Consider the following 72,089-nt stretch of genomic DNA (forward strand, 5'->3'; position numbering starts at 1 on the left):
TCATTTCTGACAAAGTTGCCCAAATGCATCTCAGAAGTGTGCCACTTGTTCCCTGAGTTAGAAAACGTCGAGAAACGGTCGTTTCTGCTAGCGCTGTGCTTCTACACATGTATTTGCTGAACGGTGAAAGCGCACAGTAATGCACTTTTCTCCCAGCAAATACACTGTTTCTAAGGAAATGGGAACACACTGAGGAGACACTTGTGGGAGCTACTGTGACTAAAACTGAGCTTCCCTACGCACAGGGAAGCAAGAGAAATGCTGATTTCATCAAGCCCAGTTACATACTCAGAATCTGTACTACTGCGCAAATAGGCATGTCTCTTTAGGCAAAAAACTCATTTCTGACAAAGTTGCCCAAATGCATCTCAGAAGTGTGCCACTTGTTCCCTGAGTTTGAAAACGTCGAGAAACGTTCCTTTCTGCTAGCGCTGTGCTTCTACACATGTATTTGCTGAACGGTGAAAGCGCACAGTAACGCACTTTTCTCCCAGCAAATACACTGTTTCTAAGGAAATGGGAACACACTGAGGAGACACTTGTGGGAGCTACTGTGACTAAAACTGAGCTTCCCTACGCACAGGGAAGCAAGAGAAATGCTGATTTCATCAAGCCCAGTTACATACTCAGAATCTGTACTACTGCGCAAATAGGCACGTCTCTGTAGGCAAAAAACTCATTTCTGACAAAGTTGCCCAAATGCATCTCAGAAGTGTGCAACTTGTTCCCTGAGATAGAAAACATCGAGAAACGGTCGTTTCTGCTAGCGCTGTGCTTCTACACATGTATTTGCTGAACGGTGAAAGCGCACAGTAATGCACTTTTCTCCCAGCAAATACACTGTTTCTAAGGAAATGGGAACACACTGAGGAGACACTTGTGGGAGCTACTGTGACTAAAACTGAGCTTCCCTACGCACAGGGAAGCAAGAGAAATGCTGATTTCATCAAGCCCAGTTACATACTCAGAATCTGTACTACTGCGCAAATAGGCATGTCTCTTTAGGCAAAAAACTCATTTCTGACAAAGTTGCCCAAATGCATCTCAGAAGTGTGCCACTTGTTCCCTGAGTTTGAAAACGTCGAGAAACGGTCGTTTCTGCTAGCGCTGTGCTACTACACATGTATTTGCTGAACGGTGAAAGCGCACAGTAACGCACTTTTCTCCCAGCAAATACACTGTTTCTAAGGAAATGGGAACACACTGAGGAGACACTTGTGGGAGCTACTGTGACTAAAACTGAGCTTCCCTACGCACAGGGAAGCAAGAGAAATGCTGATTTCATCAAGCCCAGTTACATACTCAGAATCTGTACTACTGCGCAAATAGGCATGTCTCTTTAGGCAAAAAACTCATTTCTGACAAAGTTGCCCAAATGCATCCCAGAAGTGTGCAACTTGTTCCCTGAGTTAGAAAACGTCGAGAAACGTTCCTTTCTGCTAGCGCTGTGCTTCTACACATGTATTTGCTGAACGGTGAAAGCGCACAGTAATGCACTTTTCTCCCAGCAAATACACTGTTTCTAAGGAAATGGGAACACACTGAGGAGACACTTGTGGGAGCTACTGTGACTAAAACTGAGCTTCCCTACGCACAGGGAAGCAAGAGAAATGCTGATTTCATCAAGCCCAGTTACATACTCAGAATCTGTACTGCTGCGCAAATAGGCAAAACTAGTGCGTTCTAAAGCACGTCTCTCTAGGCAAAAATCTCATTTCTGACATAGTTGCCCATATGCATCTCAGAAGTGTCTTTAGGCTAAAAACTCATTTCTGACAACGTTGCCCAAATGCATCTCAGAAGTGTGCAACTTGTTCCCAGAGTTAGAAAATGTCGAGAAACGGTCGTGTCTGCTAGCGCTGTGCTTCTACACATGTATTTGCTGAACGATGAATGCGCACAGTAATGTACTTTTCTCCCAGCAAATACACTGTTTCTAAAGAAATGGGAACACACTGAGGAGACACTTGTGGGAGCTACTGTGACTAAAACTGAGCTTCCCTACGCACAGGGAAGCAAGAGAAATGCTGATTTCATCAAGCCCAGTTACATACTCAGAATCTGTACTCCTGCGCAAATAGGCAAAACTAGTGCGTTCTAAAGCACGTCTCTTTAGGCAAAAAACTCATTTCTGACAAAGTTGCCCAAATGCATCTCAGAAGTGTGCAACTTGGTCCCTGGGTTAGAAAACGTCGAGAAACGGTCGTTTCTGCTAGCGCTGTGCTTCTACACATGTATTTGCTGAACGGTGAAAGCGCACAGTAATGCACTTTTCTCCCAGCAAATACACTGTTTCTAAGGAAATGGGAATACACTGAGGAGACACTTGTGGGAGCTACTGTGACTAAAACTGAGCTTCCCTTCGCACAGGGAAGCAAGAGAAATGCTCATTTCATCAAGCCCAGTTACATACTCAGAATCTGTACTACTGTGCAAATAGGCAAAACTAGTGCGTTCTAAAGCACGTCTCTTTAGGCAAAAAACTCATTTCTCACAAAGTTGCCCAAATGCATCTCAGAAGTGTGCAACTTGTTCCCTGAGTTAGAAAACGTCGAGAAACAGTCATTTCTGCTAGCGCTGTGCTTCTACACATGTCTTTGCTGAACGGTGAAACCTCATAGTAAACCTAACCCTAACCATAATCCTTACCGTAACCCTAACACAAAACACTAACCCCTATCCCTAACCCTAACCCTATCCCTAACCGTAACCCTAACCCAAAACCCTAAACCCGAACACTATCCCTCAATCCTAAACCCTAACCATAACCCTAACCCAACCTTAACCCTAACCCTTACACCTAACCCTAACCCTAACCCATGCCCTAACCCCAACCTCAACCGTAGCCCTAACCCTAACCCTAACTCTAACCCTAACTATAACACTAACCGTAATTCTAATCCTAACACTAACCCTAACCCCAACCCTGACCCTGACCCTAACCCTAACCCTAACCCTAACCATAGCCCTAACCCTAATCCTACCCCTAATCTTAACCCTATCTCTAACCCTAATCCTAGCCCTAACCATAAACCTAACCCTAACCCTAATAATAACACTAACTCTAACTCTAACCCTAACCCTTACTTTAACCCCAACACTAACACTAACACTAACCCTAACCCTGAGTCCTAAACATACCACTAATCCTAACCTTACCCTTAGCCTAAAACCTTACCCTTACCCTAACCCTAAACATAACCCTAACCCTTACCCTAACCTAACACTAACACTAAAAGTAATCGAAAGACTAACACTAACCCTGAGTTCTAAACCTAACACTAACCCTAACCCTAACCCTAACAGTAACCCTTATCCTAACCCTAACCCTGAGTCCTAACCCTGAGTCCTAACCGTAACCCTAACACTAACACTAAACCAAACCTCAACCCTAACCCTTACACTAACCCTAACTCCAACCCTAACCCCAACCTCAACCCCAACCGTAGCCCTAACCCTAACCCTAACCCTAACTCTAACCCTAACTATAACACTAACCATAATTCTAATCCTAACACTAACCCTAACCCCAAACCTGACCCTGACCCTAACACTAACCCTAACCCTAACCCTAACCATGGCTGTAACCCTAATCCTAACCCTAACCATAAACCTAACCATAACACTAACACTAACTCTAACCCTTACCCTAACCCTAACCCTTACCCTAACCCTAACACTAACACTAACCCTAACCCTGAGTCCTAAACATACCCCTAATCCTAACCTTACCCTTAGACTAAAACCTAACTCTTACCCTAACCCTAAACATAACCCTAACCCTTACCCTAACCTAACCCTAACACTAAAAGTAATCGAAAGACTAACACTAACCCTGAGTTCTAACCCTAACCCTAACCCTAACAGTAACCCTTATCCTAACCCTAACCCTGAGTCCTAACCCTAACCCTAACACTAACACTAAACCAAACCTCAACCATAACCCTTACACTAACCCTAACCCCAACCCTAACCCTAACCCTAACCCTAACAGTAACCCTAAGCCTAACCCTAACCCTAAACATAAGCCTAAGCCTAACCCTAACCCTTACCCTAACCATAACACTAACCCTAACCTTAACCCTTACCCTAACCATAACACTAACCCTAACCCTAACCCTAATCCTAACCGTAAACCTAATCCTTACCATAACCCTAACACTAACCCCAACCCTAACCCTAACCCTAAACATAAGGCTAACAATAACCCTAACACTAACACTAAACCTAACCCTACCCCTAACCCTAACCCTTACCCTAAACCTAACCCTGACACTTACACAAACCCTAACCCTAACACTAACCCTAATCCTAAACCTAACCATGAACAAAACCATAACCCTAACCCTAACCCTAAGAGTAACCATAAGCCTAACCCTAATTCTAAGTCCTAAACCTAACCCTTACCCTAACCCTAACCCTAACCCTAACACAAACACTAATCATGACCCAAACCCTCAGTCCTAACCCTAACCCTAATCCTAACCCTTACCCTAAGCCTAACCCTAACAATAACCCTCACCAATATTCTAACCATAACCATAACCCTAACCTTAACCCTAACCCTAACACTAACCCTAACCCCAAACCCAACCCTAACTCTAACCCTAACCCCAACAGTAACCCTAAGCCTAACCCTAAACCTGAGTCCTAAACCTAACCCTAAACATAACCCAAACCCTAACCCTAACCCAAAACCTATCCCTAGCCCTAACCCTAACACTAAACCTAAACCTGACCATAACCCTGAATCCCAACCTTTGCCCTAATCCTAACACTAACCCTAACCCTAACCCTAACGCTAAACCCTAACCCCTAACCCTAACTCTAACCCTATCCCTAACCCTAACCCTAACCCTAAACCCTAAACCCGAACACTATCCGTAAATCCTAAACCCTAACCAAAACCCTAACCCAACCTTAACCCTAACCCTTACACCTAACCCTAACCCTAACCCGTTCCCTAACCCCAACCTCAACCCCAACCATAGCCCTAACCCTAACCCTAACTCTAACCCTAACTATAACACTAACCATAATTCTAATCCTAACACTAACCTTAACCCCAACCCTGACCCTGACCCTAACCTTAACCCTAACCCTAACCATAGCCCTAACCCTAATCCTAACCCTAACCATAAACCTAACCCTAACCCTAACCCTAACACTAATAATAACTCTCACCCTTACCCTAACCCTTACCCTAACTCTAACACTAACACTAACACTAACCCTGAGTCCTATACATACCCCTAATCCTAACCTTACCCTTAGCCTAAAACCTAAACCTTACCCTAACCCTAAACATAACCCTAACCCTTACCCTAACCTAACACTAACACTAAAAGTAATCGAAAGACTAACACTAACCCTGAGTTCTAACCCTAACACTAACCCTAAACCTAACCCTAACAGTAACCCTTATCCTAACCCTAACCCTGAGTCCTAACCCCGAGTCCTAACCCTAACCCTAACACTGTCACTAAACCAAACCTCAACCCTAACCCTTACACTAACCCTAACCGCAACCCTAACCCTAACCCTAACCCTAACCGTAACCCTAAGCCTAACCCTAACCCTAACCCTAAGCCTAACCCTAACCCTAACCGTTACTCTAACCAAAACACTAACCCTAACCCTAACCCTTACCCTAACCATAACACTAACCCTAACCCTACCCCTATTCCTAACCGTAAACCTAATCCTTACCCTAACCCTAACACTAACCCCAACCCTAACCGTAACCCTAAACATAAGGCTAACAATAACCCTAACACTAACACTAACCCTAACCCTTACCCTAACCCTAAACCTAACCCTAACCCTAACACTAACACTAACCCTAAGAATAACCTTAAGCCTTAGCCTAAACCTAACCCTATCCCTAACCCTAACCCTTACCCTAAACCTAACCCTGACCCTTATACAAACCCTAACACTAACACTAACCCTAATCCTAAACCTAACCATAAACAAAACCATAACCCTAACCCTAACCCTAAGAGTAACCCTAAGCCTAACCCTAATTCTGAGTCCTAACCCTAACCCTTACCCTAACCCTAACCCTAACACTAACACTAACCATGACCCAAACCCTCAGTCCTAACCCTAACCCTAATCCTAACCCTTACCCTAAGCCTAACCCTAACAATAACCCTCACCAATATTCTAACCATAACTCTAACCCTAACCTTAACCCTAACCCTAACCCTAACCCCTAACCCAACCCTAACTCTAACCCTAACCCCAACAGTAACCCTAACCCTAACCCTAAACCTGAGTCCTAAACCTAATCCTAACCATAACCCAAACCCTAACCCTAACCCTAACCCAAAACCTATCCTTAGCACTATCCCTAACACTAAACCTAAACTTGACCATAACCCTGAATCCCAACCTTTGCCCTAACCCTAACGCTAAACCCTAACCCCTAACCCTACCTCTAAGCCTATCCCTAACCCTAACCCTAACCCTAAACCCTAACCCGAACATTATCATTAAATCCTAAACCCTAACTATAACCCTATCCCAACCTTAACCCTAACCCTTACACCTAACCCTAACCCGTTCCCTAACCCCAATCTCAACCCCAACCGTAGCCCTAACCCTAACCCTAACTCTAACCCTAACTATAACACTAACCATAATTCTAATCCTAACACTAACCCAAACCCCAACCCTGACCCTCACCCTAACCCTAACCCTAACCCTAACCATAGCCCTAACCCTAATCCTAACCCTAACCATAAACCTAACCCTAACCCTAACACTAACCCTAACTCTAACCCTAACCCTAACCCTAACCCTTACCCTAACCCTAACACTAACACTAACCCTGAGTCCTAAACATATCCCTAATCCTAACCTTACCCTTAGCCTAAAACCTAACCCTTACCCTAACCCTAAACATAACCCTAACCCTTACCCTAACCTAACACTAACACTAAAAGTAATCGAAAGACTAACACTAACCCTGAGTTCTAACCCTAACACTAACCCTAACCCTAACCCTAACAGTAACCCTTATCATAACCCTAACCCTGAGTCCTAACCCCGAGTCCTAACCCTAACCCTAACACTAACACTAAACCAATCCTCAACCCTAACCCTTACACTAACCCTAACCCCAACCCTAACCCTAACCCTAACCCTAACCCTAACAGTAACCCTAAGCCTAACCCTAACCCTAAACCTAAGCCTAAGCCTAACCCTAACCCTTACCCTAACCATAACACTAACCCTAACCCTAACCATAACCATAACACTAACCCTAACCCTACCCCTAATCCTAACCGTAAACCTAATCCTTACCCTAACCCTAACACTAACCCCAACCCTAACCCTAACCCTAAACATAAGGCTAACAATAACCCTAACACTAACACTAACCCTAACCCTTACCCTAACCCTAAACCTAACCCTAACCCTAACACTAACCCTAACCCTAAGAATGACCTTAAGCCTCAGCCTAAACCTAACCCTACCCCTAACCCTAACCCTTACCCTAAACCTAACCCTGACCCTTACACAAACCCTAACCCTAACACTAACCCTAATCCTAAACCTAACCATAAACAAAACCATAACCCTAACCCTAACCCTAAGAGTAACCCTAAGCCTAACCCTAATTCTGAGTCCTAACCCTAACCCTTACCCTAACCCTAACCCTAACACTAACCATGATCCAAACCCTCAGTCCTAACCCTAACCCTAATCCTAACCCTTACCCTAAGCCTAACCCTAACAATAAACCTCACCAATATTCTAACCATAACCCTAACCCTAACCTTAACCCTAACCCTAACTCTAACCCTAACCCCAACGGTAACCCTAAGCCTAACCCTAAACCTGAGTCCTAAACCTAACCCTAACCATAACCCAAACCCTAACCCTAACCCTAACCCAAAACCCATCCCTAGCCCTGACCCTAACCCTAACAGTAACCCTAAGCCTAACCCTAACCCTGAATCCCAACCTTTGCCCTAATCCTAACCCTAACCCTAACCCTCAACCTAACCCTAACCCTAACCCTAACGCTAAACCCTAACTCTAACCCTATCCCTAACCCTAACCCTAACCCTAAACCCGAACACTATCCCTAAATCCTAAACCATAACCATAACCCTAACCCAACCTTAACCCTAACCCTTACACCTAACCCTAACCCGTTCCCTAACCCCAACCTCAACCCCAACCGTAGCCCTAACCCTAACCCTAACTCTAACCCTAACTATAACACTAACCATAATTCTAATCCTAACACTAACCCAAACCCCAACCCTGACCCTCACCCTAACCCTAACCCTAACCATAGCCCTAACCCTAATCCTAACCCTAACAATAAACCTAACCCTAACACTAACACTAACTCTAACCCTAACCCTTACCCTAACCCTAACACTAACACTAACCCTAACCCTGAGTCCTAAACATACCACTAATCCTAACCTTACCCTTAGCCTAAAACCTAACCCTTACCCTAACCCTAAACATAACCCTAACCCTTACCCTAACCTAACACTAACACTAAAAGTAATCGAAAGACTAACACTAACCCTGAGTTCTAAACCTAACACTAACCCTAACCCTAACCCTAACAGTAACCCTTATCCTAACCCTAACCCTGAGTCCTAACCCTGAGTCCTAACCGTAACCCTAACACTAACACTAAACCAAACCTCAACCCTAACCCTTACACTAACCCTAACCCCAACCCTAACCCTAACTCTAACCCTAACAGTAACCCTAAGCCTAACCCTAGCCCTAAACCTAAGCCTAAGCCTAACCCTTACCCTAACCATAACACTAACTTTAACCCTAACCCTTACCCTAACCATAACACTAACCCTAACCCTACCCCTAATCCTAACCGTAAACCTAATCCTTACCCTAACCCTAACACTAACCCCAACCCTAACCCTAAACCTAAACATAAGGCTAACAATAACCCTAACCCTAACACTAACCCTAACCCTTACCCTAAACCTAACCCTAACCCTAACACTAACCCTAAGAATAACCTTAAGCCTTAGCCTAAACCTAACCCTACCCCTAACCCTAACCCTTACCCTAAACCTAACCCTGACCCTTACACAAACCCTAACCCTAACACTAACCCTAATCCTAAACCTAACCATAATCAAAACCCTAACCCTAACCCTAACCCTAAGAGTAACCCTATGCCTAACCCTAATTCTGAATCCTAACCCTAACGCTTACCCTAACCCTAACCCTAACACTAACCATGACCCAAACCCTCAGTCCTAACCCTAACCTTAATCCTAACCCTTACCCTAAGCCTAACCCTAACAATAACCCTCACCAATATTCTAACCATAACCCTAACCCTAACCTTAACTGTAACCCTAACACTAACCCTAACCCCAAACCCAACCCTAACTCTAACCCTAACCCCAACAGTAACCCTAAGCCTAACCCTAAACCTGAGTCCTAACCCTAACCCTAACCATAACCCAAACCCTAACCCAAAACCTATCCCTAGCCCTAACCCTAACACTAAACCTAAACCTGACCATAACCCTGAATCCCAACCGTTGCCCTAATCCTAACACTAACCCTAACCCTAACCCTAACGCTAAACCCTAACCCCTAACCCTAACTCTAACCCTATCCCTAACCCTAAACCCTAAACCCGAACATTATCCCTAAATCCTAAACCCTAACCATAACCCTATCCCAACCAGTGGAATCGCTCCGAAGAACTGAGTCTAAAAAGGTCTACTTCTCCTGTTCACATTAACCTCTTTTCTCTCCTATCTAGAGTAGGTAGGTTGGAAGGGAGGTAAAGCATTAAAGAACCCCAAATAAAGTAGGTTTGAAAAAGTTCAAAGCCTACATGCTCTGGCAAGGAATAACATCCAAAGGCCTTCCAGGTCTGGGTGATCTGGCTGGAATGATACACTTTTAATCCCTCTGACTGGAATACAGACATGCCCTTGGTACACACCTTTCATCTCAACAACACCATCTAATTGAAGGGCAAACAAAGTGACAAATCAGAGAAAATACTTGACAGAATGAGTCAGAGATAGGATATGCCCAACTCTCACAGGAACAGACAAAAAATAGAGGCTACTTAAGAGCAGTGCAGAAAGAGTAGAGAGAAGGAGAGGGAAGCTCAGTGAGCTCAGTTCAATTGAGTTCAGGCAACGCAGTGGAGTTCAGCTGAGTTCATTTTGGTGCAGTTCAGCTAAGTGCAGTTTAATTCAGTTGAGTTCGTGTGGCTCCAATTCACTTCATTGCAGTCAGTGCAATCTGTTAAGGTAGTCTTTTACTCTCCTGAAGAAACTGATGTCTCCAAAGCTTATTGCCTCTGTCTGCTAATGTAGGCCTAGTGTTTGAAGCTTCTAGCCTCTGTACAATTTTATCTACATCTAGAATGTTTTCAGCCTCTGAGATTTACCGTTGAACAAACTCACCCACTATTGGTCTTTCTGAACTCTTGCTGGCAGGTTCAACTCAGCTGTTGTTGCTCAACTTTCTCTCCAAGATGACTTATTCAGCCTGGCTTCTCACTCAGCCTCTGACTGAATTGCTCTGCTTGGCCTCAAGCTAACTCTAGCAATCTGTCCTAATGTTCTGGCTCCTCCTCATTCTCTGGCTCATTCTGTCTTCACCTGTGTCTAGCTTGTTCTATCTTCAAGCCCTGTCTGTAAATCTCTCCTAGTAAAACAATTTCTGAATTCCACAAACTGAACTGCCACGAACTCAACTCCACTGCCTCTCAACTCATAACTCAACTGAATTGACTAGAACTCAGAGATCTACATATGTAGCTTTGGCTCTCCTGGACTCACTCTGTGGTCCAGGCTGGCATCAAAATCACGGAAATCCAACTGCCTCTGCCTCCTAAAGTGTTAGGTTCACAGGCATGTCTGCCACCATGCCCAGCTGCTGCCCTGAGTTCTTAGGTTTCAGAATTCTATCACTGGTTTACACCTTCAGATTATGGGTCTTACTTATCTTGTGAACCACATCCAATAAATCTTTTCCTACTGTTTTTGTTTTGCTGGAAAAGTATTGGTAATAACTGTTTTTTAATAAAAATAGATAGCATATCAGCACATTTTAGAAACTGATTCTACTGCTTTCTTTATGGAATTATTTAAAATCTGAATTAATTTATCTAAAGGCTAATTCTAAAATTGATTTCATTCTTGAATGTGTTTTCTTTATTTTTAATGTTTGAGCTTTAACTTTTTATATATTTACAAAGTTGTTCATCCTGCTAATTTATGCTGTATGTACAGCTGTATTAGTTACTTTTCTCATAGCTGTGATAAAATACTTGAAAGAAGTAATTGGATTTTCTTAAAAAATTGGTTTCAGAGGGTTTAGTGCAACATGACTGGGGAAGGTGCTGAGGCAGAGGTGGGTATAGGGCAACTGGTCACATTGCACTGGCAGTGAGGGAGCAGAGAGCCCAGGTGGTGTGAAACATGTAAGTCCTGATCCTAAGGCTCTGTTTCATCCAGCTAGGGACCATGTCCAACCAAATATTAGAACTTCTCTAAAGAGCACTACCAGCTGAGGAATAATTAATATACGAACCTGTGAGGGACTTTTCTCACATATTCCTTTTTCCCTTTCTCCTTCCTCTACTCTTCTGCCTTTGTATGCTCGGTTTTCATAATATAAATTCTAAGAACTAATGTAATCCAAATCCTCTAGCACTTCATTCCTACTAAAAAAAATTTTTTTTCATCAAAGTCAGTGACTAACACAGGGACCGACTTACAAGTGTATTGTTTTCATAAACGTGTCGTAATAAAGTATGAAGGATGCTACAAACATTTTATACTAAGGATTTCGGTCTACAGATAATCAGGAAACAGTAAAAAACATAACCAAGAAGATATTATAATTAACTTCCTTTTTTTAAATTTCAGAAGAAGCAATTCTCTTTTTATTCTTTCACATTTTAAAAAGTATGATGAACTTGGATCAGTGTGTGCGTGCGTGCGTGCGTGCGTCCATGTGTGTGTGTGTGTGTGTGTGTGTGTGTGTGTGTGTGTGTGTGTAAAATGCACTGAGTTTCACTGCCGCTGCTTACATAAGCATAACAACCTGCCACTTAAGAAAATGACACATACAACACTGGAGCAACCATTAACTGTTCATTGTTCTCCCATCCATAATGGCATAGTAATTAACCTATTTATAGGATTCTAAATAAGTATTTACACAAAGGGTGTCCGAGCTCAGCAATCTAGCCCTCTATTTTAAAGCACGATTTCCACCTATCAGTGTAACATCTCGGTGTACAAGTGAGTTCACTGGACTTAGTAGCAAGTTTAAAACATGAGACAAAACTCAAGCTTACAGTGCATGTTGGACCCTACCTCACCTACAGCATTAAGTTCACCCGACAATGCCGTATGTACATTCTGAGGAGAGTCCCATGGCACACTCGCACCGTCACAGGAAGAAGCCCACGCCTAGACCCACGCTCTTCAGAGCTCTGAGGGAGAAAAGGCTCCGTGGGAACTCGAATGCGCCTGCGCCTGCGTCGCGCCCTGCGCCTGCGTCGCGCCCTGCGCCTGCGTCGCGCCCTGCGCCTGCGTCGCGCCCTGCGCCTGCGTCGCGCCCTGCGCCTGCGTCGCGCCCTGCGCCTGCGTCGCGCCCTGCGCCTGCGTCGCGTCCTGCGCATGCTCAGCGGCTAAGACCTCCGGACTACCGGGACCCTGAAGGGTACCAGCCCGCCCCGCCCCGCCCCGCCCCGCCCCGCCCCGCCCCGCCCCGCCCCGCCCCGCCCCGCCCCGCCCCGCCCGGCGTTGTCTACCGCCCAGGTCTTCCTTGCTTTCTTTTCCGGGCAGGCGGGCCTTGGCTCCGGGGTTTGTATGTCTCCGGGCGCGCTCATCGCGGGGTCCACGCCACGCTCCATGGCGAGTGCTGCGGAGCGCAGGAGCTGGGCCGCCCTCTGGCTCTGCGCAGTGGGTGAGGAGCGCGCGGGGCGGTGGGGAACGGTGGGAGGTTGGGCCGGGTCGGGGTCGCGCCGCGGGGTGCTTAGAGTATTCATCCGACCTCCTCCGTGGGTCAGGCTTCCTCAGCGGGACTCTGCGCTCGCAGACGCCCCGAGAGTACGGCTACCTTCTCTGCCACCAGGAAGTTTCCGTGACTCCATTGGTAGACGGACAAGGAATGTCGAGCCCCAATTAGCCGTAGGTTACAGGGTCTTGTTACAGTAAAAGGCTTTCCTTGCCCAAGCTAAAGAAGAGGATGATGCCTAAGGGCAGATCCTAGTCAGATATCCAGAACTGTGGTATAAAGAGAAACCATGCGTCTTTTAAGCTCTCAGCCCTCTGCTGTCACGGATATTTGGGTTCTCTGTGGTTCACCCCTTGATTCAGCCACCTACTTAAAACCCTCAGTGAGCCAGTGTTAGAGGTATGAGTCTTTTTCCTACCTATTTTGGTGAATTGTATTTGGACTTTATATCGAAGGGATAAATGCTACTAGAGAAAGGGGAAATTATTTTAATGTCTAGGGCAGAAAAATAGCGAAAAGGAAAAATAAAACGAGAGTGGAAATATGTAGAACAAACAACTATTATTATATGTACTTTCATAGTGCTTGTCCCTTGCAATATGATTGCATGCAGAGTAAATTTTTACTGATTGGATGAACTAATTATGCTTTTGTGTCACTTAAATCTTGTAATGGATCATTGGTGAGGTTTGGTTTTTTTTTTTTTTGATAGATAGTAAAAAAAAAATTCAAACATTGAATAGGCAATTTAGACTAAAGGTAAAAACAAAGTAATGAATCATTTATCTTCTACATTTTGTCCTTTCCAGTTATTTTACTTGACCTGGCTGTCTGTAAAGGATTTGTAGAAGATCTAAATGAATCGTGAGTATACATATATGTGTAAAATACTGTTAAATACTGTTTAACTTTGCCTAACTCAGATGCCTTCTAAATATCCACACATGAATCTAATCTTTTAATAATAGGTGCTGTGGTGACTGATATTAACATTGTCAGTTTTGTTTCAGGAGTTGTATAGAGTGCCTGCCATTTACATGCAAAATGGAAGAGTGCTGCAGAGAGTTCTGCTAATAGTTATAAGGTGAAAACCCAACAAAAGTCTCCTTATTGTTTTTTTTTTTTTTTTTTTTTTTTGGTTTAATCATACAAAGTTAGCGCTGGAATTCGGTGCTTAATCTATAGTATAACAGGTTTATTCGTGAGATCTTGCTCACAATAGGTGGGAAAACTAGCTTCATTGCAAAATTCAAGGTCAGTATTTCTGCCTTCACGGCAACTGACAACAATCTCTTCCTTGGCAGGCCACATGGGTGCCTCTCCCATACCAGATTTGGTGTGCAATCAGTCTCTGGAGGGACTTGTAGCCAAGGACTCAAGCTTCCCATGCCAACCAGGCTCAGAAGTATACCAGCATTCCTAGCCTACTTGTTGGTACATTTTTTTTTTTGGCATTTTTTTCATATACTTTGCTACTAAAATGTTCTTTTTGAAGTCTTTAACTTAGTTACTTTTCTACTTATAGAGAGGCAGAAATCTTTTCTTCTGTGTTCTTCATCAGTGAGATAGATTTCCCTGTCTGTACTTCATCTGCATGATACTTGTATGGTACTATTTCATGATGGAAACAAACACCACCTACCAAGGAGCTACTATCTTTTTTATCTTATATCTTTCATTGTTAACAGTAGATGAATCAGTACTTATTACTTCCAGTTTTGCTTTTCTGTGTGAAATGGTGTGGGCGTGTGTTTGTAGTTTGTATATGTGAGCACAGCCTTTGTATGCTTGTGCAGAGGACAGACGAATACTCTGGTAGTCCTGCTCTACTGCTTTATGTCTTTGAGACGGGGTCTTTCCATTAACCTGGTTCTGGCCAGTATCTAGTAGGCCCCAACACTCTTCCTGTCCCTACCCTGTAACACTGAGGATCCAGGCATGGTGTTAGCTTTTTTTGTGGCTGCTAGAATCTAAACCCTGATCCTGCTTGCACAATAAACTTTCTTACTCACAGAACAATTCAGACAATTTCAGTTTGTTCCTTGTCCGCATTATCCACCTTGGCACCCAACTGTGTGATAGAATGGCTGTAGTAAGTAGTATGGTCATTTGAATACAGGTACTTATGGATTACAAAGAAGTATGAACATCCCATGGGTTCTAGTCCTAGTGATGGGCATTGAAGTTGTGTTTGAAGATTATTTATAGAAACTATATGTTTTCCCAACAAGGAAAAAAAAAAAGAAACTATATGTTTAAGGAAAATTCTTTGATAGCAAGAACTCAATGGTATCTTGTGGGGTATTTCACTTTCAACCACTTTTTCATACTTCTCTCTTTTTTTTTTTTTCTTTTTTTGCTTTTTGAGACAGGGTTTCTCTGTGTAACAGTGCTGGCTGACCTGGACTCTCTTTGTAGACTAGGCTAGCCTCAAACTCACAGTAATCTGCCTGCCTCTGCCTCCCGAATGTTAAGATTACAGGTGTGTACCACCACACCTGGCTTCACACTGCTCTTATAATGGTAACTGCCTGAGCAGGGGAGGTTTCACTTTTGGTAATCATTTTGCTCCTGAAGTGGATGCTCACCTGAAGGCTCTTTCATTACAAAATAGAGTACCTTGCTTGATGCCTGAATGTGAAAACTGAACTGTATCTTGTCATAGTGCCAGCCAGTGTTTTCACTCAGATATACAAGACAGTGCTCCATGAAAAGGGAATCCAACTGTGAAAAGACACCAAAACAGTATGGGGGGGGAGCCCCATTTGTCACATCCTGGTGAAAGCTAAATATCCTGTGCAGGGAGACTTCCGAAGCCTAAAGGCATGCCATCCTCACCAGATGAAACATGTTGAACCCCTTATATTGTCTGTAATATTACTATAGACCTAAATGCAGTAATGTGTCTCTGGATGTGCATTGACATCCTCATGCTTTGTGCCGCCTTGCTAGGTGCTCTGCTGTATTTGCGTCCTGCTCAGACTTTCTGAGAGCATTGCATCTGATGGTGGCCCTAGAGTTTTGAGCTAACTAACTGATGGAATTTTACAAGTTCATTATAGCCTGGAATGTGAATCTCAGACATTGACCCCAATGCAGCAATTCTGGATTTGTTGCTTTTCACCAATATTTTATGAGAGCTGCATCCTTTACCAAAAAATGATGGGATTCCTCCTAAAATCCAAGTTCTTAATAAAAATAATGGGCCAATCTTTTTTAAAAATATATTTTATTAATTTATTCATATTACATCTCAATTGTTATCCCATCCCTTGTATCCTCCTATTCCTCCTTCCCTCCCACTTTCCCCCTACTCCCCTCCCCTATGACTGTGACTGAGGGGGACCTCCTCCCCCTGTATATGCTCATAGGGTATCAAGTCTCTTCTTGGTAGCCTGCTATCCTTCCTCTGAGTGCCACCAGGCCTCCCCATCCAGGGGACGTGGTCAAATATGGGGCACCAGAATTTGTGTGAAAGTCAGTCCCCACTCTCCACTCAGCTGTGGAGAATGTCCTGTGAAGGGGCCAATCTTATAAGCAGTGTTTTCTAAGTATAACCTTAGGCCACTGCGTTAAATTTCCTGCACAGGCTCAAAATAGAAGAGTGAAGAGCTTACACAAACATTGTCATCCCTCAAGACTCCTGGAGATTAGTTCCGGGATTTTAACAAAGTCTGGATGTTCAAGTACATTATATAAATTTATGATATGCTATATATGATAACTTATTTACATGTGTCTTTACACATATTACATATATATAACTTATTTGCATGTCTCTTGCACACATCTTCCTTTGTATTTTAACTCATTCCTAGAGTTCATGTAAAACCTAACAAAGTATAATGTAAATAGTTTTGCTGTATTGTTAATGGAATAAAGACAAGAAGCAAAAACTAATACTTGTTCAGTTTAGAGGAGCCCCTTGTTCCAAATGGAATACCAGATTAAGGAAACAGACTGCATTTGTGGTTTTCCCAAAAAGTTCTTTCTTTTTTATAGTTTTTCGATTTTTTATTTTTTTGGTCAATTTTCAATTTTAATTCTTAAAATGTTTACTGGATAGGATAAGATTTAACAGTCACTGAGTAAAATTTTTATGTAAAACTTTTATTCAAAGATTTTGTTCTGTAATGATTAGTTCAATATTTTTACTTAAGTGGCAGATTTATAAATTATACTAATTGTAGGGGGTCTGGAGAGATGGCTCAGAGGTTAAGGGTACTGACTGCTCTTCCAAAGGTCCTGAGTACAATTCCCAGCAACCACATTGTGACTCACAACCATCCATAGTGTGATCTGATGCCCTCTTCTGGCCTGTAGGTATACATGCAGGCAGAGCACTGTATATATAATCAATAAATCTTTAAAAAATAAATAAACAAATTATACAATTGCAATAATAAATATTATTGGCAGGGACAGTGTTTGTAAACAGAAATATAAAATCAGATTTATTTTTCCTTTTGTTTTTAGATTTAAAGATAATCGAAAAGATGACATATGGCTTGTTGATGTGAGTATGTAAATTTAAGTATCAATTTTGCTCTCTGCAAAGAGAACAAATTTGTTTTCTCAGATACTGATACTTGTATTCCCCCCATATGTATGTGGGTGTACATGTATGCATGCATATTTGTTAAGTGTGCATTCACTTGTGTGTGTTAGTGTACGTAGTGTATGTCTGTGCCTATGAAGGGCAGAGGTTGACACTGTGACTTCTTCAGTTGCTCAGCATCTTATATAATGTAAGACAGACTCTTTCACTGATGGAACTCAAGATTTTTTTCTATTTTGGTTAAGTATCTCCCCATCTTTCTCCTGTGTACTTAGACTTTTGTATTTAAATGACGCTGAGAATTTTCTAGTGCCTGGCACAGAAATTTATTTTGGATGAAATGCTGAGAATAGGGTTATTCTGTGGGAAGCTGTAACCTTTTCTTATAATGAGGTGTTGTAGATTATATTTTAAGGAGATTATGTTATGATTTCAGTGTAGACTTAATTCATCTCTTAATTATTTTGAGAACTTGAGTTATATTAATATAACAATAATATCAAACGTACTTTCATCCCAATACTGAGCAAAGCTAAATTTGGGGGTTTGCTCTAACAAATATGGGGGGGGGGAGTTCGATCCATGAAATAGAACAAGATAGCAGAGTTGGTGACTGTTAAGGTAGAAGATAGGACCTGAGAATCTACTGCTTAAATCTTTCTTCTTTTATTTCAGTGTGAACGTTCCATACTATCAACTTTAAAAATAAGCCTTATTTCATGAAAATAAATAAATACTGTGTTAATATCATATAACCCAGGGATCTAATTAAATCTGATGGTTCTGTGATATGAAGGGCTATGGTTCTGATCAACCTGACTTGTCCCTGTGTCACATTTCTCAATGATCACCTCTACTCTGCTAGTGAAAACAATAGAACTAAGGAAATTCACCTACCTCTTAACTTTTTGTACTAAGAACATATTTTTTTATGAACACAGATTGTATGTGGTATGGTACATGCTTGTTTACTTAGTGTTTTTATATAAACATGGACACATTTGCACAGAATTAGAGACTTTGAGTCAATTACATTTCTATTCTAAATAGATATTGATAGTCAATTAAAATAAAGTTAAAATACTAGTTTTGAGGTATCTATCTATATTTATCTGTTTTGTTATATTGCTTGGATAAATTCTTTGAATATTATGATTGATCCTCATAGTGATGCAGCTTCTTAGTGTGTTTTCTTTCTTTCTGTATAGTTTTATGCACCCTGGTGTGGCCATTGTAAAAAACTAGAACCGATTTGGAATGAAGTTGGGCTTGAAATGAAAAGCATTGGTTCTCCAGTTAAAGTTGGAAAGATGGATGCTACTTCCTATTCTAGTAAGCTCATAGTTAATTATTTTATGGTTCTAATAATAGAAATATTTTAATTGAAACTGTTTTCAGGGTGAGTAGAAGAGATGTTTGTTTTATCATGTAAAATTATCATAATAACTTTAATAACTTAATACTTTAAGGTTATATACTTTGAGTTAAATGAATTAGCTATTAAAATTTTAATAAATAATGTGAGCTAATCTTATATTTTGGTTGTGAGCTTAGCCTTTAATGGCTGAGCCATCTCTCCAGCCCATGTGAGCTAATCTTAATCATAGTGTAGACATGCAAGCCATTGTTTGTTCCTAATTGAGTCCACATTGATCATAATATATTATAGGAGACTACTATAGAAAAGTTGATTTTGTAAGTGCAAGCTGAGGAAAAAAGATAGGGAAATAAGTAGAAGTTTAAAAGGTGGACTGAGTTAGAAAAAATAAGTGAGGGTTAGGAAGGTATTGAAAGTAGAAAATGAGATTAATAAATGGATGCAGAAACTGAATGAAGCTGAGACAAGTATAAGTACAATAAGCCAAATCTGCCCTGCTGCCTATTTTTATAAATAGAATTATTCGATGCCACAGTCATTTGTGTATTGTTATGTAGATTATTTTCATGCTTCTTTGTCAAAACTGAGTTGTGACAGAAACTACATGCCCCATAACATAATCTTCATTAAGAAGTGTCTTAAGGGAAATAATAAAAGAAGAAATTAAGCTTAGAGAAGTGTGAGGTATCAGAGCAATTTGGAAAGAGCTTCAGAGACAGTAAGGTTGGTACTGCCTATTGCTCTTGTGTGTGAAACTGGGAAGGCTTCTGAAGATCCTAAGCTTTGGCTTTATCAGTAAACATTTAATTGTGATATTTCTTTACTGGCTGTTTTGAAGTTTGAATGATGTGATACATGTAAAATCCTTTGTGTTCAATAAAATTAGTTTCCTTCTCTTTTACTTAGGAAAGAATTGTGTTATGTGGCAATATGTATGCTTGCTCTCTTTAAAATAAAACAAAAATGAGACAGGCTCTTTCCCTGTAGTTCAGACTGGCCTGGAACATTCTATTATGTCCCTGGACTCATATCACTCTTCTTCCTCAGTCTCCCAAGTACTAGCATTACAAGTATGAAGCAACACACCCAGCTACTTACTGTCCTTTTTTTTTTTCTTTAGGACAGTAAGTTTATGTTCTAGATTGTACTTTGGGTCAAGACAGGCCCATGTTTTTAATCTCAACTCTTACATCCTATTTTGTGGCTATGAAAGAAGCACTTAACCTAATTTTAGTTTTTTGATCGATCAGGGAGCAGTAATCTTTAGGGTGGTGAACATTGCATAATGTTTCATACTTAAAACCCATTGGTGTAGTAGATAGTGCATCTGATGATACAGAAGGAGCCATATTAAGAGTTTCCTACGTCAGGCAAAGTTTTACATTTTATCATTTGTCAATAGGGAGAGAACTCATTTGAGGAAAAGCAAATGACTTGATAAAAGAAATGTTTTGGGCAGAAACTTGTAAGATGAAGGAAAAGATCAATACATACAGAAGGATAATCTATATGAAATGTTATAGGTATTCTGTGTAGGGGCCTGGAAGCTTAGGCTTGAATGGAAACAGCAGAGCAGTAAAAATAATGTTCATAGTAATTTGCAAGGCTGAAGGTATAGATGGGATAAACTGTAATCCTAGATGTACTGCTGTATTGCAAGCAGGACATTTTGCTTTTTGTTATGTTCAAGCTGTCAGCTAGTTTCAGTTGGCAGTTTTTAGTTTACTGATGTTAGTGAATTAGTGATCTAGAATGTAGATGAGTTGTCAGAGCTGGAATTACTAAACCAAATAAATGAACTTTTGAATACTAGAAGGAGATAAAATGACTGGCAGACCCTTGTTGTAGAGAGGAAGGATTATATGCTTGGATTGGTATGTTTGAATTAGTTTTTGACCGTATTAGAAGAGTCTGGCAAGATGGCTCTGTGGTTAAGAGCACTTTACTGTTGGAGAGGACCTACCTAGGTTTGGTTCCAAGCATCCAGTGGGTGGCTCATAACCACATTTAATTTCAGCTTCAGAGGAGCTCACACACATATTTACTTATGGTGCAATCATTCACTTGTCCACTCAATCAGATTATACTTCTTAACTATTTATGAGCCTCCATTCCAATCTTTAGAGATTGTTTAAAGGTCAAACAAGTTCCATTAGGCCAAGAAATGCTTAATAACCTATTAGAGAATGAGAAATAAACTAGTAAGTGCCAAAAAGTCTGGAAAATGGCAGATTAATTGATCATTTGAATCACTTATTGGAAAATACAATGGACATATAAAGAAAAGTCATTAGAAAAAATACATATAATACATGTAATGCATTTAAATTGTAAATATCTTAAAGATAAACTGTGTGATGCCTCAGAGATATTACATTAACTCAAAACACTTATATTATCTGATATTTTAAATTTAGTATTCATTAACTGACCCTTTTAAAGGGGTTCTGTGATTAGGAAAATTAGCCAAGTGAGAGATAGAATTCCTTGATGGTAGAACACTCCCTTGCATGTATAAAGCTAGTAAATTTTGTTTGGTAGTTCAGGTGAGAAAGTGTTTTACATGCTATGAATTCGTTTATAATTTTCTTTTTAGCCACTCTAATTGGGACTTCCCCCCCCCCACTTTGTTGTTTTGTTTTGTTTTGCTTTGTTGTTTTTCGAGACAGGGTTTCTCTATGTAATATCCCAGGCTATCCTGGAACTCTTTTTGTAGACCAGGCTGGCCTTGAACTCACAATGATCCACCTGCCTCTGCCTCTCAAGTACTGGAATTAAAGATGTATGCCTCCATGCCCATTGGTACATTTTAATTTCATAGGTGTGATTATTACAGCTTATATTTCTCGTTCACAAAACATTGTTATATAGAGCTGACCATACAGAAAATATGCATTTAACACATCTTGTGTAAACTGCATATCTTTGGGAAAGGGGAAAGAGAAACTCATACATATGGAACACTGTCACCTGCCAAGTATTTTACCTTGTGTGATACACTCTGTGGATATAGACCAGTGAAACTCTTCTACTTCCCCTTCCAACCTACAGCCCAACCAGAGCAGTAATACATTCTTTCTTCTTGTTGTTAAGATGTTTTTAATAATTATTTACTGTTAACAGTATTTTGTATCCTTTCGGCCTACAAAGCAAATAACTGACACAGGGAGACTGAAACTTTAAAGCTGCCAGCACTTTGCTGGGCAGAATCTGAACTGATTCTAATCTGCTCATAAACTAATCAAACTATTCTAAGCCTTGTAACATACATATATTCCAAGCACTTGCCACTATGACCCATTCCTCCTCCAACTGTCAAAAAACCTCTCCTCACTCCAGCCTTCAAACTGTCCCCTCCCCTCCAGGAAGTCCCGCCTCTCACTTACTGTTTTTCTGCCTAGCTGATTGGCTAAGCAGCGCTTTATTGATGGTTGATACAATTACTCACTCAGCATTCCTCCACAATGTACACAATGTTTTGTCTGCATGTACACCAGAAGAGGGCACTAGATCTCATTACAGATGGTTGTGAGGCACCATGTGGTTGTTAGGAATTGAATTCAGGACCTTTGGAAGAGCAAGCAGTGCTCTTAGTTCTTAGGAATCTTGTCACTAATTTAATAGGCCAAACATGGTCTATTACAAAAGTCATTCTTTCATAGAAAAGCTGTAAAGTCAGCATTCATTTACCTAGAAGATAACTTAATGAGTGTTCCTTCCATGATGGTATGTACCAGTTGCAGAATCATTTCCCTATAAGCCAGCACATGCCAGACACATTCTAGACATTGGTAATACACCATTGAACAAAGGGAAACTGGGCTCTTCCGGTACATAAACTAGAAAAGAAACAATATCCAATAAACATAAATAAGTTATTTTATCATTGAATATACCGTCTCCAATGTACTGTACAGAAAAAGAATGTACTTTTTAGTATGTTGATAAACATTGATAAGTATTCATAAACTGCTGTCTAGAGATCACATAGTTTTGTTCTTATAATTCTCAATGCTTCCTTAAATACCGCAAAACTTTAAATACAGACATTTTGATGCAATTGAGAGTTAAATTGATAAAGGACTGATTTTTTTTTAAGCCACCTGTCCTTGTTATTCTTTGTTGTCTGTACAGTTATAAACTTTTGACTATTTCATAGATACCTCTCCTGTGCATTTTGGACATTGTATTTCTCAATATTTGGTCTGTCTACCTGTGTTAAGATTACCTGAGTACTCACTGTTAGTTTAGAATCCAGACACCCACACTGCCATATCATTTGAAAATATTTCAGAGTAGGTTATGAGAATAGTTTTGAAGGCATTTTGAATACTTCTACTGCAGAACTTAAGTTGAAGAACCATAAAGTAGAATATTGGTATGTAGTTACATGATTTGGGTTTGGTTTGAAAGAGGGCTATTCAAAGCAGTCATGTAGAAATAAGATTATTTGACAGTAGCTTATTCTCAGTTGTATAACTGTGACTGAAACAAATAGACACAATGAAACAAATCCCAGTGTATAGAACTTTTGAACTGGAACTTTGAATTAGTATGATTTATTTTTCTTTGTTTCAAATAGTGACAAATTTTTTATCCAGTTTTAATTAGTAATTAATCTAGCATGTCTTAAAACATCTACACATACACAAATATCTACTCTTCCAGGAATCAGTGCTAAAAGTATTTCTCATATAGACGTTAAATTGTATAGTTTCCTCAAATGTTTCTTTCTATTGTGGAGCCCCTAAAACCCTGCTTACTCTCCAGCCTACATACAGGCTTTACAGTAAGGATTATGTCAGCCTCACTTGCACTGGTACCATTCCTATTCCTTGTTCTTGTTAAAGGATTATGTTTGCAAATTTCCTTTCTAGACTGCAAAACATTTTAGTCTACGACTATAATTATAAGATAATGAATGCCATGGTTTTCTTCTTTGTGAGATTTAATACTTAAAAACAATCAAGTTTATATAGATATACTTTTTTCTGAATAAAAGGCTCATATTACTTAGTTTTCTCAGTTTAAAAGGAACTTAGAAATATTTATTCTTTTTCTTATCAAGGCATTGCTTCAGAGTTTGGAGTTCGAGGTTATCCAACAATTAAGCTGTAAGTTGAGTGTTGTATGTTTGTCTGTATGGTTTTAATAGTTCACTCTGCTTATATTTTACTTATTCTAGTACTTTCTTTGGAGGGCAAAGGTTTGGGTTCAGCCATTGTTTTTAAGCCAAGAGTACGATCAAAGGTGAGAAAGTTCACCTCTATACATCTTCATATTTAAGTGTGTGGTATACAGCTAATTCAGTAAATGTGTTCTGGATGTTTACTGTGTAACATGCACTTACACTTACACTTAAGGTGTACATCATAAATTATGAAAGGTCTCTTGAGGAGCCCCAGTATGTTTCTGCTTTGCCACTGCAAATCACATCTAAGAGATTTCATTCTTGTATAATTAATGACACTAACTTTATTAGAGAAAAATGATAAATATTCATTTTAATCTATGTGTACTAGAGAAATTAAGTTGGAAAACAATGTGGTGAGTTGGGAAAAAATGTTTTAAAATGATTTTGCTAAATTTTCCTGTTTTTTACATTAATCTTATTTTCGTGCTGTGAGCAGCTAAGCCATTTTTTTTTTCAGTTTTTTTATTTTAAGTAAACTAACTTTACCCCAATATTTTAAAACCCCCAATTTTTTATATTAGTCTGGGTTTTTTTAATTGACATTTTTCCTTTGTTTTTAGTTTTGTTTTGTTGAAAATGTTATTCTATTACAGTGTATGTTAATGGTCCTTTCTCTTTGTTATTAAGAGCTCTGTTTTTGCCTATTAATTGCTCTTTTGTATCTGTACAGTTGGTTAAATATAAATTTATTCATTGACATGTCTTTTGGAAGATAATCTGTGTTTTAGGAAAACTATTTTTATGCCTAATTCATGATGCATGTTGGGGGTTTTGCTACCACCAAAATAATCTAGTCCCTAGTCCTTTTATTTTCCGCTTGATGGAGAATAATTAAAATTACTCTGATTTAAGCTCTTGACTGTAAATGTACAAATTACTCACTTTTCTGAAGGTTCATACTATAACTCTACACTACAGATTAAAATGTATCTCTGATGTGTATGTGGCACATTGCCTTTTCCTGTGCATTGTAAGTTGCTGGTTCTCAGGGGACTCTGCACACTCTGCTTTACACAAGTGCGCTGCTCTTAAAGCTTCTTCTTATTTAGTGTTTTATGCATTTTAAGCTTATACTTTAGTAGAGGAGGATTGAGAGTAAATATGAGGATGATTAATTTCCAATTCTTATCTTTTATTTTTAAGATTAAAGGGAGACTTGGCATATAATTATAGAGGACCACGGACTAAAGATGATATAATTGAGTTTGCTCACAGAGTATCTGGGTAAGTTGAAAAAGCCTTTACTATATGATTTTAGTATTTGAAAGAAATGTATTTTAGTAGATTATATTGAACATACATATTTTAGATATTAAATGTGTTGTATACATTTATGAAAATATAAGGTTATATAGCATATGCAGTGAAGTTCTGTAAAGATAGATGATATAGTTTATGTTAATTTTTTTCTCCAATGAATTTTAATATATTTTCAAAATTTTTATTATAGATATAACAGTCTGTCCTATATATTAAGGACATCCTAAGCCCCTACCTCAACTCCTCCCAGAGATGCTTGAAACTGCCTAGTACCAGATCATATGAATGTTTTTTTTTCCTTTCTTTCAAAATATCTTGTACTTCTCGCTTTTCACTTAAAGGAAGCACTTGATTTCCTTTCTTTAGTATCTGGATTTCCAATGTCACTAACTTCTGCACTTCGTTCCATTGATAAACAAACTAAGGATTACTTGCTCACAGCCCTGAGTAATTTACTGGCTGTCTCTGTACTCTTTGAAGGAAAGCAGTGTACAGTGGGGCTTCCTGTTATTCAGAACAGTGCACAGTTTAACTTATGGACTGGTTCCTGTGGAAGTTTCTACTTAGTATTATCAGACCATAGTTGTTATGAGTAATTGGAAACATGGTAAAAGAAATTAGGAGTATCTGTTAGCAATTTCATGAATCTTATTTTTTAGAAATAGTTCTTATGTTGTAATGCCGTGTATCAACTTACATAGCGTCTTCTCTAATTTCAGAGTCTTAAAAGAAGCCCAGATGTTATTGCTCTTAGAGACTTGGGGTTTCATTTCTAGTTTGTGGTGATGAAAATATTTTTTTAAATACATCTAAATTAATTTTCTTTGCCATCACATTTTTTTTCAATGCTACCTGCAAAGTATTCTGGCAGTATTGGCTTAGCTAGTGACATAGTTAAACCCCAGTGAGCCATTTGCACTGAATTACCAATCTTTGACTTATTGCTGATCAGGAAGTAGATCCTTCACAAGCAGTTCTTGCTGATTTGAATGTGATTTTTCAAAAACAAGATATCTACATCTTGCTAATGTGTAAAGAATATCAGTGTTTATAATTATATTTGTAATATGCTTATGTGTATCTTTGTGAAGAGCACTTGTCAAGATCAATTTATATTGGCTTTAAAGTTCTACACACTTTATTAGCTTAATAGGATATATTGGTAATTATAAATAGCTTGAGGTTGAAACAGGATAGGTTCGTGGTGTAAAATTAAGCCTCAAAATATTTGTGTAAATGCACAGATTTAGGAATGATCTTTGTTATAGTTTGTGACTCTTATATGTAATTTCAACTGTATTTTCTCATTTTGATTGTATATTTCTCTTCATTTACTGTGTGAATAAATAAATTTTGAAACACGTTTATTTGAGGTAAATGACGCTAGTGGTATATACACTTGACTCTCCTGTGGCTTCAGGTAGTTTTATGTTTGGCAGTTATTGATTGCGTTTTTCTTTAACTGTAAGAAGAGATTCTCCTGATGTGAGAGTGCCTCTGGAGTAGGGGAGATTTCATGACTCAGTTTAGAGTTGCATCACTTGCTGGTTAATTATGAAGGGTTGAAGCAGAGGCTCGGGAGAATGATGCAATGACCTTAAAAACTGTGTGTTTTGAAAGTGTTCACTTCGCAAAATAGGTTCTGTTTATTTTATAAGTTTTGTCGACTAAAAGTATGATAATCTATACCATATTTTTAAAAAGAAAGCATTTATTTTATCTCTTAACTTTATAAGTGATATGTTTTATAGTAACCTTTATTGTCATTCATTTATCCATTTGTTTTAAAAATGACTGTTTATTAAATTTTGTAGGAAAGCTTTCTCTTTGTGCTTCCATTTTATTTTTCTGAAAATAAATAGTAATATAAATTAGAAGCTTGGGACTTTGACCTCTATAGGGTACTTAAGAAGTATGTAGTATTTAAATTGACACATATTATATAAATATTAACTCTTGTTGACTCCTGGGATACTATTTCTGTAAGTATGCTTTTGAAAAGGAAAGAATTCTCAGGTGAATTGTCTTGCTTTTAGCCAAGGACTATAAATGGATGATCATTCTATATCTCACTAATTTAAAATAGTGTCGATGATGTCTAAAATGATTTGAAGCTGTCAGATTTAATTTTGCATACTACATAGAATTTTACTATGTAGTACACAAGTACCATAGGCTGAAATTTTACTTGAGTGGGTTTGGTGATATACATAAGTGCAGATAATACATTGCTAAAACATGTCCCATAAGAATGAATTGTGCTCTATCTTTAGTTCACTACCATTTGTTTTGTTTTCACACAGGGCTCTGATTCGACCTCTTCCAAGTCAACAAATGTTCGACCATGTACGGAAGAGGCACCATGTATTTTTTGTTTATATTGGTGGAGAATCACCCTTAAAAGTATGACATTATCTTTTTTTTCCACATGAACAGACATGTTGTAATTTTATGTTTGCTATGCAGCTATGATTCTTCCAAAACTTTGAAGCAAAATATTTTAGCTTATCTATTTTTCACAATGAAAACACTTTCTTTAGTCTCTCTTACTAAATTTACAATTATGAAATTATCAAATTGAAATTAAGTGAAATTTGGATAAAGCTTGCCTGCCTTAGTTTTTTTTTGCATCACTTTTTCGTACTTTAAGTGAAAGACTGAAAACTGTTGTTCAGATGTTACCTTTTTAAAGCAAAGCACTGTGCTTAAGTTTACTTAATGTATATGTGTATTTGTGTATACTTTTCTTATTGTCACCACCATCATCATTAATCATCATTGCTAATCTCTATTAATAAACCTGAGTCGACTTTGTGTTATAATTCATCAACTCTTTTTGAAGGGGAGGGTAGGATCACTTAGTTGCAATGGTGGTTTGCCTTCACAACAGTACATTTGTTTTAGTTATAGTGTCTTATTTCACTGAAAGGTAACATGGTAGGAAATCTTTATAGTATATTATAGTTAATTGGATTATTAAATAAGGAATAAATTTTTTATCTTTAATGTTTAAGATATCCTTTTTCTGTTCAAATTATAGGAGAAATACATAGATGCTGCTTCAGAGTTAATTGTGTATACATACTTCTTTTCTGCCTCAGAAGATGTGGTTCCTGAGGTAATATTTAATATTTGATTTAATGAATTTTGATTTGGTTCTACATGTCAGATTTATTTGTAATGTTGTATGAAAAGTTTTTTACTACTGATGTCAGACTGTTTATAATTCATGAACCAATGCTTCCACAATCATGGCACTTAGAGATTGTGGTTACATTACATTGGTGACCTTCTTTCTTTATGAAATAATATTGGTAAGCAGTGATATATATCAAACCCCAAAGGTGCTTTTAAGTAATAAATTATGTATTGTTGCAAATGCAGTCTACTCCTGGCCCCTCACACCCAGTAGTAAATAAATACTACAAAAACAAGACTCCAGAGATGCTACCAAAAGTAAGTGGACATTGTGAGAGTTGGGATATGTAGGGATGGACAGCTGTTTAATTTTTTTGATCCAAAAAGGTAAGGAAAGAGGGAGGTGTGAGCAGAAAATATTTGAACTGAAGCCTGCTTGATGTGAAAGAGCCTCACACAGGTCTATGGATAGAATATCAGAAAAGAGGAGATAATTCAAATGCCCAAGACAAGAGCATAACTTGCATATTTGAACAGCAGCACAGTAGCCAGTCTTCCTATATCACTGTGAGAAGGGGATAGAAGCAAGCAGAAGACAATTCTTGTTGTATATTTTACAGCATGTATAATGAAGGTGAAGTTCATAAGGAACTCAAGTCGGTTCATTTGAAAGTGCTAAGAGCACAATATTGTGAAAGTAGATTCACAGATCACTTAACCTTTGAACTTGGGAGTCAATAAGCAGGTGAATATGAAATAACTTAGAGTGTACTCTAGCACACTGGTTCTCAACCATCCTAATGCTACGATGCTTTAATACAGTTTCTCATGTTTTGGTAACCCAACCATAAAATGATTTTCATTGCTATTTCATAACTATAATTTTTGCTATTGTTATGAACCTTAAAATGTAAATGTCTGATATTCAGAATGTGTGATATTCAATCCCTGTGAAGTGGTAGTTTGACCCCAAAAGGGTCACGACCACAGCTTGAGAACCATTGCTTTAGTACATAGGTTTTTATGTTACAATGGAAATTCTGAAATGTTTTCAACATGTTAAAGAACCTCTACTTTTGCCAATCTAAATCCACTCCAGTTTACCTATTTTGGTAGAAGACATATTATTTTTTCAGAGCACATAATGTTCATACCCTTAATTTGTCATTTCTCCTTTTTTTAGATCTAAGTATTAATTTTTATATTTTACAGTCAGATCCTTCCATTTTGGTGTACAGATGTGTTATTTTTGGCACATGCAAATAGTTGTGTAACCACTATCTCTTTGAAGCTAAAGAATTAGCTGTACATGATATTTATTATACAACTGGAAATAGAGGCAGGAGCTCAAGGCTAGCCTGGGCTACAGTGAGACTTTATATTTTAAAAACAAAGAAAAAACTAAAACAATAGAGAGCAGACCAGCACCTCCTGTAATGTAAACGCCATGGAATGTAAGGAAGAGATAGATATGGAAATGGATTATCTGCTGTAAGTCCTTCCAAGAAAGGCCACTTCATTGCTTTGGAAGGGAGCAATGCCTCATGCTAACACAGAAACTTCCTAACATTTTTGTGGGTGAGTGGCCAAGAAAAGGCAAATCTAGTCATGATTGAGAGCTTTTTTACTACCCGATATTATGATAGTATTATGTAATTTTTAGTTACAATGTAGCAAGATCATTTATCATATTGCCTCTGTGCTGAGATGTACCTGAATCTATTCACTGTTACTTTTGGGTTACATATACTCATGGGTAATTGCCTAGCCTAATTTTTCATAATTTTACCTGTTTGAAATACATACAAAATAGAAGGAGGTACTTTTAGATGATTCCTTATGAATGCCAATAGTATTTAAAAAGTAGTTTGGAGAGTACTTGTTGCCTAATGTCATCCATAATTATCCTGGGAGGTAGATGTTGTCATTGGCTTTAAGTTTCTAGGCTGAGGCAGTTGAATCTAGATGAAGTAACTGAGTATCACAAAGCTGATGAGTACTGGGGAGTGATATCCTTAGGTAGACTGTTAAAGCATTGGTCCTACTGCTCTGTGCTCCAGAATTCCTCCATCTTTTCCTACTCAAAATATTATCCATGGTCTTATAGAAACTCTTAAGAGTGGTCCTTGTCTTTTCTTATGTCAGGCAGCATGCTTCCAGGGAGGTATCTGAAAACATAAAATTTAGCTGAATTTAAGATTGTACTCTTTCTAGTCTTCAGTAGTGTGGGTGAGGGGTTATTTCCTAGTTTTTTTCAATGCTTTTGAAATTAATTGTAGGTACTTAATGTAGAAAATAAAAATGGTTAATAATGTTTATTATTAAAAGCCTGTAATTGTTATGGTGGTATTATTCTCTAACCTGCTACCAAATCAATAAGTACACAGACACCTGATAGATTTTAGATAAGCCTTATTTTACCTGGGGCTGAGCAAATATTTCCCCTCTCAACTACCCTTCATCTCCCAGTCCCATATCCTATGCCAATTGCTCTAATAATTCCTATCTGGGCTACTTCCCCCCCATCCATAAATCATAAATACTTGCACGTGTTTCTCACCTGGGCTGCTTTGCTCCATCCATCATTAGAGCTGCTCCTCCAAGCCATTTGCTTCTTTTCCTATCTCCTCCCCATGAACCTTAGCTCCACCTCTCACTTCTGCCCTGCCCAGGCTTCAGCATTTTGTTTTGGTTTTTGATTTTTGGTTTGTTTGCTTTGTTTGTTTGGTTTTGGTTTTTTTGTTTTTTGGTTTGGTTTGGTTTTTGTTTGTTTGTTTGGTTGGTTTGGTTTTTCAAGACAAGATTTCTCTGTGTAGTCTTAGCTGTCCTGGACTTACTTTGTAGACTAGGCTGGCCTTGAACTCACAGTGATCCAATCTGCCTGCCTCTGCCTCCCAAGTGCTGGGATTAAATGTGTGTGCCACCACACCTGGCTTCAGCGGTTTTTTTTAACCAATCACCTTTAAATTAGGTAGAGCAAGATTTACACAGTAAGGGAAGATGTACCGGAGAATGTGCTTGTAAGAGAAAGCAAGCAGATCTCTGGAACAAAATAATTCGCAATCAAATACAAAGCACCAGATCATGCTATTACAGGTACTAATTGAATTATTGGCGTTAAAATTTCAAACTTCTGATGTTTTTCTGCAGTATGTGACACTGAAAGAGATTCCTGCTGTGCTTGTTTTCAAGGACAACACTTACTTTGTTTATGATGGTAAGTTCCAAAGCTTTAACTCACATAAGGCCTTTCATAATTAAAACATTGTTATAAGCAGGCATTTATAAAATATTGTGTAAGTGCTGCCACTTACAAAGTATCACATTTGATAGAATCATCTTTTAATCCTTCAGTAGATTTCCAACAATGTACTTCATTCTTAGTTGCTTCCATTGAGGTGTGTGTGTGTGTGTGTGTGTGTGTGTGTGTGTGTGTGTAATTATTTGCCACTTTAAGAAATAATCTGTATTCAATTTCTATACATTAAAATGTTCAGACTTAATTTTAGGAGGATAGTTAGCTTTCATCACACACCGATAAAATAAAATATCCTCAGCAGAATGAAACTCTTTACCTTCTTTAGGTATTTCTCCCCCTCTGTCAGAAAATACTTTATTTAAATTTTATTTTTATATCATCCATACATCATAAAAAGAAAGATATAATAAAACCCTCATACTCATAAATGGTTAACAGGACCTTACTGTAGTTGTTTCAGTTTTATTGTTTTTCTTTTGAAGTAATTCAAAGCAAATCCTAATGAAATTTTTTCACTGTGTTTCACTATCCTTCTTTTTAAAAATGGGGGTTATATTTTTTTAGGTAACCACTTGATTGTTGGACCACTGAAGAAAAAAATTATTTTCCTTGCTTTAGTAAAGGAACATGTTTTGATATTTTCTTATATTTTATGTCTTGATAACTGCAGAGAAAACTACACATCTCTAATTTTTGTCATTGTGTTCAATTGAACTAACTTGATACATAATTATCACTAGTGCTATACATTAGATGTCCTGCGTTACCCACCTAATGTTGCATAGTTATTTCTGTCCTTTAATTTATACAGGGGATAGTGTGGCAGATACATGACTGTCCTACATCATTAGAGTATTAGATAAAGTGATCTATACAGTGAAACATCAAAGTGCATTCATTCAGGAGATAGTTTTTGAATGTTTATAGTCATCACCAGTCAAATGAACTTGAGAAGAACTTGCATACATGAAAAGAGGAGAAAGGAAAGAACCCATATATTTGTCTGTACCTACCTTCTTTTTGGTTAAGAAAATGCTACTAGAAGTGTTCAATGTATACTTGACCATTGTTACTATTTTATGTATTTTTAAAGAAGAGTGTTTTCTTTTTTCTCCCAAGTTAAAATGTCTAGCAGTATCTAGACTCAGCCTTCAAATCTCTTATTCTAAACCTGCTAAGAGGCCCTTATTCAGGCAACTATAAACTACCTAAGAACCAGCTTAAGGTTTTATAATTATAATACTGTTTTAGATACGTTATCACTTTGCTGAATTGAGACATTACAGCTGCCTTGTACGCTGATGTATTTCCTTTGCTTTGTTTCAAGAGTATGAAGATGGCGATCTGTCCACATGGATCAGCAGGGAGAGATTTCAGAACTACCTTACTATGGATGGCTTCCTTTTGTATGAACTTGGTGACACAGGTAACAAGCATATGGCCATTCCGCTTCATTACAGAATTTTTCTTTGAGTGCTTATTTACTGGTTCTTTTAAAGCTGCATTTCCTAATTAAAGTACACTTATGTTTGCTAGTTCTGCTTTCTAAGAGTTGAGACTTAAGAGTACCACGGATATATACTTTCATATGAGGATCAGTGTAGCCAAAGAGGTTTACTAACACCTGATGGTGATGAGGAAGACAAGGGCCTGAATGATTCAAGAATAAGGGAATAAAAAACCAAAACCAAAACCAAACAAACAAAAACCATGAAGCTACAAGTTAAAGTGAAGCCTTCTCACTGTCTCCTAAGGTCTGCTGTTACTTGTGAGTGGGAATCAGTCATACTGTTCATTTCTTAAGGTCATATGATAGAAAATGACAAAGAAAGAAAAATAAATAGAAATATAAGAGTTAGCCAACATAGAAAGTTTAAAAATTATAAGAAGCTTACTTTATTAGGAGAGTATTGTATAGGCTTAGACCCCACTAAAGGTGGGACATCTATATGTTGTTACCACATGTGTTCCCTCTCACAGTTTCATGATCATGAAATGGAAATACAGTGATAGGGAAGAAACATTTGAAAATTAGACACAATTCAAATTAAGCACTGAAGCCAGGTGCTGTAGCACACGTCTGTAATGCCAGCATTCAGAAGGCAGAGAGGTAGATGGATATTTGTGAGTTCGAGCCAGCCTGATCTACAGAGAGAGGCCAGGACAGCCAGGACTCTATTACACAGGGAAACCCTGTCTTGGGGGGAAAGAAGAATAAGAAAAAAACAAAATGAAAAATTAAGCACTGAATAGTACATGAAATATTTCAAGAAATGAAATAATTCTTATAGATGATGTTTTCAACAAAAAGCTAACAGTGAATCAAGATTATGTAGATGTATTAGAGATGTATTATGCAGGGTGAGATTAGGAAAAGCATGAAAATAATGTAAATGATGCTAATTTTTTGGTTTTGGGATTTTGGGGGGGGGGGGATTTTGGTTTGGTTAGTTTGGTTTGGTTTGGTTTTTAACTTATTCCTACATTTGTGTTTCTACCTCGAGTGAAACTATACTCAAGTATGTTTATGTATATAAATTCATTTAATTTTTCCTTATAAGTCAGAAAAACTTGCTTTCCTAAAATAAATGGGAGTTTGCTTATGTTCAGTTACATAAGTATTAGAGAGTGGTATCTCACTTTTATTCTCCCTGCTTGGTACAGTGCTGAGAACATAACCCACGTCAGCACCCCGAACACTACTGTTATTACATTGTTCTACCCTCCCGAACATTGTCAGTAGGCATATAACTTACTGTTTTACTTATACTTCAAAAGTAGTGTCACTCAATTTGATTCTATATGCCATCACTGGTGAAATTGTAACAGAGGAAATGGCTATGCAAAAATAATTTCCTTAGTGTTATAAACTACTAGGGCTTATTAGCAATTTTTAGTAAATGTTTTTAAATCAATGTCTTTGTTGTTGTTGTTGTTGTTGTTGTTGTTGTTGTTGTTGTTGTTGTTGTTGTTGTTGCTGCTGCTGCTGCTTTTTCAAAACAGTGTTTCCCTGTGTAGCCGTAGCTATCCTGGATTCACATTGTAGACCAGGCTGGCCTCTAACTTTGATCCATTTGCCTCTGCCTTCCTGAGTGCTGGGATAAAGGCATGTACCACCACATCTGGCAATGTCTTCTTTATGGTGTAGCTTTTGACAAAATATTTCATTACGTTGTTGGTTTGCATAAAATAATTTTAGAGAAATTAAAATAAAATTATTAATATTTACCTCCTAGAGGTAGAAGAAATGTATCATTTGAAGTTGACTAATTTACTGGTCTGGGCTGCAAATATGTTGGCTTAATTTTATGTAATGTGTAAATAATGATTGGCAAGTGAGAATTCTACCACTGAACCACCAATGCGTAAATGATGATTGGAATCTAGAAACATAGTCTGGTATCAGAAGTAATATTTGACAAGTATGGGTTATGTGAGTTATGTCTTTCTCAATTCAAGGAAATGAAAGATACTATTCTTAATTTCAGGAAAGCTTGTGGCTATTGTAGTCATTGATGAGAAAAACACATCACTTGAGCATACCAAGTATAGTTGCTTTGAAACAGATTTAAGCTTCAAATGCCATGCCAGCTTTGTGTAGTCTACATAGAGTGTCTTGCAACAGATGTTGTAATGGGATAGTTAAACCTTTTAATTGAAGAGGTGACATATTTATGTATTTATTCTTCTACAGATTAAAGTCAATTGTTCAAGAAGTTGCTAGAGATTTCAGAGACCACTTCCATAGGTATGTGCATGTTTTCTGAAAAGTTGACTTTGTTTGAAAGTTTGTCACTGTTTAATTCGGTTTATCAGTGAAGTAAATTAAAAGTAGTTAAGATCCCTAATCTCAAAAATTTAAGGCTGGCATCTTAGATGCTCTAAGGTCTAAATGCATGGGCTCTGACACAGCACTAAGTGGAAAATTCCACACCTGCCTTCCCATGATAGTGGTCAGAACACAAAGTCATGTTAAAGAATTGTGATACTTCCTTCATGGTATGTGTATAAGGTATATATGAGGAGGGAAAAATGAGTTCTGTATTTTTTTTAATTCACTTTATATCCTGTCATAGCCCCATCCCTCCTCTCCTCACAGGCCCACGCTCCCTCCCCCTCCTCCCTCCCCCATCCCCTCTTCCTCAAAAAAGGGGAACCTCCTTCCCTTCTATCCCAGCTCATCAAATCACATCAGGACTAAGTGTGTCTTCTTCCCCTGTGGCCTGCTAAGGTTGTCCCACCAGGGGGAAATGATCAAACAACAGCCAACAGAGTCCATGTCAGAGAGAGCCCCCACTCCTCTTACTAGTGGACCCACAGAAAGCCTGAGCTGCCCATCAGCTACGTCTGTGTAGGGAGAGATGTGCAGGGATAAAGTTAGAGCAGAGATTGAAGGAATGTCCAACCAGTGCTTGGCTCAGCCTAAGACCCACCCATGGGAGAGAGCCAGCCCTGACACTATTAAAGATATTCTTATCTAAAGATTTGCTTGCAGGCAGGAGCCTAGCATAGTTGTCTTCTGAGAGGCTCCACCCAGTAGCAGTTAGAAACAGTCGCAGCCAAACACAAGGCAATGTACAGGAATTCTTGTGGAAAAGGGGGAAGGGGAAAAGGACCTGGAGGTGACAGGAGCACCCCAAGAAGACCAACAGAGCCAACTGACAGCGCCAGCCTGGAGACTGAAGCACCAACCAAAGACTCTGCATGAGTTCTGTACTGAACATTTGGGTCCCTGCCCTAGGGAGCTCATTGTACGCAAATCCAAACCATGAAAACTCAGAAATGTCAAACACTTCTGGGCCCCAGCATTTCAGATAAGAGAGATCATATCTCATACTTTGAAAGGTAAATCAAGAATTAATTGACCTGGAGCTTCCAGTCAGCATGAGGACATATCTATGCCACATCTTAAAAGTTGGAGAAGCTGCTGCACCCAGTCATTTATAATTCATCCCATTCCTACTTCTTGAGAGTGTTTGACACATGTTTTATGGTAGAAGAATATTCACATAAATTTGCAAATTTGAAACAATTTAAATGAACACTCACATGCCAGGAAAGTGATTGTAAAAAAAAAAACTCAAAATACTAATGAAATGTAAAAAGTTACTTAGGAATAAGAATTTTTGCTGTATTTCATTTTTTTATGTTTGTTGCTGCTACCAAAACAGCAAGAGAAACCTCGAGGATTCATTATTTTCTTTGTATAAAATCTACTAAAAGTTCATTGTGCAATTCTCATGGTACATGGTAGCTGACCTCTTCTGAGTGATCCTATTTCACAGTAAATCCACTTTTTTTTTATTTTCTTTTTTGGTTTTTTGAGACAAGGTTTCTCTGTGTAATGGTCCTCGCTATGTGCAACTCTCCTTGTAGACCAGGCTTGCCTTGAACTCACAGAGATCCACCTGCCTCTGCCTCCCTGAGTGCTAGGATTAAAGGCGTGTGCCACCACACCTGGCTCACTTTCTTTAAATGTATTTTACTTGCAGCACATTTCATTGCCTGTCTTTTAAACATGTATAGTGAGGTGAAATGTCCAGTTTGTTGGTTGTGTATTTGCTTATCAAAACTGAGTAGAAAACACTCTGGTGTAAATGTCAGGGGTTCCATGTTCAGTGTTGGAAGTTTATGTGCTTACAAGTTCTAGTTTGTGGTGTGTACCTTTTTTCTCTTAATCCAATAGTGTGCTCTTTCTCTTCTTTCTCTTTGTTGTTGCTTGTGTCTTACAGAGATTTTCAGTTTGGCCATATGGATGGAAATGACTATATAAACACCTTGCTGATGGAGTAAGTAAAGTATTGATGGTTTTTCCACTTTGATATTACTAATTTTGAGAGATGGAGAGCGACTTAATTAGCTGGAAAAAACATACCAAAAAGCACTTTCTGTCATTTTCTGATGCTGACATCCCCCCAATAAATGTCTGATTTTATTTTATAAATCCTGTATTTTGAATTTATTAAGATTTAATTTTATTCTTTACTATAAAGATTGTCTCCCACTTCAACATAATAACATTTTCAAATCATTCTATAATAGGTAAATTTATAGTTTTTATAATACATATTTTAATAAGTTATTGTGGGCTGGTAAGGTTGTTCACTGAGTAGAGCCACTTCCTCATAGGCCTGACAACTTGAGTTTGATCCCCATATGCCACAAGGTGTCAGAAGAGGCCCAATCCTGAGAGTTGTCTGACTTCCACATGCAATAATCGAAGATGCTTGAAGTAATTGACAGTATTTTTTCTTTGTTCTTTTTTTTTTTTTCTTAATTTTCTTTACATCCCATTTCAATCCACTGCTCAGTGGAGCCTCTCAGAGGACACCTATGCTAGGCTTCTGTCTGCAAACATAGCAGAATATTGTTAATAGTGTCAGGGGTTGGCTCTCTCCCATGGGGTGGTACGAGGCTGTAGTTGGACTTTCCTTCAGTGTCTGCTCTGTCTTTATCCCTGCACATCTTGTAGGCAGGGTAAATTTGGGGTCGAAGTTTTTATGGGTGGGCTGGTGTTCCCATCCCTCCACTATGAGTCCTATCTAGTTAGAGGATATTCTTTAAATTTTAAAATTTCACGCCAGGTGTGGTAGTCGGAGGCAGAGGCAGGTGGATTGCTGTGAGTTCAAAGCCCGTCTGGTCTACAAAGTAAGTCCAAGCTACATAGAGAAACCATCTTGAGAAAATAAATAAATAAATAAATAAATAAAATTTCACTGACAGATTCATGCAAGTGTAGAATAAATTTTAGATATTTTTTAACCATCTTTCCCTCCCTTTCTCCCCCACATCTTTCTCTGAAACACTTCTGCCCAATAAGTCTGAGTTGTTTGCATAAGTGTGTGATAGGTTATTGGTAACTTCACTGAAGAAAATTATAACCTCCTGACCCGAAAGCTACTAACTACCAGTAATCACACAGGAAGAGACAGGACCTCGTAGGCCCCTTCCTTGTGCATGATGAAATGCTGACAGACCCAGTCTCATGCAGGGCTTACACAGAGAACCACATGTTCAGTGAGTTCATAGTTGCAGCAGCTGTGTTATGTACAGCACTCATCTTTTTGCAGCACAACTCCCCATTCTTTAGAGTTTATGTTTTTTTCCCATTTCCACTTCCATCCCTCTTCCACATTGTTTCCCAAATGGCACTAAAGTTTTAATAATGTTTAAAAAAAAAAGAAAAAGAAAAAGAAAAGAAAGGAAAACAATTGTTTATAAATTTCCTATTGCTCATAGAACAATTATTGTGTATAGAAGTTGTAAAGTTGATCTTGTATAAACCTAAGAGGAAAGATATTCTGTATAACCCTATAATGGAAATTCATTTTTTTTTTCAGTATATGATAGGGACTTTGATAAGACCATTTAAGTTGATAGATTCATTTTTTAAATGTTTGCAGCATTCCGCAGCACTTTTGCTCCAATAACTAACATCATAATCCACGATGATAGTATCTAGCAGTAGGTAAGCATTTAATTCGTAGTTTAGTCAGTTGTAAGATCTTAGCTCAAATTACAGTCACAACATCATAGTCAGCTTAAGTTGTTAGGTTTGAAGGGTGTGTTTTAGTTTTTTTGTCTTTGACAAATACCTGAGGGAAACGTTTTAAAGGAGGTAAAATTTATTTTGGTATGTAAGTCTCAGTCAGTGTTGGTGGGTTCTACTGCTTTCAGTCTGAATGAGGCAGATCATCGTGGCAGCAGGAATTGTATGGCTGATACTCCTCACCTTAGGTGACTAAGAAGTAAAAGTAGAGGAAGAGAAAAGGAAGCAGGAGAAACCTTCAGTGTCATGTTACCAGTGACTTGATAGATCTAGCCAGCTTAACTGTAGAAGACTCCTCTGCCTACAAAGATGATGTCACCAGCTGGGGGCCTTCACACACCAGCCTTTCCAGGCCATTTCATATTCAAGCCATGACAGCAGGGCTTAAGTGCCAAGGTGTGACCTGCCTGGTGAATGTTTAAGTACATTGGAAAATATATGTGTCCTCTTGTTGGGTAGAGTGACAGGAGACTACAGAGAATTCACAATAGTGTTTATTTAACATGTATGTTTACTCAGTGTATACAAGGAACCATTCTGAAGGGTTAGCTTGAATTTTCTCATGTAATTGTGTAGCAAGTTAGGTACTATTGGTTTCCATATTTTATAAGAAAAAAGCTTTACATGTAAGAAGCTAAAGTTCTTGACTAACATGCTGCAGTGTTAAGAGAAAGCTCCAGATTCAAACAGTGTGGTTCCAGAGACCACTCTCTTGCCTGTTGGGGTTTCTGAGTACCATCTGAGGTAGAGTTAAACGTTATTAGTATTCTGTATAGTACTGTGCAGAAATGTATACTTTGCACAGCACTTTTAATCACTTAGGTGTTGGTTTTTAGAATATTTTCATGCAATCTTGATTAATGGTAAAGTTTATACAAACTTTGAAAGCTTCCTGTAAACCACAGAGGTAAAGATATTAAAAATCTCTTTTCTTCTCTAACTATAGCTACTTAGATGTAATTGAGCGCTAGAGTATTTATTATTGCTGTGCTTAATATAAATTTTTATTTTTTTTTCTAGTGAGTTGACAGTCCCAACCATAGTTGAACTGAATACTTCTAACCAACAGTACTTTTTGCTAGATCGACATATTAAGGATGCCAGTGACATGGTCCAGTTCATTAACAGCATTTTGGATGGTACAGTACCAGTAAGTGTTTCAGATCCATTTCAGAGGGATGAAGGGAAAGAGGCACAAGAGAAACTAGCAGTTCTTTACCTTAGATCCTGAAAAGAGTAGGTATTCATTGCTTGGAGGGAAGAGGGAATCAGCTTCCACCCACTGCTTTCTCCTGCCTCATTCAGTCAGCCTATTAGAGCCTCACAGGGGCAAATGTCCCTCAAAGAGTTATTTGGGACACTGTTGCCTATCACAGTGATGGGGAAAGTATTCTTGGCCTCTAGAGCTGGTAGAGATATTAGGAGGTTTGTGACCCGGAATAATGCTTTTTTAGAGAATTTTCCTGGCATGACCCTTTGGAGTCAGTTGAATTAAGGACAACTGAATTAAGTTAGCCAGACTATGAAAACCAGTTTTTTAAACCATCAAGAAATGTATTGAGGGGCTGGAGAGATGGCTCAGTGGGTAAGAGCACCACCTGCTCTTCCAAAGGTCCTGAGTTCAATTCCCAGCAATCACATGGTGGCTCACAGCCATCCATAATGTAGTGTGATGTGATGCCCTCTTCTGGCCTGAAGGTGTACATGCAGACAGAACACTGTATACATAATAAATAAATAAATCTTAAAAAAAAAAAAAAAAAAGAAAGAAAGAAAAAAAAGAAATGTATTGAGAACCAGAGCTCCAGCAAAGAGTTCTAAAAATAATCATGTGAAAGAATTGTCATAAAGACTATGTGATCTTATTTTTTCCTTTTTCTATTCTTTTTGTTACTGTAATTCTTATTGTAGTATTTCTCAAACTAGGCTGCAACTCATTGAACAGTCGTGAAAACATATCTTAATTCAGTAATTTAAAAAAAAGTCAGAATGAGTCTTTGTTGCTTCAGTGATAATTTAATTATTGTTTTGTTTTTTACATGTTTTTTTCAGTTTTACACAGACTTTGGGAAGCTCCCTGAGTCACATAGTAGCAATATGTTACTGTGTTGAAGTGTTGTTTTGATTGAAAGAAACTGAGTTATAGTAGTGAGAGCCCTTTTGTTTGTGAGTTAGTGAAACCTGACCAGACTCTTGTAACAGATATGTCATTGGTCCTATAGCTTAGCAATTCAAAGAATGGTCCAGACTTCTGGGGTAGCTAGATGCCAAGGTTTGATATCCCCAGGAACTTTTCTCTGCACTCATCTCAGCACTATCTGTTGAGCTCCATCTGCATGAAGATGTTCCTACTTAGTAAGAAAGTCTTTGGCCACACTGTAGCTAAGCAGCCAGAGAAACTCAGAGCTTGTGCAAGCCTAGGGAGGGTGGGCCACCTTCCAGCAAGCCACAAGGATTATAAGTAAAGGAAGAATGAATTGTTTAGAGTACGTTAACATGATAAGTAGGAATATATATATTTAACGTGAATATATAAGTGGTATAAATATTTAACATGATTTTTGGGGACTAGGGTATAATATTTTTTGAATCAATATTTTTACTTCTAGCTATATTTTTATGTACGTAACATAACGAACTACTAATATGTGTATAACTTGTCTTATTCTTATTAAATTAAAGGCCCAAGGAGGTGATAGCATTTTGCAGAGATTAAAAAGAATAGTATTTGATGCCAAATCTACAATTGTGGTAAGTTCTGGCAGTTAATTTAGTGTCTTCAATAACTGAAAATTTTGGCATTGTCAGTCTGCTCTCTGTTTCTTTCAACTTGCCTTCTTTCTTTAATACTTTATTTCTTTATATGGCAGGCTTAAATTGTAGAATTAAAATGTGAATTAATTCTCTAACAGTTCATTTGTTCATCCCAACTGTCTTGCTCCATGCCACTTTTCATTTGTTGAGGCAAAGGCAACCATGAAAATGTGGCCTTATTGGTAAGGAATAAATTTGGGTAATCTGAATTATCCATACATAACATCCTTCTGTTTATCACTATCCTGTTTCCACCTAAATGGTTTGTCCTCTTTGTATTTTGTCTGACAGCTGCCCTCACTTTCACTCAGGACCACACATCCTCTCAACAGTCTTCAGTCCACTACACAGTGTCACAACAGCCATCAGTTCTGAGCACTTCCTTTCCCTTTTCCAGTGATACTCACCAGAAGACCTCACCCATCTGAAGTACTTTCCTTACTGGCTTTTAAATATTGCTGAGGCTTTCTAGGGCTAGAGTCAGTAGTCATACATTGTCGTGTTCTGCTTCTTTCTCACTCATCCTCAAACTTCCACCTCTTATTCTGTGAATCAACCAAAATTACCTTTTGTTCTCTGTATTCTTTTAGAGTAACAGACCCAACCCATGAAATAAATCTTAGTGGTAAAACCAATTCACGTAACTGAGGAAATAGCACATAACATAAGAGGAAGTAGTAAATTAATAAAGCTTTACTAACAACCAGATGACTCAGATATTAGAATGTCATGTGAAGAGAGTATGTATAGGGCTGTAAATAGATGGCTCTGTAGTTAAGAGCTGGTACTTTTTACAAAGGACCTAAGTTCAGTTCCCAGCTCATAACCTCCCATGACTCCAGCTACAGGAGATCTGATACCTCTGGCCTCCAGGCACCTACACACACAGACATACACACATAAATCTTTAAGTATGTGTGTGTGTGTATGAGCATGAATATTAACTCTTTACCAGAAAGAACCCACAAGCAACTTCCTAGAGTTTAACACATAGATAATAATCATCTAAGAGATATTTATAGGCGATAAGAGAAAAAGAAGGGTCTTGATAATCAGACTATTTGATTGCTTATCCTGTTGCCTGTAGCCATTTCTGCACACATGCACACTTACATGTGCATATATGAGCATAGAATTTTTGTTTATGGAGTCTTTTTGTTTGTTTTTATTTTTCGAGTCAAGATTTCACTTGTAGTCCTCGCTGTCCTGGACTCCTCTTTGTAGACCTGGCTGGCCTCGAACTCACAGAGATCCACCTGCCTCTGACTCCTGAGTGTTGGGATTAAAGATGTGAACCACCACATCGGGCTTTATTTATTGAGCCTTTAACATGGTAGATACTGCTCAGGTATTGACAGTTATTCATTGCAACTGAGTTCAGTAACAGTGAGAGAAAAGTTGTGTGGCTTTAAATTTACATCATGTTTTTTATGTCAGAATTCCATTGAAGTGCAACTGAATTCTCTCCCCACAGTCTATATTCAAGAGCTCTCCACTTATGGGCTGCTTTCTCTTTGGCCTGCCGCTGGGTGTCATCAGTATCATGTGCTGTGGAATCTATACAGCTGACACAGATGGAGGCTATATAGAAGAGCGATATGAAGTGTCCAAAAGCGAAATGGAAAACCAAGAACAGATAGAAGAGAACAAAGAGCAGGAGTCCAGCAGTGGAGGGTCTCTAGTGCCTGCGGTGCAAGAGCCCAAGGATGTATTAGAAAAGAAGAAAGATTGAGACTTCACAGAAAGAAAATATTTGATAAGATTTCAAATTATTAAAGAGTATTTATTGAATTTAGATATTTAATCATGATCTATTTACAGAAGAGAACATGTTCTTTGTATTTTGCTAACAACTGCATGAATTAAAGTAATCCTTCCATAAATGGAAGCTGTTTGGAGCAAAGAGATGAAGAGTTTGTCCAGAACAAAGTCAAATCGTTCTGTCAACTATTGTTCAGATGCCCAGTGTCTGTACACCTGTCTATGTGTGTGTTCTATGGCAAAGTTAAGAAACTTTGGCAGAATTTTAACTTGACCATTAAGGTGGAAGATGTGTGTTTTGCAAAGAGAAATAATACTTTCACCTACTATACCAATTCTCCTATATTTTGGATAAAGTTTATATAAACAGATGAAATCTTTAAAATTTAGACATTTTAAGAGAAACTGGTAATTTTTCCATCTATCAAATTTAAAGTTCTAAGTTTAAAAGTAGTGATTTTATATATAGCATAATGATTTTATTTTACTAGTTGTTTTTAAAGGAGAAATGTTACTTTTTTACTTAAACTCCACTGCATTATTACGATACGGGCATATGGTACCATGAAGTAGGAGAAGGATCTTGTAATTGACCTTTACAAAATGACCAAGATATGTGTGGAGTGGGGGCTGAAGCTGTGCTGTTTAGCAGAGCACACTGTCCACTACTGCAGGAAAGAGAGGCCATCTCACTTTTAGCCAAAGCAGCCTGGTATTTTGTTTTGTTTCATTTTTATTTTATAGCTTGATATTACTTACAATATTTCTATTAATTAAGAATGTTTTCATAAGAAATACAAATTACATTTTATGATATGTAAACTAATAATTTAAAATTTACTGCCACACCTCTATTGTGGGAGACTATAATATATCAGTGATACAATCAACATGTTAAACTCAGATATCATGGATAGAGAGAGTTCTCTTCTCTAGCCCCTCACCTTTGCCTCCATGACAGTCACGACCTCTCATGTTTTATCAGAATGCAGTCATGCCTAACAGTAGGTATTTTGTGATAATATGTTTACTACAGATCAGTTTGTTAATTTTGAGGCCTTCGTTTTAGCTAATTTCTGATTTTTTATTAGGTAATGTTTAGATTCTGTTCTTTGACTACTTTAGGGTTTGTTAAAAGGATCCACTGTGCATTTACAGACATCGTGTGTAGTTCCAACAGTGACATTTCTTGGGGCTTCTGCTTTGGTTGCCAGGGGAGCTTCTGATCTCAGATGCAATACTAATCAGCACTGAACTTAAACACGTGTGTCTGGAGCTAGGGAATTGCTAATCATAGTCTGTGTCCAAGTGTTCCTTTTCATAGTCAAAAGCATCCATTTTTAACATTTAATCATCATTAACTTTATTGATAATGTTATAAATATGTAGTCACAGGGAATTTTTAGGAAATAAAAGAATATTCTCTAATGGAAACTGGAGATACGCACTGTTAAAAGTTATTGTGAGCTGTGCATAGTGGCGCACGCCCTTAATCCCAGCACTTGGGCGGCAGAGGGAGGAGGATCGCTGAGTTCGGAGCCAGCCTGGTCTACAAAGGAGTCCAGCACAGCCAAGGCTACACAGAGAAACCCTGGCTCAAAAAAAAGTTACTGTGAAAAGTAAGCTCCTCCAAAGAATAAAGATGATTCTTTAGGAAGGTTCATGGTAGTGGGCCCAATGGTCAAGCCTTTTTATAGGAGAAAAGACCTGAAGTGCATAGAGATTCCTCATTTATGATCCTGTATGGTAAGGAGAGAGACAAGGGAAGTCCCACCAGTATATTTTAGTATTGTTCATCACTGTCAACTATGTATGTATTTTGTCTTGTCAATCATCCCTTGTAAATAAGTTCTTAGTAAGAAAAAAAGAATAACTAAAGCACAGCTTTGCATCAATGAACAGAAGTGCAAAGATAATTCTTTGTTTTCGGCAATATTTTTCTTTACGAATGAGTCCTTTGGTTCTCTGCTGCAAAACAACTTTATACTGATCCTCATAGTCTATTTATACTTTTAAAATGTGCATCGGATAAAACAAAATGTGTATGTGGATTGTAAGTAAAGTTTTTTGTATTGAACTCTTTTTTACTTGTTTATTCTTAAGGACATTTTTATTTGCATTGTCAGGTTGCTCACATAAAAACAAAACAAAACTAAAATTTGTTCATTCATGTGCTTTTCTCTTGAGTGTGTTATCATTCTGAATACTGTATGCTTATCAGGAGAACATACTTTAGAATCAAGGCACCCCTCTTCATAATGTAGTAAATGATTGATACTCTAATTCCCATGGCTAAAAACCAACAACAGAATCCTTTCAGGAAAGTGGGATTCTGCCTTTTTTTTTTTTCATGTGTAAAGATCTGATTTCTGAAATTCAAAATCGTAGCTCATTGGTGCTCAACAACATTTAAGAGTATTTCAGAGAATGTGCATGTTTAGCCCAGCAACCCCAGCACCTCTGCCCTGAAATTCCTCTTTGTTGTGTTTACCAATATTTTGTAGTTTCTATTGTTTGAAATTTGTTTGAGATTTACTAGGTCTAGAGGTTTTGATTTCTTCCTTACTCAGAGGACTTTTGGAACCTGGTTTAGAACTCATGTAAAAGATGCCAAATGAGTAAAAGTAATGGAAAAGTCTCTTGAAGAGCTGAAGCAATTGTGTGTGTTGTTTGTTTTTACCCAGTTTTATTGCTCATGATGTTTCTAATATTTTGACTTGGTAGCTCTTTATTTTAAGAAAATAATATTTTCCAGCACTCGGAGGCAGAGTCCGGCCAATACATGTAAGTTCAAGGTCAGCCTGATCTTCAGAGTGAGGCTACACAGAGAAACCCTATTTTGAGGGAGAAAAGAAAAGTAATAATATTTTCATCAGTGTTTCATGATGAGATGAACGGGGGTAGGGGAGAAACCACTCACCTATTCTTACACAGAAATTGTTAAGTGTGGACTGTTTAGACTTAAGTGGCAGGACTGAATTTGCCATTTTCTTTTTATAAATATATATTTTTTCTGAATGTGCCTGAGCCCCAAGAATGAGAAAAAACAATAATTAATTGTAGAAATAATACATTTTCTAGTTTGGACTAAGCTATAAAGGTTTTTGAAAGTGTATTACTGTTAACTTGTCGAATTGTGATACTCTGCCTTATGACATCAATTGGAAACCTTTGTTTTTCTAAAATAAAGTAACTAAAAACATCATTGCATAACTGCTACCTTTAATACGTGTTTTTCAGAAGTTTGCCATTTGACTAGTTGTCTAAACAAAATAAGCTATAACTAATATTCCATACAATACTTTCATTTTAATAAGACATAGCTTATTAATAATCACAGAAATTTTAGATTTAAGCAGGCTTAGAAGAGAATTATATCCAAAACCCCAACACCCCTTTATCTACTTTTAATTTTATAAAACCTAATTTCTACAAAATTCAAAGTTAAAACTGGTGAACTTTGAATTAATAAATTAACGATTCTGAATACCATACTGTCCTGACCTCTCATTTTTATTATCAATGAACAGGCAATTTAAAGCATTGGAGGGGTGGCTATTTGTGTTTGATTTTTTTTTCAACATTAAGTAAAGCACGTACATTATGAGTACATAAGTTTTTACACAAATGTTAATTTTAAATTCCTGACATCAGATATGTTTTCATGAGGTGTTGAGACCAAGAATAACTGAGCTCAAAATATGAATTTGAACTTGATTTGCAGCTTATGAGCAGAAACAGACAGCTCAGCTATGTGTGAAGGAGGTGCCCTGTGTTATAAGTGGGTGGGGCACCATCTGTACGGGAGTTTTCTCCACCCTTGTGAAGTTAGAAAAGCCAGTTAACCTGTCCCACTTCCGAATTACCTGTGTCTTGAGGATAATGCTGCCTATCTGTGGATTTTTTAAAGTTAGAAGACCCCATGACTGACACAGCCACAATTCATTAATTGAGGATTACTGTTTAAATTTAATTGACTTCTCATTTAGAATTCTATCATTGACCTCAAGGAGAGGAAGGATCTAATAACAAATATTTAAGTTTAGTTACCTATGAAAATCCACTGGAACCAGGCGGTGGTGGCGCACACCTTTAATCCCAGCACTTGGGAGGCAGTTGGAGGCCAGCCTGGTCTACAAAGCGAGTCCAAGACAGCCAAGACTACACAGAGAAACCCTGTCTCGAAAAACGAAAAAAAGAAAATCCACTGGGTTTTGTGCTTTTTAAATGAAAGTGATCACACACAAGGAAATGTAACCTGCCAGTTATTGATTAATATTTATGAATATCTTATTTAAAGTTCTGTATGATTTAGACAATTAGATGCAGATATGTCACCATAGGTGGAGTCTGAGGTTTCAGAAGGTACCTGTGGATCATGATGCAGATCTCAGGTTCTCCAGCACCATGCCTACCTGACACATACTCCCTTTTGGTGATGATGGTATCTTTGGAAGCTGTAAGCAAACCCCTGACTAAATGCTTCCTAAGTTGACTTGGGTGTATTGTTTTATTACAGTAAATGATAGCCCTAAGATAGTTTTCTTGTGCCTTTATCTAGGAGAATACTCTGGACAGGTGAGTTGGGGAAGTGGGTTGAGAACAGAGCTGATTTCCACACTGGAGTACAAGCAATTGGTGTGCATATGTAACTTGATATTTGAATGACTTTAGAAGAAAACTTGCTAAAATGACATTTTTCTGCCTTTGTGGAATAGTAGGAAAATAGTTTGCTATGCTGGAATGGAAAGAAATATGTAATCTAAATTGGACTGGGGATGAATGTTCTAAGTGGGAGCTGGAGACATCTCTCCCTAGTTAAGAGCATTAGGAACATACTAGGAACATACATAGTTCCAGAATATCCAGGTTCAATTCTCAACACTTACATGGTTGCTCACAATGTTCTGTAACTCCAGTTCTAGAGGATCTGATACCCTTTTCTGGTTTCTGCAGGTGCTACACAAACATGGTACACAAAGACACGTGTTAGTAGGCACTCCTACATTAAGTAAATTTTGTTTTGCTTATCAAAACAATTGGAACAAAATGTTTTACACCTTGATTGTTATGATGCTAAGCAAGTAACTCAAGATAATTCTTACTTCCAGCAAAGGAGACAGGTATGATAACCATGCTACAATCCACAGAACCAAAGGAAGCTAAGTAACGAGGGCCACGGGGGATGCTTGAATCTCACTGAGCAGGGGAAATAAGGCAGACATAGGAGTGGAGGGAGGGAACAGGGTTGGAGGAGGGGAGCAGGAGAGATAAAGTGGAGGGGCCAGAGGAGAGAGAACTGGAATGGGGTTTGTGGGGGACAAGCTAGAAACCTAGGAAAATGGAGTATCCCAGGAATCTATGAGGTGATCCTGGCTAGGACTCCTAACAGTGGGGGAAATGGAGCCTGAAATGGCCATTTCCTATGACCAGAAAAGACTTCCAATGGAGGGACTGGGCCACCAACCCAACCACAAAACCTTAGACCCACAAATCTGCTAACAAGATTTGTAAGGGTAAAGATGGAGCAGAGATTAAAGTAACAGCCAGCCAATGACTGGCCAAACTTGAGACCCATGCTTGTAAGAGCAAGACCACTCCCGACATTATTAATGATATTCCAGAAAGGTGCCTGGCATGGCTGCAGAGACCCACAGCCAAACACTGGGCAAAGCTTGGGAATTCTATGGAAGAGGGGTACAAAGCATTGAAGGAGCCAGAGAGGTCAAGAACACCACAAGAAAACATACAGAATCAATTAATCTGGGCCCATAGGGACCCAAAAGACTAAATCACATAATAGCATACATGAGACCCTAGCAGTGAAAGCTAGGAGCTATATCTGACTCTGTTACCTGCCTTTGGATCTTGTTCCCCTACCTGGACTTCTTGGCTAGCCACTTTGGGAAAGGATATGCCTAGTCCTACTGCAACTTGATATACCAGGTTGGGTTGCTATCCATGAGAGGCCTCCTTTTCTCAGAGTCTTTTCTGAGGATATGGGGAGGATTGTATGGGACATGGGACTGGGGGGGGGGCGGCATGGGGGGAACAGACTGAAAGAGGATGCTTCGATCCGAATGTAAATAAATTTTAAAATATTTTTTTTCTTTTAGTGTGGTCCTTCTGACTTAGTTGTCTTTGTGTTTATAATGCAGATATAGTATGTGCTTATGGGACTATTAACAGTCCCTGACCTAAAATAACTATTTACAATAAAAATGAGCCAGTGTCTTAGTGAGAAATGAATGCAGATGTTGAGTGTGAGAATTATATAGAAAAGGTCCTATTGCTCTGTGCCAAAGTGGGGAATGCCTTGCAAACACAAATCAGATACCTGATATTGAGGTACATGGTTTTGTGAGAATTTAATAATTATCAGTACACTTAAAGCACTGCTTGTTTACACCATTGCTTTTCTTTAAAACTTTCAGGACACATTATAATTTCTTCATAAGCATTTTCTTATCAGCTTGCAGATGAAAATTACCTTCATGTCTTCTAGAACTCTGAGAATGTTCTTCAATATTATGGTCTTCCTAATTGTAGCCTAAAACATAATACCAGAAAATATGGAAATTAGGCAAATTTTAACTTACTATCTTCAGTGAACCTGATTAATTCACCTCATTCTTCCTTGTCCTCAATTAAAATTACAGAAGAGCATCAATAACAAAGAAACAGTTGTCTCTTTGTTTTAAAAAAGTCTTACCTATAACAGTGAGGTTCCTGTAGGTCTCCAGCATCACATCTTTGTAGAGACTCTTCTGGGAAAGATCCGGCAAAGCCCACTCTTCCTCAGTGAAGTTCACATGCACATCATCATAGGTCACTGTAACCTTAAATATCCTATACATGGTATAACAGAAAGCATGAAACTTATAATGCTGCAAATGTATATTCATTTACAATATATTCATATAATTCTAGTGCTTCCATGACTTATTTCCTGACACAGAAGTTCTAATGTAATCACCAAGTCATTTTAGAAGGAAACTGAATAATGAGGTTCACCTCTATCATTTCTGAGCCCTTTGAATAGGATAGAGCCTTGCAAGATAAATGCCAATTCACAGAGAAGGGGGAAGAGAGAGAGAAACACATCAGAGAAACTGTATGAACAATTACTAATAACAAAAAATGATGAGCAAGCTTGGTGTATTCACTCATTCCCTTAATCCCAGCACTCAGGAGGCAGAGGCAGGTTTATTTCATTGAGCTTGGTGCCAGCCTAGTCTACACAATGAGTTCCAGAACAGCAAGAGGTACATATTGAGTCTGACTCCCCTGCAAAAATCAAACAAACAGAAAAGAGAACTCTTTACTGAAGTTCCTACTAAGAATTATACATTCACTCCAGTTCTGTATTCATCCTATAAACTTGAAGTGCCCCAGATTAAACTGTAACACTAGTAAGATCTTACTAAAAGAAAATGCATGTTTAAACAGCTACAAATAGACAGATGAAAATACTAGCAATATGTTGATCATAAATAAGCAGCATAGGGCAGGAGAGATGTCTCACCAGTTAAGAGCTCTTGATGGTCTTGCAAATAATTGGGGTCAATTGCTAGTCTTTACATGGGGCTCACAATTATCCTCAAAGTTTGAGAGTTCTGAGGCCATCTTCTGACTACAGTGAAGAGGAGGCACACATGATATACATATTTATGCATACAGGTAAAATACTCATCTTCATTCAAAAAATCCTTAACAGATTAAGAACACTGACTATTCTTCCAGAGGTCCTGAGTTCAATTCCTAGCAACCACATGGTGACTCACAATCACCTATAATGTGATCTGATGTCTTCTGGCCTGCGGGTGAACATGCAGGCAGAGCACTGTATACATGATAAATTAAATATTTAAAAATTTTTTCAGAACAAACACAACAGATAGGAAGAATGTCACAAATCTGCAATCCAATGATTCAGAAGGCCCAGGTAGTATTAATGTAATTAATATGTACTATTCTGAGAAATAGAATATACTTTCTGCAAAATTTCAAAATTCAAGATGTAGATGAAGCCCAACACATGGTTGGCATGTACAAAAACATATATTCTACATATATCAGCTAATAATGAACAAAACAAGCCAGGCATGCTGACCCGCATCTAATCCCAGTACTCTGGAGCAGAGTCAGGTGGATCTCTAAGAACAAGCCCTGTCTGGTCTACATATCAGGGCTACACAGAGAAACTTTGTCTTCAAAATCAAAACCAGAAACAACAAAGTTAAAAATATAAATATACCAAGCTAGCAAAATAGCTTAGCATTGAATAGCACTTGCTACTAATGTATCTTATATGATTTAGGAGTAATGGTGAGAGCATGACAGCACAGGAAGGAAGCTGACTGGTCGATTTCAAACACAATACAGTAGATACAAAGAACAGGGAATGGGTTGAATCTATAGGCACTCAAATCCCACCTCAATAAGGAATCTAGAAAGGCTCCCCCTACAAAAGCTCCCAAAAGCTCATCAAAGAAAACCACAGATGGGAAGAAATACATAGATATATTTCTCCAAATGTTTAAAGGATGTAAAGATATTTATGTCACATGTAAATGCTCTTAAAAAGGTGACTTCTGCAGAGGAAGAATTCAATAATGAAATAGATAGAATGATTCATTCTGTGAGCAGTCAGCCTCTTTCCCCAGCCATTCCTGTCATTTTCCAATGGTCCCATGAATAAAGTGGCCATAGTGGCAGATGTTTACATAGTAACTTTCATGTACATAATTGCTTCTGCCATAACCATCATCCATGGATGTGCAGAATGCCTTATCCCCTGCAATAGTATTCCACACAGTGTTGCTCCTGACCAAGGAACTCACTTCAAAACAGAGAAAAGAGATAGTGGGACCACTATCATGGATTCCACTGGTATTGCTATGTTCCTTGGCATCCTGAATCAGCTGATCTGATAGAAAGATGGAATGTTCTTTTGAAGATACCATTGCAAAGCAAATTAGGTGACAGGCAGCTGGAGAGCTGGAGCAGGGTCCTCCAGAAGGCTGTATATCCTTTGAGTCAGCATCCAATATATGGAATGGTTTATCTCATAACCAGGATCCATGGGTCCAGGATTTAAGGGGTGGAAAAGGGAATTGTCCTAATCACTATACTACTGGTGACCCCTTAGGGAATGCTTTGCTCTCTCTTCCTGTGACCTTAAGTTCTGCTGGCCAGAAAGTTATAGTTCCAGAGAGGTGAGCGCTCCAACCGGGAGCTAAAACAAGCAGTTCATTGAACAAGAACCTCAGGTTGTGGTGATCCTCAAGCATAAAATCATTTTCACTGCTACTTCATAAGGGCAATATTGCTACTGTTATGATTTGTCATGTAAATATCTGGTATGCAGATGGTCTTAGGCAATTCCTGTGACAGGGCCTTTAGATCCCCAAAGGGTTTGCAACCCATAAGTTGAGTGCATTTAGTGATTTAGTGCATTCCTTGCTACTACAATGCCTTGTGATTAAAGGCAGTGGGAACCTACAACAGCTTAATCCAGAGGGATGACAAAAGGCACAGACCTCTCAGGAGTGAACATATGACTCACTCCTCTAGTAAAAGCACTGAGATCTGCTGAGGTTATGGCCAAGGGTGGAGGAAATACAGAAAGGATGTTAGGGGAAGGTAGTTATAGTACCAGCTAAAGCTATATGACCAGTTACAGAAAGGAGTTTTATAAGTGATATGAGTGTTCCTGTTATATTTTGTTAACAATGTGTTTGTACAGATATTTGTGCTTTCATTCCTTAATTTCTTCTTTAGGTGAGGTAAATCAAGTAAGAGAATATTAATGGTTATCATGTTTAAATTTGAGATACCAAAATAATGTCCCCCGAGGACATTGCAACCTATTCTAACATTATAATGAGCTTACCGTTGTACAAAAGATACTTATATCACATTAGGCATAATTAGGGTCTGGTTTGGTATATAATGTGTTTTCCTTGGACTTGGAATAGTTAGTTACATCATAGTTAGGCATTATTATGACCTGGTTATTGTTTTCATTTGTGAAATTAATGATGGCATAAAAAGATGGACTGTGTGTCAAGTTGACCTGGGATGGAACTGTGATGGTATGATGGTTCTTTTTGGTTGTCAACATTATTACATCTGGAATTAACTATAACCCAAAAATGGAGGGACACACCTGAGAGGGCCTAACCCTAACCCCGCCCCTGCCCCCCCTGTTAATGAGAAGTGGGAAGATCTACATGTAATCCACAACTTGGAGGTAGGAAGAAATGCCCTTAATCTGGATCTTGATGGAGAGGGGGGCGCAGACACCCTTTAATCCAGTTGTTTTGAAATAAAAAACCCTAATCTGGGCTACACCTTGTGCTGGAAAGTCCATATAAAACATAGAAGAATGAAGCTTTTACTCTTTCTTTGCTTGCTCTCACCTTTGTAGCAAGTCCATTCCTTCACTGGCATTAGTGCCTACTTCTTTGGGATTCCAGCCTATACTGAAGTTGCACTGTGACATCGAGGCTCCTGCAGTGAGGACCTACTGGATTCTTGGACATTGCCAGGGTAGATGGCCATTGTTCAACGAGCTGGTCCACAGCCTCTTTTTATAAATAGAGAAATTGATTCTATCAGTTCTGTTATTCCATAGAACCCTGACTAATAATATATTGGGTATACAAAGAATACCATTTAGAGCCATTTGTGACTCAAAATCATCTCAGCTCAGTTATAAATTACTTTTGATAGATTTTCATGATTAAAATGGAAAATTTTAAGCAAATAATATGTTGGTTTGAACTCTATAATAGCCTTACGAAAGTCTTATTAAACGTTAAGGTAGACCATAGGGAGAAGAGCTGCCGAAATGTCCTCTAATCTGCAATGGATGGTCCCTGGGAAGTGCTCCAGTTTCCTGACCAAGAGGAATAAGCAGACGCTCGTCACCAAGCCTAATAATCTGAAGGCCACAGGTCCTTCCACTACTATGGGCTAATTCACTGCCAAGACTGTGGGAGTGGAGCCCGAGGCCAATGGCAAAGGTGTCGTGGTGGTCATGAAACACAGGGCCAGGCAGTGGTGGCGCATGCAGGCAAAGGCAGGCAGATCTCTGCGAGTTACGGCCTGCCAGGTCTACAGGGCGAGTTTAGGACAGCCAAATCTACACACAAAAAAAACCCTGCCTAGAAAAAGAAAGAAAGAAAGAAAGAAAGAAAGAAAGAGAAAGACAGAAAGAGAAAAAGAAAAAGAAAAAAGAAAAGAAAAAGAAAAGCAGAGCAGATCCGGTCAGTGAAAACCAGCTCTACCTGGAGCCAGAGATTGAGAGAGGTTTAAAGTGGGCTCTCCCCAACTCCTCCACTTGCTGATTTAATTTACTTTTTCTCTCCCCACTGTCTTGAGTTCTGACTCAAGTGTCTCCTCTCCATCCCTCAATACCCTTCTTCACTACAAATTCTAATGATTAAACAAAAAGACAAAAAAATTATTTTTATTTATACTTCATAACTAAGCTTGGCTGTCCTGGACTCCCTTTGTAGCCTAGGCTGGCCTAGAACTCTCAGCTATTCACCTGTCTCTTCTTCCAGAGTGCTGGGATTAAAGGTGTGTGTCACCATGCCTACATTGTCCTCAGTTCCTTTGTCCATTTCCTCGCATTTCCATACCCATCAACCATTTCCTTTGCTTATCTTCATGAATCTGTGCTTTCAATATTGGATATTATTTAAATTGCTCTTTTTAGGGGATACATCTATGGTTGTGATTGGTGTTTAGTCTTTTTTTTTTTTTTTTGTAAATAATTTATTTTGAGAATGAGACCAAAAGAAATTGGAATTAGGGTGTTGGATGTCTTTTGCCCTGCATTTTTTTATCCTAGGAGGCTTGTATTCCAAGCTAACAAGTTAGGCTGCCTATCTTTTATATGAAGGGTTCAGAATTCACTATAGGGCTCAGATATTGGGGTGCAGCATCCTATTAGACCCAGTTCTGGTCTAGGCTGGCAGCAAGAATGCTGGGAGGCTTGCAGAGCAGAGCCAGGGCAGCTTGACAGTTGGAGCTGTGAAGGAGAGATAAACCTGTTTTTTATGATGCCAAGTGTGGGATCGGAACGGTCTTGTGAGAGAACAGGTGAGGTTAATCCACTAGAAGACCAACCTCGTGCAGGAGCTTGATTGGTGCCAGCTGAAAAGATCCCATGAACAGACTTCTGGGAGGAGATATATAAATAAGCCCAGAACTGGAAACGGGGCTTTTGGAGACCTGGGATAGTTTTGGCTGTTCGTTGCTGACTGCGGGGGAAGGCTTGGGGCTCCGGTTCCTGCTGAGGTTCCGGGTTCTGGTTACTCCAGGTTCCAGCAGAAGAAATCCTGCTGATTATGCCAGGAGAATCGTTCCTCGGAACTGCTTTCCTTAAGGTTTTGTTATTGCGTTCTTTAGTCCTTTTTTCCTATTGTTTTGGTTAGTCGGGTTATAAGTGACGTCGGTTCGGTTAGTAAGTTGTAATAAAATACATTGGTTAAGAGAACTGAGCCTACAGAGCTGTGTGGCCTGCCACTTGAGAAGGAGTGGGAGGGACCAGTCTCTGCAGGGCAGCGACACTAAAAACCAGGATAGTGACAAGGAAGAGACAAAATCTGGGTGGCCCTTGAAAAGGTTTGGGGAACCGCGTGACTGGAACTGAAGGATAGTGGGCGGGTCTATATGAATATGCTTCATTTCCTTCGGTGGATGGGGGTCATGTGGGGGCAGGTTGTTTGCAGAAACCCAACAACTTCCTCAGATGTAGTTTTCCGGCTGCTGGCCTGGTCAGTCACCAGTCAGCAGCACAGCGGTGGGAACAGCAGCCTAGCAGTCAGAGGGAAATGGAGGGAGAGGAGCAGCATGATTTCCTCAGCTGCTTTGCTGCTGTTGTTGTTGTTGTTGTTGTTGTTGTTGTTTCCGAGACAGGGTTTCTCTGTGTTTCCTTGGCTGCCCTAGTCTTGCTTTGTAGACCAGGCTGGCCTTGAACTCACAGTGATTTGCCTGCCTCTGCCTCCTGCTCTTAAGGATGCCACTATGACAATTCTGTTGATATCTTACCATTGTTGGATAGGGTGTTTATTGTGAGTATTTTTTTTTAATGGTGGCCAGATTATTTTTCATAAAATCATCTCATGGAGCATTTGCAGTATGTGTATTTGGACACTGGGTTCACAGCTACAGCAGTTACAAATCTCCTCGAATTCAAATTCACCCATGCTTTCTTAACTTCTGTGTTCCTCTATCTGCCTAGTCAAGAGCGTGTCCTCTGTCCTGGGTAATAGGTATCCACAAAATACATGTTGGTCATATGTGGAACCAGTGCAGATTTGATTGAATCAGAAAATTTACTTTATAAAACACCATAGTTAGCCAGGCGTGGTGGCGCACGCCTTTAATCCCAGCACTTGGGAGGCAGAGGCAGGCAATTGCTGTGAGTTTGAGGCCAGCTTGGTCTACAGAGTGAGTCCAGGACAGCCAAGGTTACACAGAGGAACCCTGTCTTGAAAAAACAAAAAACAAAACAAAACAAAAATAAAACACCATAGTTGTGGTTGGAAACATTAACGTCTTGGATGTGAGCACAGCGTTCAGAAATGTGTCTTCAATGCTTAGTTATTAATGGTATACCTTGGGTCTGATGAAAACTGGAGATCTGACTGGTCCAGGGTATGGTTGAGGTTTATTCTATACTGTGTTCATCCTGAGATTCCCGGGAGAAAAACCAATTTCACCACTTGAGCAGGTACTAATATAAATAGTAAATATTGACCAAGAAATGGACTTTGTCAAGAGCTACAGGGGCTTATGAATACAAACCTATATGCCATCATACTTTCTTCTTACAAATCTTATACATATCTTACAAAAGATACTTATATCACATTAGGCATAATTAGGGTCTGGTTTGGTATATAATGTGTTTTCCTTGGACTTGGAATAGTTAGTTACATCATAGTTAGGCATTATTATGACCTGGTTATTGTTTTCATTTGTGAAATTAATGATGGCATAAAAAGATGGACTGTGTGTCAAGTTGACCTGGGATGGAACTGTGATGGTATGATGGTTCTTTTTGGTTGTCAACATTATTACATCTGGAATTAACTATAACCCAAAAATGGAGGGACACACCTGAGAGGGCCTAACCCTAACCCCGCCCCTGCCCCCCCTGTTAATGAGAAGTGGGAAGATCTACATGTAATCCACAACTTGGAGGTAGGAAGAAATGCCCTTAATCTGGATCTTGATGGAGAGGGGGGCGCAGACACCCTTTAATCCAGTTGTTTTGAAATAAAAAACCCTAATCTGGGCTACACCTTGTGCTGGAAAGTCCATATAAAACATAGAAGAATGAAGCTTTTACTCTTTCTTTGCTTGCTCTCACCTTTGTAGCAAGTCCATTCCTTCACTGGCATTAGTGCCTACTTCTTTGGGATTCCAGCCTATACTGAAGTTGCACTGTGACATCGAGGCTCCTGCAGTGAGGACCTACTGGATTCTTGGACATTGCCAGGGTAGATGGCCATTGTTCAACGAGCTGGTCCACAGCCTCTTTTTATAAATAGAGAAATTGATTCTATCAGTTCTGTTATTCCATAGAACCCTGACTAATAATATATTGGGTATACAAAGAATACCATTTAGAGCCATTTGTGACTCAAAATCATCTCAGCTCAGTTATAAATTACTTTTGATAGATTTTCATGATTAAAATGGAAAATTTTAAGCAAATAATATGTTGGTTTGAACTCTATAATAGCCTTACGAAAGTCTTATTAAACGTTAAGGTAGACCATAGGGAGAAGAGCTGCCGAAATGTCCTCTAATCTGCAATGGATGGTCCCTGGGAAGTGCTCCAGTTTCCTGACCAAGAGGAATAAGCAGACGCTCGTCACCAAGCCTAATAATCTGAAGGCCACAGGTCCTTCCACTACTATGGGCTAATTCACTGCCAAGACTGTGGGAGTGGAGCCCGAGGCCAATGGCAAAGGTGTCGTGGTGGTCATGAAACACAGGGCCAGGCAGTGGTGGCGCATGCAGGCAAAGGCAGGCAGATCTCTGCGAGTTACGGCCTGCCAGGTCTACAGGGCGAGTTTAGGACAGCCAAATCTACACACAAAAAAAACCCTGCCTAGAAAAAGAAAGAAAGAAAGAAAGAAAGAAAGAAAGAGAAAGACAGAAAGAGAAAAAGAAAAAGAAAAAAGAAAAGAAAAAGAAAAGCAGAGCAGATCCGGTCAGTGAAAACCAGCTCTACCTGGAGCCAGAGATTGAGAGAGGTTTAAAGTGGGCTCTCCCCAACTCCTCCACTTGCTGATTTAATTTACTTTTTCTCTCCCCACTGTCTTGAGTTCTGACTCAAGTGTCTCCTCTCCATCCCTCAATACCCTTCTTCACTACAAATTCTAATGATTAAACAAAAAGACAAAAAAATTATTTTTATTTATACTTCATAACTAAGCTTGGCTGTCCTGGACTCCCTTTGTAGCCTAGGCTGGCCTAGAACTCTCAGCTATTCACCTGTCTCTTCTTCCAGAGTGCTGGGATTAAAGGTGTGTGTCACCATGCCTACATTGTCCTCAGTTCCTTTGTCCATTTCCTCGCATTTCCATACCCATCAACCATTTCCTTTGCTTATCTTCATGAATCTGTGCTTTCAATATTGGATATTATTTAAATTGCTCTTTTTAGGGGATACATCTATGGTTGTGATTGGTGTTTAGTCTTTTTTTTTTTTTTTTTTTTGTAAATAATTTATTTTGAGAATGAGACCAAAAGAAATTGGAATTAGGGTGTTGGATGTCTTTTGCCCTGCATTTTTTTATCCTAGGAGGCTTGTATTCCAAGCTAACAAGTTAGGCTGCCTATCTTTTATATGAAGGGTTCAGAATTCACTATAGGGCTCAGATATTGGGGTGCAGCATCCTATTAGACCCAGTTCTGGTCTAGGCTGGCAGCAAGAATGCTGGGAGGCTTGCAGAGCAGAGCCAGGGCAGCTTGACAGTTGGAGCTGTGAAGGAGAGATAAACCTGTTTTTTATGATGCCAAGTGTGGGATCGGAACGGTCTTGTGAGAGAACAGGTGAGGTTAATCCACTAGAAGACCAACCTCGTGCAGGAGCTTGATTGGTGCCAGCTGAAAAGATCCCATGAACAGACTTCTGGGAGGAGATATATAAATAAGCCCAGAACTGGAAACGGGGCTTTTGGAGACCTGGGATAGTTTTGGCTGTTCGTTGCTGACTGCGGGGGAAGGCTTGGGGCTCCGGTTCCTGCTGAGGTTCCGGGTTCTGGTTACTCCAGGTTCCAGCAGAAGAAATCCTGCTGATTATGCCAGGAGAATCGTTCCTCGGAACTGCTTTCCTTAAGGTTTTGTTATTGCGTTCTTTAGTCCTTTTTTCCTATTGTTTTGGTTAGTCGGGTTATAAGTGACGTCGGTTCGGTTAGTAAGTTGTAATAAAATACATTGGTTAAGAGAACTGAGCCTACAGAGCTGTGTGGCCTGCCACTTGAGAAGGAGTGGGAGGGACCAGTCTCTGCAGGGCAGCGACACTAAAAACCAGGATAGTGACAAGGAAGAGACAAAATCTGGGTGGCCCTTGAAAAGGTTTGGGGAACCGCGTGACTGGAACTGAAGGATAGTGGGCGGGTCTATATGAATATGCTTCATTTCCTTCGGTGGATGGGGGTCATGTGGGGGCAGGTTGTTTGCAGAAACCCAACAACTTCCTCAGATGTAGTTTTCCGGCTGCTGGCCTGGTCAGTCACCAGTCAGCAGCACAGCGGTGGGAACAGCAGCCTAGCAGTCAGAGGGAAATGGAGGGAGAGGAGCAGCATGATTTCCTCAGCTGCTTTGCTGCTGTTGTTGTTGTTGTTGTTGTTGTTGTTGTTGTTTCCGAGACAGGGTTTCTCTGTGTTTCCTTGGCTGCCCTAGTCTTGCTTTGTAGACCAGGCTGGCCTTGAACTCACAGTGATTTGCCTGCCTCTGCCTCCTGCTCTTAAGGATGCCACTATGACAATTCTGTTGATATCTTACCATTGTTGGATAGGGTGTTTATTGTGAGTATTTTTTTTTATGGTGGCCAGATTATTTTTCATAAAATCATCTCATGGAGCATTTGCAGTATGTGTATTTGGACACTGGGTTCACAGCTACAGCAGTTACAAATCTCCTCGAATTCAAATTCACCCATGCTTTCTTAACTTCTGTGTTCCTCTATCTGCCTAGTCAAGAGCGTGTCCTCTGTCCTGGGTAATAGGTATCCACAAAATACATGTTGGTCATATGTGGAACCAGTGCAGATTTGATTGAATCAGAAAATTTACTTTATAAAACACCATAGTTAGCCAGGCGTGGTGGCGCACGCCTTTAATCCCAGCACTTGGGAGGCAGAGGCAGGCAATTGCTGTGAGTTTGAGGCCAGCCTGGTCTACAGAGTGAGTCCAGGACAGCCAAGGTTACACAGAGAAACCCTGTCTTGAAAAAACAAAAAACAAAACAAAACAAAAATAAAACACCATAGTTGTGGTTGGAAACATTAACGTCTTGGATGTGAGCACAGCGTTCAGAAATGTGTCTTCAATGCTTAGTTATTAATGGTATACCTTGGGTCTGATGAAAACTGGAGATCTGACTGGTCCAGGGTATGGTTGAGGTTTATTCTATGCTGTGTTCATCCTGAGATTCCCGGGAGAAAAACCAATTTCACCACTTGAGCAGGTACTAATATAAATAGTGAATATTGACCAAGAAATGGATTTTGTCAAGAGCTACAGGGGCTTATGAATACAAACCTATATGCCATCATACTTTCTCATGTGGCGTTGTTATTTTTGAAGAACTACAACTCCCAGCATTCCAGGGAGCTAATCTGGTTCTTGGGCAGGTGGTATTTGCAGATCAATTTTGGGCTTTACAGTATGAGGGAGAAAACAGCCAGATGTATCTAGAAGGGTCCAGACTGAACCAGCTCATGAGAAGACTGAGAGGGGAGGAGATGGGGGACAGAAAGAGAAGGGAGGAGAGACTAGGGTTTAGAGAGGAACCAGGCAGCAAGAAATTACCTCTCCAGAAATGTCTCCTTTAATATGTTAATCTCAGGTAGCCCTGTGTCCTTAGTCTCTTTGAGAGCCCAGCCCACTATGCATGCTGTGAGATCATGACATCAGGCCACACTGTTATTATAGATAGAAAACTCACTATATATTACAACAAAATTAGAATTCACCTTTTGAGTGATTATGATTGCTGACTTAAATCAGAAAACTGTCTCCTTCGTTCAAGGAAATCACTGTGCCTGTGCACATGTGGCCAAACTCTTGTTTTTAAATTCACGGCTTGTTAACACTGAGTTTTTTCACTGTAACTTCCTGCAGGAGTGGGAATGCCTGGACCCTGGCCTCAGAGCTTTTTTTCAGAGACCTCCTGTTGTAGTGGTGCAGCAGTCTGGATTCTGTGGGTCAGAGTCCAGTTTTCTTGCAGTCTTCCTTCCTCAGGCTATCTGGGAAAATGGCTCTGCAGGTGTGTAAACTGTGTGTGAGAGAGTCTCACATCTCATAGACTAAGTGAAATCCTCAGTGAAGAAGAGACATTTTTATGATACTTTCTCTTTCCTTCATGGTTATCCTTTTGGCAGGTGTTAGCATCTTTCAGTTTTGTTCCATTAAAGTACTTTGCACCTCTTTCCCATGGGCAGGTCTCCCACTGCTCAGCCAGATCTGCTCACCTGTGAGTGACAACTAAGAGCCCTAGATAGTGAGGACAGAGATTGTAGCAAAGGATCCAGGTATGTTAGACAGATTGAGCATGGTGTGTGGTGGCTCTGAAATGACAATAGAAACAAGACATGAAATTGATTTTTGCAAGATTCGGTTTCATTAATGATTCTGGAAATTTTCACTGAGAATAATGTTAGATGTGGTAAAATGAATTTCCCATTATAGGCAGTACATTAAGCATTCAGTCGTTTCCTGTATTTGATTAGTTTCGAGTCTCTGAAATAACTGTTGCCCATTGAAAACAAAGTCTCTGACCAGACTGAAAGCAGCACCTGGTCTTGGGTGTGAACCGAGCCATTTGTGTGTGTAGCAAATGTCATAGTGGATTCCTTTTTAGGGCCTGTGACCTTCCTTATCATTTGCTTTGGTGAGGTTCCAAGTGTAATCTGTGTATTTCCCTCCCTGTACAATTACCCTCATATTGAACCAGAAAAGTTTCTGTTACTAAAAATAGTCTTTCCAGTATGTTTCCAGTGTGCATGTCTGACAGATTTGGATTGTAGAACACAGGATCCAAATTGGGAAGTGACCACTGATGACTCTGCCCTCCTCCTCAGTCTGCATAGCTGTTTCTGACATTGTTAATGGTATTACTGTGTAGTACAAGATATCTGAAGACAGTGTGAGTGGTTTGATTGAGGTCTTCTTCTTCTTCTTCTTCTTCTTCTTCTTCTTCTTCTTCTTCTTCTTCTTCTTCTTCTTCTTCTTCTTCCTCTTCTTCTTCCTCTTCTTTTTGGTTTTTTTCAAGACAGGATTTCTCTGTGTAGCCTTCTTTGTCCTGGACTCACTTTGTATACCAGACTGGCCTCAAACTCACAGAGATCTACCTGCCTCTGCCTCCTAAGTGCTGGGATTAAAGGCGTGTGCCACCACTTTTGGGCTGAGTTGTTGTTTGTTTGTTTTTGTTTAAGGAGATCCATTTGATTTCTGACTCTATTGTCACTTTAACTTTTTCTCCGTCAGAGAACTGTGTACTCACTGATGCACTGTGTTGAGTTAGTCCTGATTAGAGTGGAATTATTCCATTTGTCCTTTTTCACACTGTTGGCTTTAGCTTTTGTCTGACTGTATTATTCTGAGGTATGTTCTTTCTCTCCTCATACCTTGAGAGGTTTTATACTGAGAAAATGTCATATTTTACCATAGGGCTTTAATTTATCTATTGACATAGCCATTTTTCTACTTTTACTGAGTCTACATATTTGGTGTCTTACATAGATTCGTCTGTAGGTGTTGGAACAGCCTTGCACTCTTGGTGTGAATTCAATGTTTCCATTTCTGTGTTATTTAGAGATGATCTCTGCGTCTGTGTAGATCCTGGCAACTGCTCTATGATTTTTTAATTTTTTGAATATATTTGTTTGGGCTCACCTGCTTTGTGCTTTGAGGTAAAGCCAGCTTTGCATGAGGACTTTCTATCGTTCCTCCTTTTTTGTGTGTTTTATGCAGTGCTCTCCTTTTGGCATTAGTATAAGGTTTGTATGGAAAGGAGAATTCCATGTTAATCTGTCCAGTCCTCAGACACTGTTGACGGAAACTCTTACTGCTTCAGTCTCAGCAGCTGCTTGCTGTGTGTTGTAGTTGTATCATGTAGGAGGCTGATTCAGTCACTAGTTTCTAGGAACTCATCATGTCTTCTTCAGTTGTGGTTTATGTATGTATGACTTTCCACAGCACTGCACAAGATATCACTGAAGTCCTTGTCAAATCTTTCAGTATCCTCATGTTAGCTCTACTTCTAATACATATAAATTCACTTTTCCAGTTTGAATTAGGTGAATGATGCTTTGTTATTACTTTAGTCCCGGCACCAAAACAGTTCTGTTATGTTGAATCATTGTACTGTCTTTGAGTCTCTATCTAGTTCATTAATCTCTGCATAGCCTTGCTATTTTCTTTCTACATACTATTTCAGATTGTTTTTATGCTTGTAAAGCCCTCAGGCACATAACTCTGGGCAAATATCTTTCATAACCTGAGCTTCTTGCTGCCAAACTTCTTGACTTCTCTTTGTTACTTCTGTGTGATTGTCTTTGCTGAGCTGTCACTCCTCTAGGCTCTAAGAAAGCGTCCTTGGAGCTCCATCATTTCTGACTCACTGTTCATTGACTTAAGAGTCCACAGTAGCTACTTAAGGGACCATTTTACAGGGCAGGAGATGTGACTCAGCAGTTAAGGGCAGTGGTTGTTCTTGCAGTTTCCAGGTTCAGTTTCCTGTGTCTGCCTGGGGACTTGACATCTTTCCAGAACTGAAGCTCCTCCATAGGGTCTGTTACTCTCTTGATCTCTTTCAGTTGTCTTATTGCTCTAGCTAGAACTTCAAATAAAATATTGAATAGATGTAGGGAGAACAGCCTTGCCTTGTTCCTGATTTTAAAGGAGTTGTTTTTACTTTCTTTCCATTTGATTTGATGTTGGCTATAGGCTTGCTGCAGATTCCCTTTATTATGTTTAGGTATGTGTTGCAGGTGGGTTGGGTGTATTTTGATGCTAATACTGCTTGTCAGCTTGTATCTTGCCTAAGAGCCTAACCTGTTTGACCAATAAAAGGCCATCACCCCTGGGCAGAGTAAATGGGATGGGCGTGGCTAAGGTTCCCGGGCTTTGGGAGACCGAGATAATATTGGGAGGAGGAGGGGAGAGGTGGAAGAAGGCTGCACCATGGGTTGGGTGAAGGAGAAGCATATGGCCAACATGGATGGAGATTTGGTCCAGATGCTGAAAATTAGCAAGTATTTGGGATTATGGGTGGGAGGTAGCTTGATAGAAATTATTAGAAGCAGATGGCATAATAAGTAGTTTAGGGATTTAATATCTGGCCTTCCCAAGGTTAAGTAAGGCAATTTTAAAATATAACAGGTGTCTGTGTCTTGACTGATTGCTAGCGGGTTAGAAAATACCACCATAATGATAATTTATAGGCCTAATAATAATATTATTAGGCTATACTGATAAATTAACCACAACAAGTATGTCCCTTGTATCCCTAATCTCTCCAAGACTATTATCATTAATTGGTGTTGGATTTTGTCAAAGGCTTGGTAGGTGGCAAATGAGATTATCCTCTGTGTTTTTCTTTTTTTTCTGTCAGTTTATTTATATGGTGGGTTACATTTACTGATTTTTGTATGTTGAACCATCCCAGCATCTCTGGGACGAAGCCTAGTTGAACAATGTTTGTGATCTTTTTGATTTGTTCTTTGATTGAGTTTGCAAATATTTTATTAATTTTGGATCTATGTCCATGATGGAAATTGGTCAGCAGTACTCTTTCTTTGTTGAGTATTTATGTGCTTTGGGTATCAAGGTGACTGTGACTTCTTAAAATGAATTGGGTAATAATCTTTCTGTTTCTGTTTTGTAGAATAGGTGAGCAGTATTGGTGTTGTCTTCTCTGAGTGTCTGGTTGATTTCTGCATTAAAACCATCCAGTCCTGGTGTTTTGTTTTGTTTTGTTTTGATTTGATTTGATTGGGAGTCCTTTAATGAATTTTTCTTTTTCACTAGGGGATATAGGTCTACTTAAGTTGTTTACCTGATCTTGATTTAACTTTGCCTATCAATTAAATTATCCATTTATTTTAGATTTTCCAATTTGTTGGGGTACAGGTTTTTAAAGTGTGTTCTTAACTATTCTCAGGATTTCCTCATTGTCTGCTTGTATGTCCTTTTTGTTTCCAATTATTAAAATTTGCATATTCTATTTTGGTTATTTGCAATGAATCTACTCTGTTTCATTGAATCTTTATTGGTTTTGGTTGGTTGTTTGCTTGCTTTTTGGTCCAACGGAGTTTAGTTTATTCAGGGTTGTGGCATTAGCCTGACTCCTGAACAGAAGCTACACCTTGATCCTGGGAGTTTCTTGCTGGGGCAGTGGGTGCTTGTGTCTGCCATGCCACAGGCTCACACTTCATAGAGCATCATGGGGGAAATCCACATAGATTCGGTCGGTGCGCGGGGTGTGGGGGGGAATCCAGCCTCACGATGTCCTGAGGAATCAGATTCTTATGTATCTGTCCATTCTTGGTGACAATTGTCTCCTCATAGAACTCACGAGCCAGATCCCCATCTTTATCATAGAACATGGAGCCGCGGCGTGTGAATGGGAAGGGAGGCAACCCTCGGGCTCAAGACTGCACCAAAGATTGCTCAGCGCCGCCTCTCCACCCCAGTAGCAGTGGCAAAGGGCCAGAGGCCCCAGGCTTCAGAGCCTCTGATGCCCCTGTCAGCCTCTCGGGAGCTTGGCGGCCACTAGGCTCCCACAGTGCGGTGGGCGTGACCATGCCCCGCCCGGTCTCAGGTGCTGCCGCTGCTGCTCCCTGGTTCTTTGTATTCTTCTCTTTGGTATCTGTTTACTTGATTTTGAGTGTGTTATGAGTTCCTTTAGCGTTTGTTACTTTGTGAACTTTCTGTGGAGAAACAGTGTTAGTTGTCTCTTCTTGATCCTGAAGGTTTGCCTCTCATTTCTTGGCAACTCTGTGTTTTCCAGTTGTAATCATCAGTTTGGGTTTTTGTTACTTAAGTGATTGATATGGTTAACACATTGGTTTTTGGTTTTTCAAACTTTCAGCAAATGCTGAAACAAAAGCAGGACTTTTCAAGGAGAAAAGAAAGAGGGCCCTTGATCTGGATTGGAAGCCTAACAAGGTGCTTTAAGGGCAATACTTCCTCCTGCCCAAGCCTTAAATTAATGGAAAGAGTATGCAAAGTGATTCCTAGTCCCAGGAAGAAACTTCATATAAAACCTGCTGCTACTGTGGTCCAAGCGTGGTAGGGTCCATCCCTGCATAGAAGCCAATCTTGACAGGATCACCTTATTGTGCTGGTTCTAGAAACAAGAAAGACACAAAATTCAAAGATTCTTCCTCTGTGGGTTCAGTTCAGCAATGTCCCAGCTATTTATGTTTGGCAGCTTCATAGTCCCAGTGAGGAAACTGTGAGAGTTCATTGCATTGAAGCTGTGAGGATGAAGCCTAAGTTGCATTTTGAGACCACAAACAAGATGTTGAGACACCCAAGCCTTTGCGAAATCTGCATGGAGAGATGCAGATAGGGAGTGGAAGTAGCCAAACTGAGGGATGTATGAAAAGGTACAGGAATAGGTCATCTGAGCCCTTTGATGTGAAGGTCCATGTGTGTGAGACAGCGCTGCAGGATTTGGTGTTTGCCCTGCAGAGTTTCTTGCCTTGGTCTAATCTCCCCTCACTGTGTACACATTCCTATTTACTGGAATGAGAAGGACTATTCTGTGCCATTGTATGTTGGAAAGATAGAACTTGTTTAATGATTTTATAAGATGTGTCAATTAAGAGATTGTCCATAATTGTCAGAAGCGACTTTGGACATTAGAACAGTGTAGAAGCTATTGCTTTGAACATTTGAACAGTGTAGAGGCTGTTGCTTTGGACATTTAAGCAGTGTAGAGGCTGTAGCTTTTGACATTTGAACAATGTACAGTCTGTTGCTTTTGGCATTTGAACAGTGAACATGCTGTTGCATATTATTAGGACCATTACAATTAGACTAAATGCATTTGCATCACAGGGTGACCATAAGCTTATAGTGACCAGGGTGAGAATGCAGTTGTTTGAGTCAAAAAGCTCCTAGATTAGAGGTTGCCTTTGGGCACTTGTCTGGCTTTTGTGGCTTTCTTTGGGTAGCTTATGCATGCTTTTGTAGGAGGAGCCTTTCTAGATTCTGTTAGGGTATTGTGTACAGTTTACTCTTGTTCATTCAAATGCTGATTTCTCTACCCCACTATCTAGTTTGCATTGCGATGTTTATTTCAAGTATTTCTGGTGACAAGTTTGTATTGACATGTCACCATTTGTTCTCTTTTTTGCTAATAAAAGTCATCTAGCCAGTGCTGAGCAATACAGAGACTAGGGTGGGACATCCTGGTCCAGTGAGAGGAGGAGAAAGATCAGGAAGGGAAGGAAGGATGCCTTTGGACAGAACCAGGAAACACTAGGAGAAGAGAATTGGACCATAGAGACAAGAAAAATGAGAGGAAGATAAACTAGCTTGGAGGCTTAGTATTATGCTCTCTGCTAATTAAACAGATTCTAGTCTCTCTGTGTGGTGTTTTGGTTAAGGAATAAGCACTGATTATCTTAAAATTATAAATATTAATATCCATTCAACAAGATTCCTTATTGGGGATGAAATTTGATTGTCTAAAGACTCAATCCATTTCCTGTTCTTTGTGTCTACTGTGTTGTGGTTGAAACTGATCAGTTAGCTTCCTTCTCATGCTGTCATGCCTGCACCAGTATACACTCTATCCCTAAATCACATAAGATACAGTAGAACCAATTGCTACCCAATGCTAAGCTAATTTGCTAGTCTGATGTTTTTATATTTTTAAATTTGTTGTTTTTGTTTCTGTTTTTGGAAACAAAGTTTCTCTGTATAGTCCTAGCATTCCTGAAAGTAAGTATGTAGACCAGATAGTTGTCAAACTTGGAGATCCCCCTGACTCTGGCTCCAGAGTGCTGGGATTAGTTTGGGCCAACATGTCTGGCTGTTTTTTTACTGTTATTTTTTTTTAAGATTTATTATTTATTCTTATGTATATAGTGCTCTTCCTTCATGTACATCTGCAGGCCAGAAGAGGGCATCAGATGGTTGTGAGCCACCATGTGGTTACTGGGAATTGAACTCAGGACCTCTGGAAGAGCAGTCAGTGCTCTTAACCTCTGAGCCATCTCTCTAGCTCCCTGTTATTTTTTTTTTTTTTAAATAAAGTTAGCGGAAGTTCTTGGAATGTAGGTTTTTGTACAAGGTAGCATATGCTATTGTGCTTATCTTCATCCACATCTTGAACTTTGAAATTTGGCAGAGAGTGTATTCTGTTTTTTAGAACGGCATGTATTCATGATATTAATATGACCTGTGCCTTCTGAGTCATTGCATTGCAGGCGTGTGACGTTCTTCCTACAAGGATTTGTTCGAATCTTTTGAATGAATATGAGTGTTTTTCCTGTATGCATGAACATGTATATCATGTGTGCCTCCTCCTCACTGCTGTCAGAACTCCTGAACTTGGAATAATGAATAGTTGTGAGCCCCGTGTAAATAATGACAATTGACCTCAATTATTTTTTCCTTCACTTTTCTTTTTCTTATTTTATTTCTTATTTTTATTTTTGGTTTTTCAACACAGTATTTCTTTGTGTAGCCTTGGCTGTCATGGACTCACTTTGCAGACTGGGCTGGCCTCGAACTCATAGTGATCTGCCTGCCTCTGTCTCCCAAGTGCTGAGATTAAAGGCGTATACCACCAATGCCCAGCTTACCTCAATTATCTTCAATACCAGCAAGAGCTTTTAACTGGTGAGCCATCTCTCCTGTCCTATTTTGTTTATTTATATTGCTATTATTTCCTTCTGTTCATTTATAAATGTTTAAACATGCATTCCCTTTTAGTAAAATCTTACTATTGTTATAGTATAAACTGGGGTACCTCAGGGTTATGGAAGATGAATATCAAACAGGAGTGAATGTATAATTCTTTGTAGGAACTTCAGTAAAGATCTCTGAGTTCTTTCTGTCTTTTTTGTTTGTTTGTTTGATTGATTTTTTTTTTTTTTGAAGGGAGTCAGGATCTTAATATGTACGTCATGGCATAGAACAGGCTGGCACCTGCCTCTGCCTCCTGAGTGCAGGGATTAAAGGCATGAGCAAGTATACCCAGCTTGCCCATCATTTTTGTAGTTAGTAATTGTTCCTACAATTTCTCTGATGTGTGATCTGTGTGGTTCTTTCTCTATGTCTGTTAATTGACATTTCTCTTGCGAGGCTATTTCCTGTTCAAAGGACACAGAAACGACAAATGCCAAGAGATATGGAGGATTGGCAAAAGCAAGCCTGTGAGCCTCTGGAGGCAGCCCACTCATTTTTCACAGCTCTATCCCTTGGTTTAGGAAAAGCCTAAGTTATTTTGCCTCAAAACTGCTTCCTGTTGCTACACTGTCTTTCCATGCTTCTCTCTTGTGTCTGGCATAATGCATTATGCAGATCTCCTGCATAATCGTATGAAGGTGATTATATAGTTCCTGATAGTGATTTCTGAATAGATTCAAGTAACGTCTAGCCCTCCTACAAATTATCAAAAAACTGCTAGGAGTTCTGCGAACCACATGAATTACACCAGTAAGAAAAGCAAGATTAAACCACATTAATGATCAAGGGAATGCATTCATTCTAGGTTTAGTCCAGGCTGAGTCCTAGGTGTTTACCACAATAAGAAAGACCGTATGAATATAAAAACAAAGAACAAATGGTTTTCTGTACAAGACAGGACAGACCCCTGTTTCTTGATAACAACCTTGGCACCAAAAACTCTTGTTTTAAATACATAATGTACATATGAAATAAGAAAAAGATAAAGCTTCTGCTTGGGACTCAGTGAGCTTATAGATAAAACTACTATTTAAACTTTAATGAGCAAAAAATGTTCAGTTAGATATAGTTCTAGTGAAATAAATTAAAGTCCTACTGTCATTCTCTTCTGTAATGATTGTATAGGGAAGATAAAAACCTATAGGACAAGAATAAAAGAGAGAGGGGCTTGCTAGAGCCTGTCCTACCCATTTACTATGTGTCTGTGTATATATGTTCACATGTGAATAGATATGTGTATGCATGTTTAAATATCTACATGTTGTTGTTGGTGGTGTGTGTGTGTGTGTGTGTGTGTGTGTGTAAAATTGGGAACTCCCTTGTGTGTATGAATGTGTACCTGTCTGCATGTCTCATTGCTTACGTGTGCTGATATAGTGGAAGGTTCCCTGAGGATGGCCTGGATTTGCTGCATTCTTCGCAAAAGAGACTGCTAAAACCAACGCCATCACCACAGGAAAGCTTGTGGGAATCTGCTGTTCAAAGCCCATGTTTATTTTACTTGTATGAGTGTATGTTTAAAGTCTTTTTTTTTTTCCTCTTTTTTCCCCCCTCTCCTTCAAGCCACTGTTGAATGCCTAAGTAAGTCACTAAGTTTAAAAGCAAACTATGGTTTTTCTTTTACAGCCTCCTGCTGTTTACATCAGGAAACTGTCACAGCCACCTGCCCTTAGGTAATAGACTCCTTAGCTAAGGAGCGGCTTTGGCAGCAGAAGAGCCAGAAAAACCAAATAGCTCAATTGATAAAGCATCAGATAGTTCTTTGGAATTTGCCAACACTGTGTCCTGTGCAAATACTAATGTGTGTGTCAAGGCTGGCCCCTGATGGAGATGAACCTCGTTATTCAGTTTCCTTCTAAAATGACTTGGTGGTTACAGTAGAACTTTTGTGTCTGAAAATGAGTGGAGGAAGCACCAGAGTTACACGACTATGTTGTCAATGGTGCAGACATGTACAGTGATGTCAGTATCCTGCTTTCTGTGT

General features: G+C 39.1%; 1 protein-coding gene across 1 annotated transcript; it reads left to right on the forward strand.

Annotated features, from left to right (window-relative positions):
- The first annotated feature begins 12,793 nt into the window (after window positions 1-12,793).
- LOC311591772 (protein disulfide-isomerase TMX3-like) lies at window positions 12,794-46,572 on the forward strand. Its single transcript, XM_084803409.1, has 16 exons — window positions 12,794-12,957; window positions 13,818-13,872; window positions 17,485-17,524; window positions 18,775-18,898; window positions 24,013-24,058; window positions 25,282-25,362; window positions 27,702-27,801; window positions 28,439-28,516; window positions 31,687-31,753; window positions 33,123-33,221; window positions 35,284-35,341; window positions 35,490-35,543; window positions 37,528-37,584; window positions 40,365-40,494; window positions 42,027-42,095; window positions 43,633-46,572. Exons 1-16 carry the CDS (start codon window positions 12,861-12,863, stop codon window positions 43,888-43,890), a joined length of 1,413 nt encoding a protein of 470 aa, XP_084659535.1. The 5' UTR covers window positions 12,794-12,860; the 3' UTR covers window positions 43,891-46,572.
- Window positions 46,573-72,089: the final 25,517 nt, after the last annotated feature.

Source organism: Acomys minous (assembly GCF_964271855.1).
Source record: "Acomys minous genome assembly, contig: scaffold_43, whole genome shotgun sequence".
In the NCBI taxonomy this organism is placed as follows: domain Eukaryota; kingdom Metazoa; phylum Chordata; class Mammalia; order Rodentia; family Muridae; genus Acomys; species Acomys minous.

Coding starts and splice junctions, on each gene's coding strand:
- LOC311591772 (XM_084803409.1), top strand. CDS start 12,861: ATGTCTCCGGGCGCGCTCATCGCGGGGTCCACGCCACGCTCCATGGCG. Junction 27,802..28,438: donor GTGGAGAATCACCCTTAAAA/GTATGACATTAT, acceptor TTCAAATTATAG/GAGAAATACATAGATGCTGC. Junction 33,222..35,283: donor GTATGAACTTGGTGACACAG/GTAACAAGCATA, acceptor TCTTAATTTCAG/GAAAGCTTGTGGCTATTGTA.